At 36.2% G+C, this 72,089-nt stretch overlaps 2 long non-coding RNA genes across 3 annotated transcripts; one reads left to right on the plus strand and one right to left on the minus strand.

Annotated features, from left to right (window-relative positions):
- Window positions 1-4,820: 4,820 nt before the first annotated feature.
- On the plus strand, window positions 4,821-21,537 carry LOC311443337. Its single transcript, XR_014697230.1, has 3 exons — window positions 4,821-4,872; window positions 6,576-6,642; window positions 21,417-21,537. It is a non-coding gene; the product is annotated as an uncharacterized lncRNA (long non-coding RNA).
- LOC311443338 lies at window positions 18,749-24,643 on the minus strand. 2 transcript variants are annotated; one of them, XR_014697231.1, is made up of 2 exons: window positions 24,518-24,643; window positions 18,749-19,769 (listed from the first exon to the last, which is right to left on the minus strand). It is a non-coding gene; the product is annotated as an uncharacterized lncRNA (long non-coding RNA). The 2 variants fall into 2 exon arrangements; XR_014697232.1 differs by lacking the exon at window positions 24,518-24,643 and adding an exon at window positions 19,864-19,991.
- Window positions 24,644-72,089: the final 47,446 nt, after the last annotated feature.

The raw sequence follows: 72,089 nt of genomic DNA on the forward strand, positions 1-72,089 counted from the left end.
GGTGCAAGGGGAAGATGTTTGGTCTAATAAAACTTTACTGCCCACTTCTGACTTGCTAGTTGGCCTATACAGCTGCACAAGGCAACTGCTCCACGTGATGATGTGGGACGGAAAAGGTGACTTGCCCTTGTTAGTGGATTTACACACTAACATTTGCTTGGGATACACCAAGAACACAGACTAGCCCTCTTCCTTATTGCTTAAGGGTGTCTATAAAACTGAAGCTGAAAGGCAGCTCTCAAAATGTTCTTCTAGGGGAGGGAAGGGGGGAATATTGCAATCAATGCAATATATAAATGACAGCTAAGGGAGGGGAAAACCACACAGCCCATTGTGTTAAATTCATATCTTTACCTCAATTGGCACTTAGTGAATATTGGACTAACAGCAGCATCATAATTAATAAAATTACCAATTGTAGTGGTATTTGTAGTATCTCCCATTGCTTTCACTGTTACTAAAAAAATCAGTCGACAGCAAAGTGATTGGTTAATGGCAGACATGGAGAATAATTGACAGCCCAGCCAAAACATCTGGGGATGAAATACATTTTTGTCAAAGAGCTAAAACCCTTGTGTTGAGAAAATGCATTTTTTCACTCTGATCCATTCTGTCAACAAAATACTTTTCATCAGAAACATCAAAGCCATTCCATCTGCAAATTTCATTTTTTGAATCCCTTAATCTATTCTGTTGACAAAAATTTCTGTCAACTGCCTCAAACCATTGTATTAACAAATTTCACTTTGTCAATCATGATTTATTCTTTTGGCAAATGCATTCTATAATACTCTGCTTTATTCTGTAGAGAGAATATATAAAAGTCAGTCTTCATCTTAATTTTTTAGGAAGTGAAAGGTGAAAGTAAAAGTAGTGTCACAGCGGCTAATCTACTGAATCTGTCCATTGGCTTTTTTTTTTTTTTTAATATATCCAGTTGAATTAAACTTACTGCTGAATAATGCAAAAGTTGAAGCAAGGAAATAAAATCACATTTTTCACTTAATATTTACTTTTTGATATCTGTCTAATCATAACTTTTCAGGGTCACAGCACAAAGCCGATCTCTGATGAGCTTTAACTGGTTTATATATATTTAGTTGGTGTACTGGGGCTTATTGTAACTGCTTATAACGATCTACTGAAACTGAACAAAATATTGCATCTACCTGTAATGTATTCCATGCTGATTTGTAATTAATCTATATAGTATAAAATTAATTAGTAGCAAATTAATTCCTTAAAGAATGTGCCTGCTTAAAAGCAGAATCACAATAGAAAAAGGATAAGGAAGAGCTTTGAGTTTACAGTGTCAGTAATCTACATAAATATGTTACTAGTTTTAAAACTGCTGCTTCTTGTACAAATGGAAAAAAAAAGAGTTACTAGAGTTTATGATTCAAGTATAAAACAAGATAATGAATGGTCAGTGAATTATATGCTCTGAATCTGTGGTTTATTTTGGATATATCTTTGACTTTTCTGATTCTGATCATACTGATGTATTTCTTTTTCAGACATTCCTTTCATTTCCCCATCAGATGTAATAAAAATATCATAGATTATAAGCAAAGATATAGCCTAACTGCTAAGTATTTTATTTTTTTTATTTTTATTTTTATATGTGATGTATAATTCCATATGGTGAACTAGATTGAAATGTAACATTTTACTATTAGTCTCTTGTTGAACGTCTCTGCATGTGGTGCCAGGGAAACCCTCCAGAAATTTCAGTGGCATTTCCTTCCAATAGAATAGGAATAATCAGGTGTCAAAGCAGTCCTGTAAGTTCTTGCTATAATGGTTACTTTTTCTGAGTTACAAGAAGAATTAAGCAGTAACCTTGAGTTAAGAGTAACCTTGGCAGTGCACCATAACAGGCTTGAGTTTAGTTTCAGCATAGCCTCTCCTGGCTCGAAGAGAACAGTATGCTATTTCCTCACACCTGGCTAATTCCTCTCATCCAAAAAATCTGGATTGTGCCCCTGTGTAGCTTGGTGTGCTAATATATGCCAAGAATTGGTTAGCACTTGGCATGTGCCTGAAAAATATGTGCACTGTGAATATGTGACTAAGGATGGATATAATATATATATGTATATATATATAGTTAGTTAGAGAAGTGGAAATTCAAACTGTAAGAGAAAGAAATCACTGCAAGAAATGCCAGAATAGTATCAGCCATTTCTGCTCATCTTCTCCTTTTATGCATAGAGAGAAATGCCATAGCTCTGATATTTCCAGCAGGTTGGGCTTGGAAAATCAGGCCCACCTAAAGAGGGGACAACCACAGAACAGTAAAATTACTATAAAATTTAAAATGGAATGGAGATCACAGAATCAAAGAATGGTTTGGGTTGGAAGGGACCTTAAGGATCACCCCCTGCCATGGACAGGGATACCTCCCTCCAGACCAGTTTACTCAAAGCCCCATCCAACCTGTCCTTGAACATTTGCAGGTATGGGGCATCCACTGTTTCCCTGGACAATAGTCTAGATAACCTAGGCTGGGATAAACTATTACACTTGCATCCAGGTGTTACTTGAACAACAGTGCCTGTAAAGTGTTTTGTTACTGGTGGCCACAATGCCTCTACCTGTGCTTTTTGAATTTTTCCATGTAAGTCCATGGAGATACTATTGGATTTTAGTAAGGCACAGATCGGTTCTCTTCTCTGCCAGCCCAACATTTAAAAAACATGCACTGATTTCAAGCTGCCTTTTGGACAACTGTTAGGGAATTTCTGGCTTCCTGCAATATTTTGGGGGTCCTGCAGCAAAGTTTTCTAGAATGATTCATGAATGATGGATGCAGACTGGTACTGTCAATTATAACTGAAGCAGACTTCCTGTGATAAGATCAGTCGCTGCAGGATGCATAAGTTAGCTGACCAGCTCAAAATCTAATACGCCCCCAAAACAGGCATTACATTGATATTTTTCATTTATTTTGCACAAATGTAATTTAAAAAAAAAAAAAAAAAAAAAAAAAAAAGCTTAAAAATGGATCAGTCGCCATGTTCTTTGAAATTAAATATTACTATGGGGGACTTTTTCTAGTCTCAACTCTGCTTGTTCTTTTTGTCATATGAGTAGCTTGCCTTCAGTATTATTTCTGCTGACTCAGATATTCTTTACAATCATGCATTTTCAGAGGGACTTTAAGTCTTGTTATAATGTTTTTGTTGTTGCTTTTTCTTCTCTTGCTGTGCTTTCTTCATTCTGGGTCTTCTTAGCTTTAATTTCACACTTTAATGTCAATTTCATCTCTGAGGCTTTTGCCCTTTATCTTCAGAGGGCCTACAGAGCAGTATAAAGCTTTGTATAAAGGCTGCAGTATGCAATTGAGTTGACAGATTATCATTTATTAGCATCTTCCACTAGAAAGTTAGGAATTTTACATGAAATTCTATTGAAAATAATGTATAATTGATGAAAATTTGTTTTTTTCATCCACTGTCATGCCAAATACTGAGAATAATGAATTGTATGTGGCATCAAAAATCCCTAGAATAATATGGAATAGCCAGTCAAAGGAGTATTTAGCTCAACATTATTTCTACTACTTTAAGAAAGATGTTCCTAAATTCTACAAGAACAAGATTTGATAAGGTTGAATTATTTCCAAAAACACTTGTACTTCTTGGAAACAATAGTTAAAAATGAGAAAGTAATAAAAAAGTAAAATGTATCATCATAGGGTGAGTTTAGGTCCATTAAGGGTAATTTTTGTATCATTTTTTTTTCTTTTTTTTTTTTTTTTTCATATTGATATTGCTGAAGTTAATTCTTTTTTTAGTCCTCAATACTTTTTCACGAATTGTGCAGTAGACTCCATCATATTGTTCTACCATGCCAGTTCTGCCCTTTGAATGGGAATGGCACTCCCACAAACAGTTTTCCAAATCTTCTAAGAATTTGTGTGTTGCCTTCTGTCTCAGCCAGTTCTGATCATTTGCTTCTTTCACAACTTTTGTGCTTATCTGGTCATTAAGCTATCGTACTCCTTGTGACCTATTTTACTTTAAAGCTTGTTGTAAGGTACCAACTGAGAGATGGGGACCAGAGATTATTGACATTTTTCTATTCTACTTGCTAATTGTGAGCTATAAGGCCACAGCTGTCCATTGCCATCCAAATGCCCCATTTCTGCCCCCCTTATTTAAGAACTTTGCTTTTTTCAACCTTAATATCTTGAAGGTCTAGGTAAACATATATGTCACTGTTCTCACTATAAATGGACATCAGTTCTGCCATAATAATGGCATCCATCATTGTTTTGTTTAATAGTCAGTACATCTTTATAGAAAAGAGGATTATTTCTATTCTGTCTAACAGCTCAGAGAAACTCAGTAAAGCAGGGTTATAAAAAATATTATTATTATTATTTGAATAATAATGTAAAAACAAGGGAAATATTTCTCTTATATAGCCACTTATTTTTGTAGGCCTGATTAAAATAGAAAGTGGTTCTGCTTTAGACTTTGATCCTTAGGGCAACTATATATCTGATAACATAGCTTTAAGACAAATACATTTTTGACAATGTATAAACAATACATGTATCCTTGACTCGTTTAGCACTGAAGGATTTTTTTTTTCTCTTCTTTTTGTTCTTTAACTTAGAAAACATGTATGGATCACAGCTGCCCTAATAACAGAGGAAGTCATTCAGAAAAACAAGTGGCCAACAGGGGAAAGTTGTGGTTCCCTAAACAGAAGACTTCATTCTGGAAAAACAGCCTTTACTCCAAGGAATGCAGTCATCTTCACTAGAGGCTTACCTCATTGGAGTTGTTATAGAAAAACTCATCATCCTCAGGCTTACCTCATTGGAGTTGTTATAGAAAAACTCATCATCCTCATCACCAGGTTTGTGTGCATATAGGGAAGGGAAGCAGGAGCAATTAGGGCTGTTCAGCTGACTGTATAGACACTAGCCCAACTTTGAGCATGCACGTAACCTCAGAAGTCAAGGGAGCTACGGAGCAATGTTTACTTTTTCTATGCTGCAGGGCCAAGTTAATAAAGAGGAACAAAAAGAATAAATCTGTTCTATGGATTTTTCCAGTGGTTGTTCAGTGGAGACTAGATATACTGGGAGCCGATTACAATTTAATGTGTTACTACAAAGAAAGGACAATGTTATGTAGAAAAGATTTTTTCAGAGAAAGTAAAAGAGCAGAATCTGACATTTTACTGCTTTGTCCAAAGGTCAACAATATTTTACTGTTTTCCTTAACAGAGGCAAATGATTTCTTGCACTGACATCAAATAAGAGGCAAATATGAAGAGGGTGCAGAAGAGAGGCTATGCTGTGGCAAACCTTACTACTTTACTGAGGTCCAAGCCTCTCACTGAGGCTGATGGAATTCACTCATTGCTCCTATGTGTCTTGGAGGTAGAATGTGCTCCAGGATTGTTTTTCTGTGATTCTTTTCCTGTCACTTTGGAGACATAATTTGAAGATAATTTTTATTACTGGTTTCTCCCATTCTCATGCTTTTAAACCAATAACGTTGGTGGATGGAATTGGTATTCCTCCATTTCAATCTGCTTAGGTAGGAAGAATGAAATAAATACTGAAGCTTCTTAATGATACAGAAGCGTGCACTGTAGAAAAGATTTGGTGCAGAGCTGAAAATATATGAGAAAAGAGCCATGCATTCTCTAATGCAGCTGTATCAGCTGGGGTGCAATTATAAAATCTAACTCTTTGCCAAAAGATGCATTTTCAGTGGAACACAAATTTTCATCATGGCATAGAGGGACACAAAGGAGAGGATTAAGCACTGGAGACCTGAATTCTATTTCCAGCTTTTCAGTTTTCCTTGGGAAAGTACTTGCTCTGACTTTGTTTCCTTATCTGTAGAATAGAGATACTTGTTCTCCCTTGTGAAACACTGGAATATCTACAGATTAAAAAGGGTTGTGTCTGGATAATACATTGTTACAGAAATCACTAATCATACAATGTAAACCCTAATGCAGTTTTTATTATATTTATTTTATATTTCTTTTGGTTTCTTTATATGTATTTCTTTTAACAAAAAATATAAATAAATAAAAAAGAAAAGAAACAGAACTGTAGACAGGGTGAACTTCTATGTTATAAAATCCCCATACGTCCATTTCCTTTGTTCTGATTCAGTTTGGTCACCTTACAGTTGTAGAAGAAGGGCCTGAATCCTGTTTTTTCTTACTGTGCTTTGTAAGTGATGTTTGTTTCTGAGGCTCTTTGCTTTTTGCCACAGCACTAACAGTAGGATAAAGGAGTACTAGAATGTTTGTAACATTTCTGTCATTGGTCCTGTGGATGACTGGTTTCACTTAAGCATTCAGAAATCTTCTGAGAGCATAACTCTATCTACAACAATTCTAGTGATTCCCTTAAATCTATCTTCTGTTTAGCTAGATAGAAAATACAGCATGCAATACCTGTGAATACGTGCATCATTTTGTCCTTCGTGCTATGGTGGCAGTGTCAAGTGCTGATGAAATCATAGTTGATAATAGTTGATGGTATAGGATGAGTGGGTGATGAGTTAAAGCATTTTTAAATCCATCTGTTCCAGAATTCTCTCAAGGGGACCTGACTCCTGTCTTATCATTTATTTAAAATCAAGATCTTCTCTACTGAAGGTGAGTCAGTTATGCTGTGTAGAAGAGGTGAAGGTAAGAAAAAATGATTGGTTATTCTACCCTTGTTTGATTGTGGCACATTATGTTGTGGGAGACAGTGGAGATATAATTGTTTCTGATCTGGTTTTAGATGGATATCTGTCAACCAATTAAAAACAAATACTTGATGTTCTGTACTAACTTAAGAAATTGTATAATCTTTTCTGAAAAATGTACTACTCTTTCTCATTGATAATATCACCTTCCAATGTGAGTAAAAGCAGTATTTACATCTGTTATTTATTTTTGTTGATATGTTTGTCAACAACCCAGCAATACATTGCATTTTCTACATGTGTATACCCTAATGGATGTGTCTCTAACCAAGCTGAATGTAACTAGTTGACATAAGTAATTTTTTCTTCATTATAGCAAATACTAAACTCTGAAATCAGGTAGCTATGCATGGAGTGCTGCCAGACTTTCATTACTGGATACACTGTTTTCTCATCTTTTATGCACATTTATATAGCCTATTTGGTTGAGTTGTGGAGTTGAACTGAGGAACTCAGTCTGTTTCCTTTCATTGTGATGAAGGGATGAAACAACATTAGTGGAAATTAACTGAATATTTGAAAATTGTTCTATATCTGACTGTATTAACTAATCCACCTCAGTTTGTGTTGCCCCATTACATTTTGCATTGTAACTTTTATTCTTGTTTTGGTGTTTGAATTCCCTTGATCAACAGCAGGTTACAATGAGGCTTTCTGCTTGTTGTAATGGTCTATACTCTTGTCTCCCCAAATACACAGCACATGGACACACATAAGAAGAAAACATCATGGTTCATCCTTAGACTGCATATAGTTTAATTATACCCAGGTTGTCGAAGATGGTGTTCTGGGGATTCTCAGTTGGGTTTGGGATGAAAACTGATGTCTGTACCATTGGAGCCAATTGAATAAGTAAGGGCAGTATTAGAGTTAAACTGTCTCAAATTGTATCTTTCTTACAAAAAGAGCAGGATCTGCTGATTTAAATCAATGTGAAATGTGGTGTAAACTGATTTAGTTAAACAGCACTTATGTCTCTCCGTTTGTTATTATAATGGATACTCTACTAATGAGGTTACCAACTTGCTGTCTGTATTCTAGGCAATCATGGAGGATTCATATTAAAAAAAATAAATAATGAATACAACTGAGAAAATAATGCTTTGCATTCTACAAGTCAGAAATACCGTGTTTCCTGTTACTTTATTTGCGTATTTATGAAACCTGTAAACCTTTATTTCTCAACATTGTTAATCTAGCACATAGTAATCTAGCACTCCAGAACTATCAAGACTATTTTCCTGAGAATTAATAATGGTTTAGTAAGACCTCTCCTTCATCTACAGTGGTCTTCACATCTAAAGGAAGGAACAGTTCCTTTTGAAATCACAACTGAATCAAAATTTGTTTTTACAGTGCAAGAACTATGAAAGGCATAAATTCCATTCTCTGCCTTGCTAATACTACCAGCCTGTTCCAGATTGCATAAGAAATAGAATGAGTAAAAGGCATTTGGGGGACCACAAAGTTATATTAATCACTGCATCATAAGAACTTTATTGTGTGCAGATTTTTTTGATACACTAAGTGTCTTTTGCCTTTGTCCTTATGTGTGTTTCCAAATTCGGCTGCTTTTCTTCCTCTCAGTTTTTTTTTTTTTTTTTTTTTTTTTATGCTTGCTTTCTGTTGCACATGTTTAGAGCAGATTTGAGTGTTTCAGTGAGGTTGATTGTTTCACTTCTGTGAACTTATTTCTGTTCTATTATATCAGTGTCCTGGTTTTGCTGAGGAAAGCAGCATGGCAGGTCCAGCAGCTGCCAGTGACAGAGACCATGCCAGACCAAACCAAGAACAGCTGTTTCTATTTTTCCTAGGTTTGAAATAAGTTTGGTGTCAATATTTGTTGTCTTTCCCAATAGTTTTTCTTTCCTAAACAAGAAAATCTTTACTAGATAATACATATATGAGGCTTGAGTGCAACACCTGTCTGTAGACAATCACATTTTCCTGCATCTGTAGAACCGATTACATTGAGTTGGGCCAAGCTCACTACTGAAGTAGGTGACTGCTGTTTTTTTTTTCTAGCTGATGTAATACTCTACCTAAACTAAACTAAGGAGGTGACCAGATCTAAACTAAGTTGGACAAAGCATACATCTTCCCTTTATTCCTCTAATCTATTTGGTGGTTGTGAAATTCTGTGTTTCTGCAACATCTGTCAACAACTAGATGTGCTGGAATTCCAGTGTGATTTAGACCTTTGTGCTGTATTTACTCAAAGCAAAACAAAAGGTACCTCAAACTTTACAGATTCTTCTTGCTTTCAGCATGAAGTTTATGTGCTCCTTTTATATATTTAAACAGATTTGATGACCTTTCTACTGGTGTATTCATGTTGGCTTATATGAATCCATAATTAAGTGTCTGATTTTACTATTCAGTGTCTTAAATTCCTTTCATAAATGCTTCTATAAAAGTACATATTGACTTCCAACAAATACTGACCTTCCTGTGCTTGATTCGTCAACCATTTAAAAGTGTCTTCTAAAGCTGGGCAGGGAACATGTCCATTGACATAGGAACATAACGTGTAGGTAGCTGAAGTCAACGATAGTCTTTCTTAGAGTTTGAGAACTACATCAGAATCCCATGAATCTGGGGGAGTGAGGATATCCCACAGAAGGGAATCAAGAAGTGATAATACTGGCATTGCTAAACAGCAATTATTATATTTTTTATTATTATTAGCTTATGCCACCTCTAACCTGTTATTAGCAAAGATAATGAGACACTTTTGCATTGAGTAGGGATGCTCATTTATGAGTTCCACTGAGGTTCCAGTGTAGCTGGAGAAGTTGCATGTTGGCATGCTTTAAAAATAACAGACTTCAAATGCTTTCTTAAAATAAACAGAAACAAGCAAACAACCCTCTCACACACACATGCCTTTTTCCCCTCTCATAACAGATTTTGTAAGCCCATTCTGTCCTAGGGGTTAGGTGGCTGTCCGCTTATAATTTTACTTTTAAAGTTAAAGCTAAACAAAATCTTTTTTGTAGTTTACATTTAGATAAGTATGTAATTAAGAAGTTTGCTAGCAATACATGACAACAGAATAAAGCAAACTTGCATCATAAATGGAGCACGCTACTGTAAGTGGATGTTACCATATATGATTATAGTTGCACATATAGCAATAATGAGATAATAAATATGTTTAATAGTAGGATTTCAGAAAAATCTGCCATAAGGCAATGAAGCAAAAATGCCCCCAAACTCATTCATTTTTGTGGGTTAGAGATGAGGAAAAATAAACACTTTTAAAAATTCCTATGTGTATCTAAAAGATGCATACATCTGATTGATGTCTTCTGCAGGAAGTAGAACTTAGGCTTTTCATGATAATTAGGTGCTCCAATACTCTAGAAAGATTTGTTCACTTCTGAATTCCATCATGCTCTCAGGTTGTCAATATTCCCTTGCAATGATGTATAAAAATGTGTACAAAGTATACTTTCTTTAACCAAACACGTAGTTACCTCATAATTTAATTACATCAGACTTTACTGGGAATTAATCTATTTCAGACTCTTCTGATTTTTAGGATTTTCTAAATTGTATTTTAACTCTGAGAAGCTACATAAAAGTCCTTTTAAAAGTTTTCATTTTTGTTTGTTTGTTTGTTTGTGTTTAATTTACTTTAATTATGCAAAAGTAGTTAGCAAAACTTCATCTAAAATATTTTAATCCTCTTTATGATCATTGTCCTCTTGCGATTGTATGTACAGGCAATATACTGATGAAACTATAAATGATTATCAGCTTTTAATGCATCTGTTCAGATATGTCAAAAATACAATTTTCTTATATCTGATTTCACTTTGAGCAGACTAGATATTGAGGTTTCATTCCTATGAACTTTTCCTACTTTGGCTAACTGAAGAACACTAAATCCTTGTCAGAAGTGTTAATTGTATGTCATCACTTTCAGTTTATACATGTTTGATCCTAGCATCTCAGATACAATCCAAAATAAACATTTATGAGACTGGATTGAAGTTCAGTTCACCATAAATCTGGCAAAACTAATCCTCCCACTTTCTTCAAGATCCATCACGATTTATTTTTGTTCCATGGTTCATTCCAATTTCAAATGGAACTTGAAATATGTATAGCTCTTCACACTCTGTTCCTCAGCGGATTCTTGTTGAAGATGTTCATAAAATAAGCATAGTATAAGACCCATTAATGTACATGGAGACAGACTTACTCAGTTCATTAGTTGCAGCAGGCAACAAATCTGATTCTGCGGTTAGTCACCACATAATGGTGGTCAGTGGGATGTTCAGAGTATACAGCAACATAAAACAATACAGGTGTGTGTGCATAGAGTAACATCCTCAGTTTACTTTCTGTACTTCCGAAGAAGTGACACTGCTTCCAAGAAACACAATACACTTGACTGTATTTGTATGAAATGACACACAGATCCAGTCCTCCTCCTTCTTTACACCTTATCATGCTTTCCTAAGAATGCAGTGGCAATAAAAGTACCTCTTAAGATTTACCTGCATATCTACTTATAGCAATAGCTTCCTATATGGCTCCCCGGTAATGGAAGGAGATGGGAATTCTCTACCCATTTAGGATCCAAAGGAAATGGAGCAGATACATATGCAAAATATTCCTGTCTGGCCAATTACTTTATTACTTATTATTCTTTAGTAAAACATGAGTTCACACTTCTCACCCTCTACTCCCTCCTTTTTGAAAGGCCTGATTCAAGTTCATAAAGTGTATTTTTAAGCTGCCATTTTTTAAAATCATTTAGTTGTCTATTTCAGTAAAGCACTGCATTTCCATTGGACTTGATTTGTGAGATCACTTCTTCCTGACTGTTGCTAGGACAACAAAAGCAGTTTTTGTACTCCAGTATATCGAAGCTAGTACACACTGTATCCATTAGCCTTCAGAAATACTGCTAAAATAATCAATATCAAATGTACTGAATATGTTAGGTTTTGAAATTACAATTACAGTGAAAAACAATTTTATTCTCTGTGTATTTTAGGATCTGTATAGCTCAGTATTGATTTTTATTTCAACTATCATGTTCTGGTATCTAGCTTGGCCATCATATTGGTATTCCCTCTGGAAATCTAGCATTTTTGTATAAGAAGAGTCATGCTAAATGGAAATGACTAATGACTAAGGAGAATGGTTACTTTTTCTTATCTGAATTTAGAAATTTGAAGGGTTTTGTTGAAGGCTTTCTGCTGCATCTATTTAAACCTCCTCTGAGTTGTCTGTACTTTGGATGAAATCATTCTAGTACTGCAAAAATGGCTAGAAGTGAATCTGCAAAGGTTCAAGAGCTTTCAATGATGTGCCTTGCAAGCACAGATTTTGCAGGTCTCACTGGGAGTTTGAGGTCACCCGGCATCCAGCTGGATGGAAGAAAATCAGAGGGTTTCATCTGTGAGCTTGAACTAGTTTAAGTACAGCAAGTAATTAAGAAAGTTCTTTAAAACATACTGGCAGTTTCTATACCCTGTTGCTTCAAAAACTCTTTAAATTCGGGTGCTGCTTATGCTGCAGACAGCTCAGCAGTAATATTGTTTTTGCAGGGTTATTGTATTACAACCATAATATTGTCATCGTTGAGCTAACAACAACTAGACTGAGAACCAGGTGGTAGTTTTATGTCCCTTAATTGTATCTCATTTTTAGGATTTAAAACAATTTGACAGTCATATAGTACAGAATTCTAATCCACGTGAAAATTATGTAACTATATACCATTGTTACTTTGGGTGATAAATAAACATGCTACTTTTGCTTAGTTTAGGCACAGAATTCTACTGTACCATAGACAAGGTTATTATCCTACTGCTCTCATGCTCAGAAATAATATAGAGATTATTGGCCCTGATGCAGAGAAAACTCTAAACACATGCTTAACACTATAGCATATGCTTAGCACTGAAAGGAATGTGCAAAAAGCATAAAATCAAGTATCTCCTCTCCTCCTTGCTAGAGGCCCAACCAATTCCAAGAGAGTTTCTGGCCCCAAAGTTTTCCATCTGAATGACAGATCACTATCAATTCATCTATGAAAAGATACATAGTTAGAAGAATCAAAACATGGTCAAATTTTTCATTGTAGATATTTATATTCACATGCTTCTCAACATCAATACATTGAATAGCATGTTACAGTCCTTTTTTGAAAGCCTTCCAAGTATTAGATGAACACTTAATGATGATACGTTAATTTTTTGACTTGTGTATTATTTGATAATGACACAATATACAATTGTCGATGTCAAAACATATTTACTAAATGATTTGTGAGAGGAAGGGTAGTTTTTATAGAAAGACATTTCTTACTGTACAAAGGACTCTCTCTCATTTCAGTCTCAGTATGGGTATCCTAATCGGATGGCTATTTGTACTGAGGATTGCCTGGGGAAGGTTCATTCCTGTTAGCTGATACTCCGAAAGTTCACCTAGGGAAATATTTCCAGTGATTTTCTTTAGCCTGGTTGCATAATTAGTTCTATAGCCCTTTATTTATTTATTATTTTTTAAACCAGAAGGCAAGTAACCAAGAAGTTCTATGAGTTGGGTTTTCTTAGTCAGGTGCTGAAAGATGCTGATTACCCAAAAGTTTCATTTAACACACTGGGAATTGTGTGTATCAGGATCAAGCCATGAAATTATTATGCAAAACAATTCAACTGAAAGTGTTGGCTTAGCTTCTCAAAGAAACCTAAATGCTATTAAAATTCAGGGGGACTTGGGCATCTATCTGCTTTTCATTCAGTTGAAAATCTCAGCCAATATTCTCTAAATAAATTAGAATTTTACTTGTTTCTGACCAAAATAATAATTTTTCCATTTCTTGGTGGTTATATAATAGTAATTTCTCTGCTTTTGTGTACTAGTGTGCCCAGGCCAACAATAGATTCTTTGATGCAGCTGTCTTGAATTCCATTTTCTATGTTTTTGGCAGTGGTTTCGGCTCTTTGCAGGAACAGTGTAAAGAACCTATTTTAACTTTTTATTCATGTGATCTACAGTATTTTTGCAGAGAAGAGACATCTTTTTGTTTCCAGATATTTTGGCTTTTGTTTTGCTCCTTAATTTCCTAGTAAGCCTGAAGCAGGCAAGGAAACATGATTTCATCCAATTGTTTTGCTGGTGTTGTATCATCACCTACCAGAAGAGGTACTTAGAACATTCTGTTCTCTTGTTTAATTAAAAACAAACAGAGAAAAAAGTCCCCAGTCTCTCAGTTTCATAGAGGCACATAATGACTCATAAGAAACCTTGTGGAAAACAACTAGGTACCTTCATATCCAATGGGATTTTATGTTTCTGGAGGCTTCAGGTCTTCAATGTGTATGTGTGAAAAGGGTTTAAAAATAGACTCATAACTATGCTTGCTTCACCACTGAGAAAACTTAGATATTTTTCATGATGCATTTGCACAGGTTGAAATAAAGACTTTGTATGAGTAAATGAAATTTTGTATTACAGTGCTGGTTAATTTAAATATAAATCTAAACATGTATTTTTCTGTCTTTTGTGTTGAATGGAATTTATTCCCCTACACTACTGTGATTTATTGTTGTTTTGATTCTTATTAAATCTTTTGATCTATTCTCTTGAGTTCTGAAACCAGGTGAAATTCATGAACCCTTTTTCTTTGCATAGTTACTATTTTGCTATGTTTTACTTATAAAGTCACTTCACTTTTTTCTCTGTTGTTCTGGTAAAAGAAAGATGTGTAAGTATCTTCTCAGTATAAAAGCCAGATTAACACAAGGGAGAAGAAATTAGATTCTCCCATTAATCTATTTTTCACATATTCTCCCTGTTTTCCATTTTACTTGCTCTAATGCATTTTTTGTTACCTCATTTCAGTTTATTTTTCTCAACTTTCTGTTGTTTGTTTGTTTTGTTTGTTTGATGTTTTGTTTTTCATGAAACTTATGAATCTACAGTTTGAGCAAGTTTGAAATTGCTCATCTATAGTGCATTCTATGGGAATACAGGAACACTGCAAAACACAGGAATTGTTTGTACAGCTTCTAAATACACAAACCACTGACAGTGGTTTCTGGTGATAGCAAGAGAAACGCAGAAACAAACAGTGGTCCTTGTTCATTTCATTCCTGTGGTCTCAGTTGTGTGATGAGGTAAAACAGTTCCAAATACTTTGGGAGCTATGAGCTCATCCATTAAAAATGCAGTATTGTCCTAAATTAAACTTCTATGCTGCTTTTAGAGACACTACAGAAGAGCTGGGTATTATGTTTGATTCTACATTGTATTGGACGCAAAGGGTTAAGTCTTCAACTGGCGTAAAACAAGCTTGCTCTTGAGCTTTTTGACCAGTCTTGGGAAAGGAATAAAAAAATCGAAGATTATTATTAACATTCCTATTATGAAGGAGATGGTGTAAATCAGTATGGCTATTATACTACATTATAGCATATTGGAAGCTGCTTTATCTAGCCCCATAAAGATCTAATTATGGATGTTGAAAATGAAAGGATGGCTTTCTGGCTAAGTATAAGGTTATTTAGCAGTACATAGATGAGCTGGGTTTTGATTGTATATGTGTTTGTTTATTCCCCAAAGGGCTTGGCCAGGTCTCTAAGGCTTGGGTTAAAAATAAATATAATAATAATAATAATAATAATAATAATAATAATAATAATAATAGGACAGGAACTGGAATATGGAATCTGCTTATTTCCTGGGAGTTTGATAATGTCTATTTATGTTTGAATTAGGAATTGTCACAGCTACTGAAGAGGGTTATAAGAAGACTGAGGTGAGACAGGAACCCCAATATTTTCAGTTCCCATCATGTTCTCTGTGTATGTGTGAGTGGTGGAGGACACCAGCTTCCTGCACTTACTTTCAGTTGCCAGATAACTGGTCAGGTTGTAAAGTCTGCAGTCAGGAATCCTGGCTTTATTCATAACTGTGTCTTTCTGTGGAGGCTTTATCAAACTATTTTCTGCTTCTTTTTGACCATATGTAAAATGGAGATGAGTATTGTGAAATTTACTAGTGACATTCTTTATGATATCTGACTCCTATTAGGCCCAGTATCTGTATGAACTCTTGAATTCAGTTCCATCATCCTAGTTTGAGTTTATATGAGTTCTTTACCAACAGGATATCTGAGAATTAGCTTATTTCAGGTCAGCCATTTACATGCTGACTTTGGTCCTAAGATCACAATCAGTCTACTATCCCCAATAACAAGAAAATTAAACTGCAAGAGTTTGTGAAGTGTTAAGCAACCACAACATCATGAGGCTTATAATTCAGCCAGAAAGGCTGAGACAAAGGAAAACAACAACAACAACAACAAAGAAAAACACATTATAACTATAGGATTTACTGTGCTTTTGTGGAGATTTATGGCCTTGAAAGCCTGAGTTATAAAATGGCTGAAATATAAGGAAAAGTATGTTCTTAGTAACTGTACACTCTAAAATATTTACAGTAGTCAATGGTACAATGGTAGCTATACCTTGATTTTTACAGTCAAAACATCTCTTCTTGCTCTGCATTATGGAGCATAAAAAGATTTGTAACAATGACTTGTGTTATTTGGGCATTTCTTAAGAAATCATTTGAGCTGGTCTTCCATTGATAGAGTCAAATCTGGCATGAAATTAAATCCAATTCGGGAACCTCATGAATAGCAAGAGAAGGTCTAGCCACTAAAGTCCTGGCAATTACTTTGTGGTCTTTACAGGATGGGTGTCCTGAAAACCAAAGTGACAAATCTGTCTGTGTTTGAGTGGTCATCTATGCCTCAGTAAGCAGACTTTAAAGACAGGTTCTAAAAGCCAGAGGCACTCAGATACACTCCATTAGAAAACCATTCCATTTCCCTTCATGGTCTGAAGATTTAGTATCTTAGGGGCTTTTGCTCCCCAGTCAATAGTGGTGTTTGATAAGGGGGGAGGAGAGGGGAAGGACTTGGTTTCATAGTGCAAAGATTCCATATGTAATTTATTTAACTGTCAAGTACCTTTTCTTGTGAGTAATGTGCAAGTTCTCAGATAAGGGAACAGAAGATGTAGAAAAGTCTCATGGTGAATGTTGCAAGAGATCCACAGGAGGTATTGTCAGGGTCCCCAAAATATGTTTCCTTTAAATATCTGTGAGCATTGGATTATCTAGATATAATTTATTTGCTGCTTTTTATTTTTATTATAGATTTCTGAAATGCAAGAACAAAAAACTCATGCCCAGATCTGGAGGAAAATGTAGTGTTTCTTTGTTTTCTTCCTTAGCATTCTTTATAATCACATCTCTCTCCAGAAATATGTGTGTGTAATTTTAAGCTTGAAGGCTTCTTCTTAGGACTATCCTCTTTGGTAACGCATGAATATAAATGCTTCTAATACTTGAGATAAATGTATCATTTAAAATTTAAATATCTCAAAAAGAGCCTTGTATTCTGGATGCTTGCTGGTGAACTTTGACTTTTGGTCTTGCATTCTGTTCTGTGAATAATGCAGACAAAATAGTCTCCAGGTGCTTTGCCTGGCCGTTGCCCAGATTTACTCTATGGAACCATGTTTCAGTCTTGATGCAAACTGCATTATAAACATGCTTTGCTTCTGCTGACAGCAGAGAAACCACTCTGGGATAAACACTGGTATTAGCTCAAAATGTCTCTAAAGAATTGCAAGTATTTCATCAAAAGATTTATCTTTTGGTTTCTGCGGTTGTTTAAGGCTGTGCAATGACCCATAGGCAGAAACTGTGTGATGGATAGTCCATCAGTATTTCATATCACCCCAGCAGCCTCTAGAAAAAGAGGCTGGAATTAAAAGGTTAATATCTGTTAAAACCTGACATTTTTGTAGTCTCAAGGTTCCAGTTCCTGAGGGAGAAGGCAAAATTTAATTTTCAGGATATATTTCAGAGTTGTGACTAGAAAAGCATATTTTGTTTACTTTGTTTGCTTTCTGAAAAATCTTGGTCCAGGAGAGAGTCAGTGTAACTCTAAAGCAACTGAGTTTTATTGAAGTCGGAACTATTTTAGCTTTGCAACTGACAGTCTGTCCCTTCCATTCTTACCAAGTTAACCATTAGCAGGAAGGGGCTGGTAGACGATTCCAAGGGAGATGGAAACAAAGTTCACATTTGCTTTTCAGTCAATGTCTGTATTAATATGTTAAGTTGGTAATTGCTGTTGGCCATGTAGTAACACCTGCATATGGCCTAGTGTAAACACAAAATTAAGTTGCCTGAGAGAAACTGAAACCAGAACTGATCCACAACCAGGCACTAACTCCAGTTTTGCATTTGAAGTTCTTGTAAAATCTGAAACCTGACAGTCCCCAACCAAATAAACAGGGTCCTTCTGCAGTAGAGAACAAGTTCCCTGCTGGCTAAATTCTGTTGAAGCAATAGAATAGTAACCAGTAGAATAATTTGTTCTATTTTAATATTATATCTAGCATTGCAGACCCCTTTTTCATTTGATGTGGTAGGAAAAACAAGTTAATTCCTTCAGCTGACTTGCGTATGAGTCTACTATTTCTTCTGCTGGTTAATTCCCTGCTAGCTTTTGTTCAGTCTAATACAATTCATTTTTTCACTTCATTGATATTTTATATTTAAAATTGCATTTTAAAATATGGACATGAATCTTCCTATTTGTAAATCAAAAAACATTAAAGACATACAATTATAGACGTATCAAGATTGGAATCACTGTATGTGTATGTCAGTAATGTTTCATTAGTGAGCAGAGAATTGTCAAATAATATTTTTCACTATTAACTGGTGAATCCTAACAGGATTACATTTTCTGGGTTCCCTATCATAGGCACCAGATAGAATGATGCCCCATACTGATATGGTTTGTTATTATGTTTGATAATGGTGGATATTTTTTTGAATTCCTAAATATACATTTTGAGGTTACAATATTGGCAAATTTATTGCAATACTGCTCCATTTTTTTCTGACATGTAAAGCATAAAAATTTAATCATGCTTTACTAATTAAATATCAATGTTGCAAATAGTTATGAGATTGCTCTTTAAAAGTATAAATAATGAAGTATCATTAGTTTTATGAAAATATACCTAATGGGTGAAAGAAAAGAAGGAAAAATACAGATTACTGATGTTGAATCAAAGGATTTACCACCATTGGGCTGAGTTTGGTTGTGCAGTCCTTTTTCAAAATTATTATTTTCATTGTTGAGTAGCCCCACTGATTTCAATCAAGATCACTCAGAAGTTAAGTATGACAGTGTGAAAGAGTGTACCAGAATCTTTCTCAGTGGGAGGTGGCAGCTACTCTTGAAGGAAGTAGTTCTATGTTTTAAGAGAGTGACTACATGTTATTCTCCTCCCTATTAATACTCTCTTTTTCCCCAAGGGAAAGGTCACTGCCTCTCATTCTGATTTGATCCCAGGGTGGCTTGGAGGATGGGCAGTCATATGTTATGGCCAGGAAATGTAACATTTCTAGGGTGCTTCTCGAGTGTATCAAAACAAAATACAGAATCACACCCATCACAGAAGCTGCAGGTGTCATCATGAAACATCAACCTTATCATCACAGTACAACTGATAGCGGCTAAAGCACACCTTAAAATCATAACTGCTTTTCATCTCAGCTGAGTTCTTACTCTCTTAAAATGTATTGTTCCCTTAGAATACTTCTTTGTCAGAGGGAAAATAAATGGAGAAAGACAAATGAAAGAATTTGGCAAAAATGTTGGAACTAAAGAGTTACTGAATCTTGACCATAAGGTGTCATAGTTTTTCAGCATGAGGCTTTCTGGAGATACAAGGGTTCAGAGACTAGTGCTGGTCTCTCCAAAGCAGACAGGTCCCCATGAATGTAAAGCTCTGTAGAGGCTGTGTCCAAGCTGACAAAATGGAAAATTCACAGTAGACTCTCAGTCCTTTTAGTTTTGGACTTTCTTTGGATGAGCGATTTGTTGCTCTACTATTCTCAGTAGTGGAAGTAGGGTGCAGGGAAGGAGGCAACATATCTTAAAGGTTTGGTCCCACCTTTGTCCTTCATTTCCTAGAAAAAAAATAATTATAGAAAGAAAAAGTAGCTCCAAAGATTTTTATGAGCATTTTCTTCTCCCATCACTCCAGCCTCAAACATGCCTCACCTTGCCACAGTAAATTTCTATTCAAAATAAGCCCTTCACAAATGGCTTCAGATTTTTCAGCATCTCAATTTCTATAGTCACAATGAAGTTCAGATTTTTATTTCTTTAAGACCATTTCCATAATCCCCTTCTGTCTACTCTGTAAAATAAGAACATAATCTTTCAGCTGAGAGTCAGGAACCTGAATGAAAAAAAGATCCAACAGTCCATAACAATTGGTCTGAAACCCACGGATCTTATAGTAAAACCACCCAGGGGAAAGGTTAAGGGCTGCCTGTTTGTCACCTGATAATGATTTTAAAAGGGCAATATATCCTCTCTTCTTTGGCCAAGAAAAGCAGAGGAAAAAATGAAGGGATGGGAATAGATAGGACTCTTTCTGGAGGGGATTGATTTGTACCAGTGTTACTGAGTCACTAATGATTTATTTGCTAAGAGAAGAGCACGAAGAGGATTGTGACAGGACCTGAGCTGCTTTCTGGGCAGATCAGAGAGCCACAGCATGTACCTACTTCACCCAGACTTCACTAAAATCTAGGTAGAACCAATATGGTTATGGATAACACCAGATTGTAAACCACATTGGAGGCGATATAGCAGTAATAATAAGATGGTCCCCAGAAAATACCATAAAGAAAGAAAATCTTCTGAAGTTTTAAGAATAAAGAGGCTGCTGAGGGTTGAAGGTTGTCCCTACGAGAAAAAAGAGAAATGCAAATTTTACTTCATAATACTCACTGAACATAAATGCAGCCACTGAGCCCTGTGAGGTCCACTGGGAATAATTTGGTTCTTTACACTTTGCATATTTTTCTGTCTATTTATTTAATACCATTCTGAGACACTGCAGAACTGACTCATGTCTCTGTACAACTGTGTGACACTGATTTGCTTCCTTAATGAATTACATGGGATTTCTTTCTGATTTGTTCCTATACTACTATTGTCCCTCGGTTTCTTTCTGAAATTTTGCAATGGAAAGCCACAAACCACAGCTTGATTACAACTGGGGTTAGTGCTAGAGATGTGTCATGCGTATTTTAATTAGGAGCAAATACAAATTAAATTCCAGGATAAAATACTGTCATATTTTAACATAGGTCTTTAGGGGGTCAATACTTTCATGCTTTGGCAGAGATGAGTGTTGTTAATGTTAACACTGATTAAAGCACTGAAAGTAATACTTTTCAGGTTATAGTATATCGTAGTCATAGAACGGTTTGGGTTGGAAGGGACCTTAGAGATCAGCTATTTCCAACCCCGCTGCCACGGGGGGTTGCTGTATGTCATAGTTTTTCTTCTGGTACTTAGTTGCTGGCTGGAGAACGTGGTGAGTTAATTATCTTATTGGTCATTATGGAGAAATACTGAATTCTACCATAGGGATGTCCATCTGTATAAACAGAGTAATATCTACTTATTAGTACAGAGAATGAAGTAATGGGGATAATTGTGTGTGCACTCGTATATATATGTGAAAAGAGAGAGAGGTTGATTGATTCTTGTATGCAAAAACATTTAATTATTGACAGAAAGTGTTGCTCTTTCACCAGCTGACCTACATGACAGAAGCCAATGCCTAAGGGTATAAAACGAAAGAACATGAAGGTGAAAATGAAGATGTCTAATTGTGGAGATGTGTAGCAGAGAACATTGTGCCAAATAAAAGCTGAGAGTTATATTAAGAAGTCTGCTGGTCTTGAGACAAACTCTGACAGCTTACAAAAATAGTGTGATATTTCCTTGAAACGATTATGGTGTGAGAATATTTGTTTTAACATGTGGCAAGCCAAATATCATTTTAAATCTTTGAAAGAGCTTTTTCATTCAAATCTGTGTTTGACTTAGGTTAAACTAAGCTATTGATTTTAATGTTGTTTTTTGCTTCAAATTTATCCTTTTTGTGTGTGTGTGTGTGTGTGTGGTGGTGGGGGGGGGGGGGGCTAATCTGGTTAAGGGACTTTTTGCCCAAATGTTTGCTCACTTTTTTTCAACGATACCAAATCTAAGATATTATCTCTCCCTATGTCTTTTATTTGGTTATCTTAAAACACCATTTGTCAGAGAAAAAGAAACTACAGCAAGATGTATATGATGATAGGTTCCAGCCAAGAGAAAACTTTCTGGTCCTTCCCCAAGCATGCTTTATCTTTCCTATTCTTAGCCCCAAATCAATTCCTATGACAGAGAGGTGTTGTTGCATATGTACTCCAGTGATCTCTTTCCATCCAGTGGCATGACATCTGAGCTCCAATATGATTCCTGTGATGTGGCCAGGTGAAAGGGATAGAAAGAATGACCTTGTTCTAAAAACAGACCAAGCCTTGCCTGGGCATGGGAACAAATGGTAGCACTGCTTGAAGGGCAGAGATCTTTAAAGCACAGTATATATGCAGATGGCTAGGGGATGGAGTGATGATTCCTCCTGGTAATTCCATGTTAGGTTATTACAGGGTGAAGTCCGTGTGTTGAGCACTTATTTAGAGAGTTTAGAGAATTGATGGATAACTACATACCTTCAGTGTCATAGAGCCTCCAAAGCAATTAGTACAAAGCACAGCTGTCTCAATTATCTCCTGAGATCATGTGTTATCGCATGGGCATATGGGAGAGAATTTTTTTTCAGAGTTGCTATTAAATGTAAGTAGTATTTAATAAAGGACATTCATTTGACTTGAGGAAATACATCTGCAGGTGATGTGAAAGAGTATGCTCTCAGGTATTGCTTGCAACATGGCAATTACAGATGCTCAGGAGCCAGTTTATTGAAACTAGTGGGAAAGGGGGTCACAGCATTAATTTCATCATGAAAAATCTTTCAGGGAAGAACTGGTGAGTAAGTTCTCAGTCACATTTGAATACGTTACTTAGGGGAAAAAAATACATATTTGAGACTTTCAGGGTGCAGCAACAGAACAAGAGCTGGGAGTAATCCTCTGGGCCAGCACAACCTGCCTTGTTGACTGCAGCAAAGGAGCAGGCCAGGCCAGGCCAGAGGGGCAGCCCCTAGCCCAGGCATCAGACGCCTTCATAGGGATGGGATAAAGCCAGGCAGGGATGCCTGCTCATGAATGGGGGGCTCAGGATAAGGCTTGGTGAAGGTAGGCAGGGTCAGACAGCCCCAGGTGAGGCTCATCAGGGGCAGGTAAACCACAAAATGATATTGCACGTGTTGTGCTTTCAATGATTTGTAAATGTTTTTAGCCTCTATAAAGCTTACTCAAGTAGCTTAATAATATCCTATCAAACCTATATGGTGTGCTTCTTTCTTTTACTTCCACTTTTTCTTGCTAGTATTCTGTGTATTTGGTAATGTCTTATTTATGCTGCTGATAAATATATTTCATCTACTGCTCTTCTATTTTCTTTTTGATACTCAAATTTGATTGCTTACTGTCTCTCTTCTGTTCACACGTAAAACGGGTAAATGAAGGTTTGTTATAATTCTGCAAGTTTATGGAGGTGAGAGACAGCACAGTATAAAGGGTGCTCGTGTTTTTAGACATATTGTCTCAGTGATCAATACTGAAACAGGCTATGTAGAGGCAGAAATTGCTGTGCATTTAAACCAAACACACTTGGCTAGGCTTACTGATATCCAGTAAAAGTCTAGAAAGAGATCTGCATTAGAATTATTGCTGAAACGTTCACAACAATACAAAGAAAAAACTGACAATATCAGGGCAAACATCAGTTGTCAGAGACATTTTTCAAATGGAGATAAAAGGCTCAGGAGGAATTCAGGTTTCAGGGATACGCTTAGTTTAATATCAATATATTCTCAGAGATTTTTTGTTAATAGCTCTTTGCGTGAAAGAATTTGAAGGCAAATTCCCCTTTCTTTAGGCAGGATTTGTTGCTAAATGCTCATATCAAATATTTTGATCCATTAAGAGTAACACTTTATCACAGACACACATGCAGAAGACTTTGTACAGTGGTTGTGAAAACTGTTGCTTTCTGGGAAGAAAGGAGAGAAAAATCATATTCCAAAGTCTATCTGTTACCCTGACTAATTCATCTATTTATTATCAGACTGCTAGAGACAGTGTTCTGTTAAAGCCAGTGTCTTATCATAGTATTTACAAATAGCCCTTTGCTCTGAGATTCTTTCATGGTAGATTATAGTATCCTCCTCAAGTAGAAATAATGATAGGGGATAAGATCCCTTTTGTTTAGCAGTTGTCACATTCAATAGCTGTGGTACAGGGTGTGGTACACTGTGGTACAGTGTTTAGTAATCAAATGAGGTGTAGGAGTATGCCTTTATTCTGCTCCCATAGAGATCTTTATAAACTTTCTGCAAACAGCTGGACTATGGAGGAGAGTAAAGACTAAGCTTAGCATCACAATCTAAAGAATTAAACTCCAAGACTGCATAATATTCTTTTTTTACAAGGAGTGATTAATATCTTCTGCCACTTGCTATCCAGATCAAGTCTTTTCTGTTTCTATTGTTCATTCCACAGTGAGTATAAATACTGATTCATGTGCCTCAAGCACATCTTGATATCATCCTGAGCCTTTGCTTTCCTTGAGAGTATAACAATTTATAATTAGGCTTGATTTATGTATGCTAATGTGTCACATGTATCAGACAACCAAGAGAGGTTCAGTAAAATCAGATACAAAATAAGTAAGCCATAAATCTTACCTGTTGGTGGTTGTTTTGTTTGTTTGTTTGTTTTTTGTTGTCAGTTTAGTTTTTGTATTCCACTTAATGTGATGTTCTTCTCTCATGCTGATTTGTAGATTGCTATTAGACTTTTAGTCTTTTCTTGCTTACATCAAGATTCTTGCCCAACATGTAGATTCCTTCGGGCTATAATTGTTGGTGGGAAATTTCTTGCAGGTGTGTGATTATTCAACTCACCTGAAGCACTCTATAAAACTCAAAGTCTGTTGCAAATTAAAAGTAGGGAATTTACATTTGTTCCAAGCACTAGAATAAAAATCTGATTCTTTTTATGAAATCACATAGAAGAATTTATTGGGAGTGGCTACTTTTGAGATTCTAGAAGATGGTAGTTAAATTTTGGAAATGAAATGAAAAATCCATGCTGTGTAGACCATTAATGTTATCCACTGAGAGTAGGATTGTTGTGTTTTTTTTTGATAGTCTGAAAATATCTTTTTGTTAATCCATTTAATTTATTTCTTTCAAAGGTGAACTGTGCATGAATTTGTTCCATAAAAGAGCAGCAGATCAGAATTAGTTACAGATCAGCTGATAAATATTTTGATGAGAAATGAAAAGTATCTGGAAAATTTCTCATTTGCAAAAGACATGTCACACTCTGGAAATCGTGGAAACGTGTATGTGACAGGGAAAAATAGCTAAAATCACAGCAGTATAGGTATCCAGTTAGGGTCACTGTCACCAAAACTTGCAGTTGCAAGGGAATTTCTTTCTAGATAGATGATTTGATTTAATTTAATTTATTGTTATTATTATTCATTTTTAATGAAGCAAGCGAGTGTCAGAACTGGTAATGTTGGAAATAACAGTGGTTAAAGTTGCTGTTGTACATGAGGTTCAGGAAATAGGACTACCTGAATTGAATCCAATACAGTTAATGGATCTACTAGATAGCATGTGAGAGCATGATAAACTCCATGATTAAAATAAATCACATAAAAACATCCCACAAAAAGGGAGGAAAAGCTACTGAAAAGCTACAGATTTCTGAAAACCTGTCCATGAAAGAGAGTTGAGGATAAATAGTAATTCCCTGTCATCTTCTAATAACAAATCTTTTTGTATAGTTGCTACTGAAGTTTAGATTACAAATGCGTACATGACTCACCCAAATTACTGCCTTACTACAGTAGACAGTGTATTAGGATTTTACTGTGTCAATGTCCTCTACTTGAGAACCAAACAGCCTGACTTAAAAAATGTCTTTACAAGAGTAAATTTCTTATGCAGTCTTCATACTATGCATTCTCTTTCTCCTTCTTCAATGTATGTCTATATTCCCCACAACTATTTATTATTATTATTATTATTATTATTATTATTGTTATTGTTATTGTTATTGTTATTATTATTATTATTTGGGCCATTTATTGTTCTCATTTCTCAGTAAAGCTCTACCTTTATTTCAGCCAGAAGAAGATAAGCCAGAGTATAGGCTGTGGTATAACACAGCTGATTCCATTGATTAGAACAGGCTCATGTTTCATATTTATCTCATTTCTTATGTATCTTGAGAGACTATTAAGTGGATTACATATAAACCCACCAAAATGAATATGTTTTGAGGATTTGGCCAAACACGTATTTATAAGTCCTATGTATTGTAGGATGGCTGGTATTGCTGTAGAACTGATGAGCACAGTTGTTCACAGACTAACTATCAAATGAGTTGGTGTTCATGAAATTTCACTGAATGACTGCATTAAGTGGTTTACCTTAAAACTTATGGGATGACAGCACTGATCTTAGTTCTATATTCAATTAACAAATTATTATGTAGCTGCAGATGGCGTTTTTTTTTTTTATGATTGAGACTATTTAAATTTTGGAATTAAATTATTCTTTAAGTAACTTGGTATACTTAATTTATACATAACCACTAAACATCCCTAAATAATCCAGAATCCATAATCCAAAGTATATTACAGTAGGGGATTGTTAGCCTAGTATTTTGACAAGTAGATGTTATTATGGAGATACTAGCATGTAAGGTGTTTTTTATAAACCTTATTTGTGGGTAAATATTCTTTTCTTACTTTATTTCTAAAACAAACAAACAAGCAAACAAACCCCACAAACTTAAAGATCTGAGTTATATTTTCCCTTATGTTTCCATTATCTGTTTTTGTACAAAAGTGGGTTGTGTTTATGCAAGATTTGAAGCAAACCTCCACATGGAGGTAATACATTCTTCTTCGATCAGATAAATTCTTTTTAGGCTTTATCACAACATTTCCATAGCAAAGTCAGGTTCTCTTGCAAATTAAAATAGTATGAAAAGGATTTGACAGTTATAGAAGTGAATGCTATCTACACTTAGTAACTAGGACAGAAACCTTTTGCTGTCCAGATAATGTTACAGTATCACTTCATTACAAAATGTCACATCAAAAATAGCATTTTAGGTTTTTTGCATGCTTATTAGTCCCTTTATAGGGTAGAAATTTTTGCATTTTTACAGCTTTCTTCATAATGAGAGATTTGGCATAAAGAACACATTGTATTTGTGCTGTGGTCTGATTCTATTATCAAGCACTTGCTATGTTCCAGATAATTTTAACAAATGTGCTAGTGTGTAGCAGTTAGAGCTATGGCTGCACAGATCCTTCAATCCGCTTGCTGAGGTCCCACCGATAATATAAGATCTATGTGTGGAATGAAAGCTGTGTTGCAATTTACACCTGCTGTTAGGGTCTCTGCTAATTCACAGTTTCCTAAGATGAATCAGAAAGGGAAGTGCACTTTTAGTGGCTCTTTCCTTGCTTTGCTACAGAGATTATGTTGGTGCAAGTTTACTATCCATTTTAGAATCTTAATAAGCTACATCTTAATTTTATTCTTCAATTTTTATGACATTATCAATGAAGTTATTACTTCAGTCTAAACTCTCAAAATATATTCAAGAATGCTTGAAATCTCTGAACTTGATTTCATAATGAATGTTTATTTTTTCTTAGTGGTTTTATATAGTTTGCTTAGACACTTACGTTCTATGCTAAAGTTAAAAACAGATTCCTGAAATTCAGCCTATGGGTTTACTGTCAAGTATCTCCATGTCCAGAGGTTTCTGAAAGTTGTAGTAATTAAACACACGTTTTAACAGAGGGGGCTAGAAACTGAAAGAGATGGTTTACATGAACTTTGAAATTAATTGTATGGCTAATGGGGAAAAGAAGATGCTCTCTAGATTGGGAAAGAAAGAGGAAGGTGTACTTAGGTATTTACATCCATAGTCATGATTGCAACCAGTTGTGTCTATAAATGCAGATTAATTTTTGTACTCATAGCTGTGGAAGCAGTACAAGGTATGTAGGGGACAGCCCTTCATGTGGAACTGCAGAGGCATGCTCTGACTTTGGGGCAATGAAGCTGACACTGATCATAGTGAGAAGAATGAAATGGGGCCCTTTCTCTCCTAGTGGCTGCCTAATCTCGTCCTTTCTTTCCAGTTTCATTGTGTGATACTGGGACCCATCTTTTTCGGGCTCTGTGAGGTGTTCCAGTTTGAGGGCCAGTCAGTGGCCCCACCTCTGATTTGGAAATGACAGAGTTGCTATTGCTTATAAATAGATATAATTCTAAATCTATATTCCTCATCCTATCTGCTAGTGTGATCAGACCCAAGCTGTGAAATACCACCTATGTCATTTTTACTTCTAGGCAGTGTTACCACATTCTGGGGTCTAGGGTTTGACACCATGATCTATTGCCGCTGATGTATTTATGCTTGTCTACCTATAATTAAGTGACATTTCAAGGAGTCTTGTTTAGCTTTCAGTGATGGTGGCTTTTTTTGAGAGACACAGATCCACTGTCAGAGACTGCAAACTGAAAGGATGCAAAAGGCTGTTTTATTGATTTTCTTGATGGTGTTTCCTAAATATGCCCTAACTTTGCTATTCTCTTAACTTCCAATGTTTTGAAAAACAAGGTTAGCATATCTGATTACACTGGATGACTGGGGCATGTCCATTTGAGGAAAGTGACCCCTTAGTTACTTCACCTGTAATCTGTACTTAGCTCAATTTTTTAAAATTTTTGTTTGTTTGTTTTTGTTTTCTTCAAAAGTCACAGTGGCAAGAAGACATCTCAACAAATTCCAGAATGGGCTAGGCTTCCTATTACAAAATCTTGTTTGTAAATACAGAGGGGCTCTCTTTACCCTGGTGTTAGCATAACCAAACTCAGACCTTGGCTTGAATTCAGGGTTCTCTGTGCTCACAATACTTTGAGAGGTGCACTGTGCCTGACCACATTTGCCAGAATGCAGTAGTAGTTGAAAGGATAGTTCTACCTTAAAACATTATCAGACCTGGAATCCGATGTGTTTTTTTTTTTTTTTTTTCTCGAGCCTTTTCACTTAATGTCAGTCTTCTAACAAAAGCTATGTTCTCAAAGCCATTGTAAAGAATAATGTCAAACCAAAGTAATTATTGTTCAAATATTTCCATATTCCATACTGTATGATCTTTTTTCATATTCATATGACGTTTCTGTTTTCATTGGACCAAGTACAATGAATTTAATACTTTTTTATTAAATTCCATTTCTAATAACTAGAAAGACTTCCATTCTTCTTCTCTCTACAGTACATGCTTCAGCATACTGCTCACCGATTTTTAGTTTGCAGAAGAAATGCAGAGTGAATAGTTACTGTTCAAATGAACAGGAAATAAAAAGTCCTTTTTTTAATTTGGTATATGACATGGTGTCATGAATGAGGAGAGTCTGAAGAGGTGAATGGCATCCTGGGTCATCTTACAGCTGCAAGTAAGTCACCTGTAAGACTTTATCACAATGGCCTACAATGGAAAGCCCCAGATATAGTGGCCTATAGTAATTGGAAAGGGGTCCGTAGCAAATATAGGCTTTTGGAGGATAGTTATTGCATTTTGGATTCTAAAATATGATGGTAAATGAGATTCTGTCTTGAATTATGGTCATTCCTAAACTTTTTCTGAGGAATTTTGCATATGTAATCACTATACGTTGATTATAGTGCTCAGCATAGTGGCTGCAAACACTTGTATAATGTGTAAAGACCTTATCACATAATCACAGAATTTCTAGGTTGGAAGAGACCTCAAGAACATCGAGTCCAACCTCTGACCTAACGCTAACAGTCCCCACTAAACCATATCCCTAAGCTCTACATCTAAACGTCTTTTGAAGACTTCCAGGGATGGTGACTCCACCACTTCCCTGGGCAGCCTGTTCCAATGCCTAACAACCCTTTCAGTAAAGAAGTTCTTCCTAACATCTAACCTAAAACTCCCCTGGCTCAACTTAAGCCCATTCCCCCTCATCCTGTCACCAGGCACGTGGGAGAACAGACCAACCCCCACCTCGCTACAGCCTCCCTTGAGGTACCTATAGAGAGCGATAAGGTCGCCCCTGAGCCTCCTCTTCTCCAGGCTGAACAAGCCCAGCTCCCTCAGCCGCTCCTCGTAGGACTTGTTCTCCAGGCCCCTCACCAGCTTCGTCGCCCTTCTCTGCACCCGCTCAAGCACCTCAATGTCCTTCTTGTAGCAAGGGGCCCAAAACTGAACACAGTACTCGAGGTGCGGCCTCACCAGAGCTGAGTACAGGGAGACAATCACCTCCCTAGCCCTGCTGGTCACACTGTTTCTGATACAAGCCAGGATGCCGTTGGCCTTCTTGGCCACCTGAGCACACTGCTGGCTCATATTCAGCCGACTATCCACCATCACTCCCAGGTCCTTCTCTGCCTGGCAGCTCTCCAACCATTCCTATCCTAGCCTGTAGCTCTGCTTGAGGTTATTGCGCCCCAGGTGCAGGACCCGGCACTTGGCCTTGTTGAACTTCATGCAGTTGACCTCAGCCCATCGGTGCAGCCTATCCAGATCCTCCTGCAGAGCTTTCCTACCCTCAAGCAGATTGACACACGCACCTAACTTGGTGTCATCTGCGAACTTACTGAGGGTGCACTCGATGCCCTCGTCCAGATCATCAATGAAGATATTAAAGAGGACCGGCCCCAGCACCGAGCCCTGGGGGACGCCACTAGTGACTGGCCTCCAACTGGACTTGGCTCCATTCACCACGACTCTTTGGGCCCGGCTATCCAGCCAGTTTCTAACCCAACGAAGCGTGCGCCAGTCCAAGCCAAGAGCAGCCAGTTTCTTGAGTAGAATGCTGTGGGAGACGGTGTCAGAAGCCTTGCTGAAGTCAAGGTAGACCACATCCACAGCCTTTCCCTCATCCACCCAGCACATCACTTTGTCATAGAAGGAGATCAGGTTCGTCAAGCAGGATCTGCCTTTCATAAACCTGTGCTGACTGGGCCTGATTGCCTGCTTGCCCTGCAAGTGCTGCGTGATGACTCTCAGGAGGATCTGCTCCATGAGCTTCCCTGGCACTGAGGTCAAACTGACAGGCCTGTAGTTTCCCAGGTCTGACCTTAAAACCATCTCACATTAGTGAAGCTCACTGTGATTTCAAAGCAGTGTAAAACATGTTTTTCCACAATAGAGCATGAGTCCAAATATGGATAGTATCCCTAAATCCCTTGTTATGTATGAGTCCTGGTAATAAGCAGGAAAACAATTGTGTTAGGATTAACATAGATTTAAGAGATCATGAATTAGAAGATATTACAGAATCACAGAATCACAGAATTTTCTAGGTTGGAAGAGACCTCAAGGTCATCGAGTCCAACCTCCAACCTAACGCTAACAGCCCTCCACTAAACCATATCCCTAAGCTCTACATCTAAGCGTCTTTTGAAGACTTCCAGGGATGGTGACTCCACCACTTCCCTGGGCAGCCTGTTCCAATGCCTCACAACCCTTTCTGTAAAGAAGTTCTTATTACCTGCAGAGAAGATGAGTATTTGTGTTGTTAATACCTTTTACCAATGTATCAAATTATTTCAAGTACCTATTCAAGAATCCAGCTGGGAAAGATGTTAGCCTAAAGGATCTTTCTTATTTCAGAGGAAAGTGCACTTTTTTTTTTTTTTTAAGTGATCTCTGTTGATGGGTGGCTTGGCCTCCATGGGAAACAGGCATGCAGTTACAAGTGATGGAGTGCAAAAACCAGTTGATTTGAACATCTAACTGATTTGTAAATTGTTAATTATTAACATTTAAAAAATGTGTCATTTCCTTATAGACCCTAGAGCTGATGCTGGAAATAATTGGTTTAGACGTGTATCTCTTAGAATATTATTGTAAGTACATTAGATTAGTCTTCTCTTACCTATGTGTTGTGATCTTTAAAGTGGTCTTGAGGAAAATTTCCCAACTATATTGAAGTTTTGAAGTTCCTTTATCAAAGTCATAATTATTTGAATGTTTCTGTTTCCTAGCAGCCACCTCTTACACAACATGAAGGTGTTGTGTGGACATAGACAAAGACACCATCTATAGCCCTAAAGTACTAATGGGCAGATCATTGACCCCCACCCTCCCCCACCCCAGGCTAAATTGTTCAAATCTCAAAGCTTTTTCTTATAATGAAGATTCTTTTTAAATCCTCAGATACACCTTGTAGATCTATCATAATTTCAATTTTGTTTTGAGAGAGCTTTTAGTAGCAGTAGTTTAAAAGAAAAAAATCATGTTGGAGATGACAGGGTTTATTGCATCTTTGCAGAGGCTTTTCTTTTTTTGCCAATGTTTCTTTTCTGAAGCAAAACCATGACTCAAAATCTAGTCCAGGGGAAATAATATATTGAAACTAATTGCACAGCCTTGGATGAAATCTGGCTCAGTTAAAGTCAATGGAAAAGCTCTCACAGATGTCACTGAGACCTAAATTCCACTCACTGGTTTCATTACCATTGGATAATCCAAGCTGAAGCACACCACAGCTCTCCTGCATGATGACTAGATTCTCTAGCAGCCATAGAAGAGTTCAAAATCAGAATGCATGGGCTTCATCTATATTCCTAGAGTTGATTTCCCAGTAAATTGGGTCAGAATTGTTCCTAATTTATAAGTGAAAATTCAAAGAAATGATTTTCAATTAATTGCTCATGAATTTCTGCTTTATTTACAGAACTTTATATAGCTCAGGTGGCCTAAGAAACTGCCCAGTCACCAGTTATGCCTATTATAATATTCTTTTTAGATAGAGTTCTTTCAAAATATATACATGTATATATATTTAACTTTGAATACCTAAATTGTGTTGGAATCAGCCCAGGTAAAATATTTCTTATTACATCTGTTAAGCAAATTTGAGTTTTGTCATTGACTTAAACACATGATATATCTCCTAGAAACAGTAATGACCTGACATAGGCTTTCATGAATGTCCTGTTTAATGAGGTTTTGTGTACAGCACTACATCTTAAACACTAACTTTACCCAGAAGATAACTATTAATGACCTGATACGAAACACAAAACTGCGGAGCTCTTCAGATCAGTTGCAGGTAATTCCTTCTTCCATCTGTGTTTGACCAATGATGTTAGCTGGTGTGGACTGAAATAGTAATAATTGCATAATTTGGAGACAGAAAAACAACAACAACAACAAAAACACCATCTTTGAATTTAACAGTGCAATTTCAGATTATATGAAAAGTGGCATCTTTTCATCTTCATTTGTAAATATAATTTACACAGTGATGAAGTAAGATCATTGTGCTCTTCAAGTTGCTGTAGTCTCATTGACATCAAAAGGCAAATTTAGACAAAATGCAAATCCAGCATGTAAACTTTAAAAGTCTGAAATAAGTTGTTGCCAGACCAAATCATTTCAAAAGTGAAAAGAGGACTGCTCAAAGTAATGTCAACCATCTGGAAGAACAACTGTGTAGAAAGAAAAAACTGCCCAAATTATCAACTTTTCCAAAGCTTGTAACAAAAACATGAACCAGTCATTTTGGCAGTAGTTCAAACAACAAAGCTGTGAAATGAACTGATAACCAGTCAAGGCCACACACATCATGACAATGGAATACAGTAAGATACTGCTACGGGTGATGAATGGAAAAAAGAGTTGTAGGCAGATGGTCAAGACATCTTGCTGTTTGGAAGGGCTGTGAGTTCAGGTAGGATGGATTAAAAGTACTGGTAAAGAGCCTGGAAATTACCAGGTTGTAGCTATGTTTAAGTGGTTGGCAGTGTGACATAAAGGGAATTATGTATCCTTGGAACAGATCATTGAAGGGGATGTCACTAAACATAATTTTAATCATACCAGGCATTTAAATGCAGGTCCAGGTAAATAAAGAAATGTTTAAAATGTAGATGGATTACTGGTAGTTGCACTGTCATACAACAAAGCTTGATTTTAATGCTTGTTCTCTGCACCTTCTCCTTATGTGTGGACAGAGGTGGAGAAAGTCTTTCTTTCATTTCCTTGTACGTTTGGAATCCACAGGACTTCATGTTCTTGCAAGGTGCAGGTATCTGGGCATTGCTCTATACCTTCTTTCCCAGCTTTTGCACTTCAACCTGGTACTAAAGGAGACAACTTTAAAGCATATCTTAACTTTTGTGTCAGCATGTGTTTGTGGAATTGCTACTCATATTTATATACTCCATTTTGAAACAAACATGGCAACAGTGTGTGCTTCAATAGTTTGCATTTTTCTAGTAGAACTTCTTATACCATGGCCTAGAGAAAATCATTTCTGCCTGCAGTCCTATAATGATTTTGTTGAAATGTAGACATAAGACATTGCTTCGTTTCTGATATACTCATAGGATGACAATACTTAGCCTCTGTTAATTGGAAAAAAAAAAAATTACTTGGCTTAGCTGTGTGCTGTCTTTCACAGCATATTAGTAAAGTTTCTTCTTCAAGAGATATTTCTGAAACTGGAAGAAACTCAACATTGACAGAAAAATGCAATGAGTCAGTCATGACAGTTACTCATAAATGATGTGACCTGCATCTAAAGTAAAATTCTGTATAAATTTTTCTCTGAAATAATAACTCTAAAAGTGACATTTGCCCTTTAGATATATAGATATAAATAAAGGGTAAATTAATCATAGTGAACGAGTCATTTTAAAGATTACAAACTTCCATGGTATTGTTATTATGAAAGTTTTGTTCCCTGAAGATGTTCTACACCTGATAAGGTTTTAGAAATTTAATTGGAAAACTTTATTAAAGAATTAAAATTATCATGTGCCCTTTTGCTGAAATACAAATGAACTAAGAGATTCTTTGTAAAAGAAGCTAAGGTGAATAGCATGTTAGTGTTCCTTTGAATACCATATCAACTTCTTGCTATTGTTAATAAAATTATGGTTGGTTTGCTGGGTGAAATGATTTTTAAATAAATAGCTTCTGTGCAGATATTACAAAGATTTCAGTATCACTATTTCACAGTGTTGAGATAATGGGGAAGAAGATACACTTAAAGGTCATTGCTTATGCTGTAGTTATATGTCTTACAATGCCTGAATGATGTTTTTAAAGGGTAACTGAATACTTATAACTCACAGGATTGATATACTTTCAGATGCTGACAAACATACATCTATCTAGATAATGGAAATGATTCTTTTTTTTATATGTGTTTGTTCATATAAATACAACATATAGTGCATTCAGCTGTGACTCATGAATAAATCTTGAAGATGCATGAGGAATCAGAGCATTCAAATCTGATTTTCAACTGAATGGAAAAAAAGTTTGAATTGAATTTCTTTAGTCCACTGGGAAGAGGTGATTTCATTTAACCCCTTCTCTGTTAAAAACACTTGTCAAGCCAGAAGTCTAAAGAATTTTGGTAGAGATTTTTGAAGGCACCCAAGAGAATTAGCATTTAACTTGCACTGAAATAAGGCAATAAAACCTATTGAATTGCTAACAGAGCTATGCACCGAACTCCTTTGGCCTTAAAAGTACAGAACAGTTGTGTTCGACATCCTTCACTCATCTTTTGTTCATTTATTTGTTCCTTTTTTATACAAAAATGTTGAGAGATTTGTATCAATATTATAAGTCAACACCGTGAAAATTTCATAACTTACCTTTAAAATTTAATTTCTTTTTACCTAACTATTCTGATCACTGTTTGTTTCTCCTTGATAAGTTATCTCCCTTTATTGGAGAAGAACTTAGATTGTTTTGAATGTGTGATATTTTATTTTTATTTTTATTTAGCAAATTCTGATGATCTACAGTGTTATTCTATGTCTCAAAGAAACAATGTGCCAAAGAAGGTATTACAGCTGTTTACAGCTACGTGTGTGGTAGATCTGCAAGAGATTGTATCTTTTTCTACAGTGTGATGTGTATTTAAAAGATCCATGAAATCTGTGTAAAATTTTCTTCTTTTTTGAGATCAGGAACAGCTCGTCATTTTCCCCAGAATCCATATGTCAGCTTTCTCCTTCAGAAGATGGACCATAATCTTCCAAAATTAACACCTCACAACAAATTCATAACTTCCAACATAGACTTTTCTTTTTTTTTTTTTTTTTTGGTCATTTTCCTACACTCTTATTATTTGTTCCTTTTATCATATTACGATATTTTAAGATTTCTTTGTAATACAAAGAGTTCTCCTATTGTTTCCAATACTAGTGTTTTTTACTCTTCCCTGGATATGGAAACTGAATTCTTGTGCTGTTATGAAATAACAGCAGGTTGATGTGACTTCAGACGAGTAAATTTATAGATTTACAGATTCAGGGCAAACTCTGCATCTTTTTATATTTTAAGTCAACATAGGTGATGGTATAGCATTAGCAATCTACGTTGTCTGTCTGTTCTTTTCTTGAAGTGAAAATTGCTGACAAGTAAAATACTTCAAAACAACAAATCATTTAAAATATATATTAAGCAACATTATTGGAGAACTTATATTTAATTTCTATGAAATGTTAACGGTAAGCATTTTCATTCATGTCATTAAGAAACTAACCAGAAAGTGTCTCATGAAGGAATGGAATGAAATAAAAAGCTATTAATAGCATCTGTAACCCGCAGCCTCAGAAAAAATAAAAGGTATTTCATGAAGAGGGCTTGTTCAAAACCTGCTTCTTCTAAAACCAGTTAGGGATTTTGACCTGGATTCATAGAAGTAAGTGAACTAGGACTAAGGGAACATAGGACTAAGTGAGCTGTGTACTTGAGATTTAAGCTGTAGCTTGTGTGTGTGTTTGTTTGTTCCAGGTGAGCCAGAAATTAAGGACTGGACTCAAGCTTTAAGTATTTATGCATGGATGGAAGTTGAATTAAAGTACTTTGGGAATTTGAGTGTGAATCTATGTAAAAATATAGTTTTGCAAGTGATTAATTGGGACAAACAGATTAAAAATTAAAGGAACAAAGGAAATATTTACAGGGTGAAATTTCACTAACTCAACACTGGGAAGACACTAATACCTTCTCTTCCCAACCCTGACATTTAGCCAGTATGCAGTGTTTGAGCTAACAGTCTCCTCCAAACAACTAGCAGTTCATAACAGGTATCATCAGGGTTCTGCAAACTTCTGTTTCTGTACAACCTACAATGTACAAGGTGAAATGTTGAAATGAAGAGATTTCATAAAAATTCTCTTAAGCTTCAACAGTTCCGGACATCTGCCAGTAGCCTCTAATCATTTTAACCATCTCTAGGCTGTGCAGTCTTTCATAATAAGGGGAAAAAATCCTACAACAGCAGCAGATTGTTCCAATTATGGTTAATAATAATAATTCTCTCATGAAAAGTAAAATCAATTGTATTCAGATTCATAAACAGACCTACCCTTCCCCAAGTATGTTAATTTTTGGGTGCAAGAGGATGAGTTTAGGCATTTCTCTCAGATTTTTCATCTCCCCTTTCTTTCTCCTTTTCTTTATCATTGCTGTTTTGGCAAAACAAAAACAAAAACAAACAAACAAACAAAAAAAACAAAAAAACAAACAAACAAAAAAAACCCAGAGTTTTAAAAGATTTAATAGCTACACTTAGTCAATAAAATGTATCTTTTTAGTTTACATTACATCTTTATACTTATCATTCTGAGGTGCACAGTACTGATATATGTTGAAAGCTTTTGCCTTTGTATAGGCTGATTGCTAACTTGGATATCATAAGTTCTACTCTAACAATATTATTTCTAATTCTGCTAAGTATTTATCTTGATTGTTTTTTAACCCATAGGATACAAAGATACATCTTTTTTTATAGCTTTGTTTGGAATCTTAAGATGTTCACGAAGTACAGTATATGAATCATTATTGCTTATGTCATTGTCATGAAAGAATGTACTTTCACTAGTCTGAGACAGGGAATAGCAAATAAATTTTATTTTTCTTGTCATTGATCGGATTTATCAGAGTAGTTGAAAGCTGTTTAACTATGTCTGTTTAAAAACAATATGACAGCTTTATTTTAAAAGGGTATAACCATTTTATTCTCATGCTAGAATGCCTGTCTGGATGACCTTTGTCCTCTGTTAGTTTACAAGAGTTATGATTGAAGTGTGCAGTGAAATTTCTTTCTCGGTAAGACTTTGCTAAGGTGTAGGAAAAGGGTGAGGGGACAACTTTATTGACTTGTAATGGGAGAATTTATTCATAAATTTTCTGATGGAGGAAGTCAAAAGAAACCAACAAATGTGATCTTCTAGGTTTCCAAACTTAGAACAGTTACTAATTTTCATTAAAGTACTGCTTTCAAGCATTCAGTATGCCTAGCTGCTAAACATTACAGCAAAATCATCAAAGGGATATGTGTGAACAATATATGTATAAATTACAGTGGTGTACATCCACTACAGTGCCATTTATATACCCAGATATTGCTCAGAAGTCTGTGCATACTCCTTTACAATGAATACATTTTCAGGCGATAAAGATTAAAAACTAATTATATGCACATTGTCAGTACTAATATTTGTACTTAATTTGATTTACAGTACACCAAATCATAAACCTGACTAAAATTATAAAAAGTTATATGAACAGCCATTAATATGCTCTTTTTATAGTGCCTTATTCATTTTTTAAAAGCATACTAAATGAGTTTTAATGTTTGTAAAGCAGATGAAAGTCATGTAAAGCTAAGATAAAAACCAGTGAATATGATTATTTAGCAGTAATACAGATTGCCTGTACAGTGTTCTGTTTGAGTCCATTGTGATATTATGTACTTCAAGAGATGAAAAGAAATCTAGCTACAATTAATTACTATGAATTGAAAGCACCAATTAGGAAGTATCCAGTCCCTGGTAATGGGAAACAGTGATAGAAAAGGAGTGGAAAGAGGCTTGAATATTAGTTATCCTTTGATTGCTGTCTCTTCATCCTGGGTGCAGAGGAATATATGCTGTAAGGTGTTGCAGGTAGTCTGCAGTTTGGTGTCTGCAGTTTGATTGATGACTTGAGGTCAGCATGGTGCTGAGTGAACCTACTTGGAGTAGAGTCTATACGCAGCCCCACGTAACATCTCGCTTCCATCAGGATAGATGTTCCTGAGCTGAGTGCTGTCATGGCTAGTATTCTGTCAGCACCGGTAGTAAGATGTCCAGTTCAAATACTCTTGTTTTTTGTGACGCACACTACTTTGCCTATCTTCTTCAAAATGTGGTGATTGCACTGCTAAAAATCAGTGGATGTTGGGCAAGCCACCGAGTAGAAAGGGAGGGTGACAGTTTGGAGGAACGGGAGCATGACTTCCCAAAGCAAGTGAATTATTACATGTGAAAAGCCAAATGAGCATTATCCTAATCTCATGGGAGTGCAGAACAGCAGCTCTCTGCACCACTCCTACCTAAGATGCAACAGGGAGGGAATCATCTCTGTGAACCAACGTTTTCCTCTATCAAAAGAGCAGTATCTCACAATGCTGCCCACTCCCTAAGAATTTAAAGTCCCTACAGAAGAGATGCTGACAGAAGCAGAGCTCCCAGTACAATAGTAAATTTGCTAGAGGGTGGAATGCTCAACAAAGAGAATGAGAAAACAAATTTATCATTTCATATCCATTAGTGGCTATCTATGGTGCTTTACACACATTAATAATAAAAAATGTTACTTTTATAAAATAAGGCATCTATGCATTTCTGAAATATATTCTTTCTGTTATCAGTATGCAAACTTTATGATAGACCATCATGTAATTTCCTGAGTATGCTGTTCCTCAGCTAGAGCACATATAATACATCTGCCATTAACAGGAAATAAATATGTGCCATTTTGGCATTAAGATTCACGTCCCAATGTGATATCAGATCTTTTAATTTTTTAACCAATACCTTCAGTAAACCAGAATGCGTAAGGACTTGGATCATCAGATAATGTTAGAAGCACATGGAACAAAAATGCTTTTCCTTTCAGTGTCTTACCACCATCTGCTACATTCTTTAGAGTGGTATTATTTTTACAGACTATTAATAGGAGCTACATGGCAGCTTGAGCTGTTTCTAAATAATTAACACAAAAAGTCATATTCTTGGCCATATATTTGATACATTTTTTTTTTTTTTAACCTCCTCAGACTGAAACTGTTCTATCTTTATTTTTTTCTGATCTTTCCTTATCTATATGGTGGTACTTCAAGCTGCTTTGTTGAACATTGTTTTTTGCTTGTTGTTTTTTAAACAACATAAACAATAAACAAATAACAAATACCACTTCACTGTATTGTAATATAATGCATATTTTAAATTATGATGATTCTTCCTGTTTCCTATTCAGATTATGGTTGTGTATGATTACTGTACACCCATGTTTTTGTTTGGATTTTGTTATGAATCCCTAATAGTGTTCACTCAAAATTTCAACATTACATACATATACAGATTTTGTAATGCCTTGCAAAAAACATTGTTCTTCAGTACCTTGAATAAGAACTTTAAATAAAGTTAAATAATTAAAACTAAATATTTTTTAAATATTTTAAATAATTAATGTAAACAATTATTTTAAATAATTTTAAATTAAATTTAATTAATTAAATTTAACGAAATAAAAAATATATTTTTTTTAATGTATGTATATCATTCTGTATATGGTATCGTATATGTATGTAAAAGTCTGTGGTACTCATTCAAGGTACTGAACAATGTCTTTTTATTCTTAATGTTTTGTGCCCTTGTCCTGAATTATTTAGAAGCTTAGTCATGTGGTGTGGGGTTGGTTTATTTTATTGCAGAGGAGTTAGTTTCCCATGAGACAGATTAAAAAAATGATTTTTATTTACTTTTTAGAACCATATATCTGTGTCAATTGAAAAGTATATGCTCCAAATTCTAAACACTTAACTATCTTCATAAATTTCCAATTCCTCAAAAATTAATTTTATTCAGCTAGACAATAGTCTTATGGCTCTTAAACATGTATAAATGTTTATACAGTGTCCTGCCATAAAATATGGATACATTTAAAGGTGCACTATAGTGACCTTTGTAAAATAAGCCTTAAACTTGTATATCTTTTACACATTAGTATGCACACAATCCAAGTACTTTCATGCATCTTTGAAGTGATTCTAATAACTGTTAAGGTTTAATAATTATGTCATTTTTTTATTAACTTTGTCTAGTAAATACAATATTATTACTATTATTAAATATATTAAAATACATATATACATTCAAAATTCACAACAGTATGAAAACAGACATATGATAACCAATAAAAACCACATCATTGTCTTACAGGTGTATTATTTTTAATCTGCTTTTTGTATTACAGTCAGTGCTCCCATTGACGTCAAGTATTACACTCCATAGTAATGATCTGAGTCCTCCATTACTCATAACAGCAACAATAAAAATAATAAATAATAAAATCAGTGTCCAAGTTGTTGAAACTATTATCCCACTACAGAAGCTTCCTATGTTTCCAGAGAATCTTTTAAGAGATGGTTGTTAAGAAAGCAAACAAAGACAGTTTCACATGCTTGTGGAAAGCCATAGAACTGGCAGGGATATTAACAGCGCAGCATGATTCATTCGTCCTTCTTGAGTGCTTCAAATCCATCACTCCACATGACAGAATTCACATTTTTATTGGATTTCTATTTCTTGGAGTAAAGCTGCATTTCCATTTTTAATAGATTTCCAGCTTCCAGAATAATACTTAAATTTTTTGTTATTGCCAATCTCCTAGCAATTCTGTATAGACAATGTAAAGCTTATTAGTTTATTTTTGTAACAGGCTGTATATGCACATGAATGCAGGTTGCTGAGCAAAGGGAAAGAGGTCTAATTATCCAGACAGTTAATTACTAGGACAACACCAATCTTTTGTTTTGAGCAATAACATTTACATAATACAACAGTTCCAATTTTCAGTCTGAAAGGAGTAGTGGAGGCTCAATCTATTAAGTGTTGGAGCTGGAGGAGCTCATCCTAAGCTACTCTTCATCAAGGTGGATAGGTATTATGTGAATTGTGAATAAATTCTGATTCAATAAAAGCAGTTATGATTATTGTTGGGATGTATTTACAAGGCAGACAGAGTACTATTGCCAAAGCTGTCAAAAGCAGTCAATACTAATAAATATGCAGTTTTGCCACTGTAATTCAATTTTCTGTTTTTTAACAAATGTCTGGATAGAGTCAGTCTTTAAACCCATGGCCTGCACATTTAAGACTGCAAAAACTGTAACTTAAACATGTTGGTCAAAATAGTCCGGTAGAACTCAAACATAAAGGTTAATACATAACTATACCACCCAAGAAGAACTTTCCTCAGCAAATCATTGACAGTATTTGGCTTTTTCTTTTGGCTTTTCTTTTGACAAAGGAAAGAAACACATTCACTCCTCCAAAATGAGGTGTCTTGCCTTGGGTCCACAGTCAGTGAAGAGTGGGGGCTACAAGGCTAGAGCATATGTGCCACTATGAGGAAGAAGTGAATGAGAACTGCAGTAACAGATGGCTACAAATTCTGTTTTTGATTTACTTCTGTCAGTATACACCATTAAGAGAACATGGAAAACTAATCAATATTAGTTACCTAGATTACCAGTCCTCAGAGTGAACTAATTTATGTAATTTTTTTGAAGCAATCAGTTGTTATAACCACCCAATTGACTAGGCAATTGAGTTTGGTGGAAGAGCAACAGCTCCTCCAGTTGTCTGTCCCCCTTACTCTACGCTGGTCATGACAGGATTATAGAGAAGGCACCCTTCCTTTCTCTTTGTCTGGTACTTGAGAAGTTCACAATGGCTTTATTTTCTCTATCCATGGGATGGGAAGAACTTTGCATTTAGGAACATGACTATTAACGTGGTGTGGTACCCATACTCCTGAGGAGTGTTACCTTGTGTTTTCAATTTCAGAGAAAGAATTACCTTTTTCTCTCTTTCTCCCACTGTTTCTGTCCAAGTGCTGGTGTCCCTTACAGGTTCACTTGATGAAATTTGTATTCTTCAGCCCGTCTTTTTTGTGTTTTTGGCTTTCTCCATGTTAACAAAAGCCTGAACCTGACAATTATGATTTTGATCTCAGATTCCATGGCCTCCAAAAAATGTTGTTTCAGGTATTCTGGTTTACATCTTTCTGTAGTAGATGTTATATTATAATTCCACTGAAGTATGATTTCTATTCACATGTTGCTTCTCAAAAAGTTGGTAGTCTTTATGCAAATTTTAGCAGGCATACCAGTCAGCTGAAGCTGCTCATGCTAAACAGGCTGTTGTCCCTGTTTTACAAGACACCCCTGACTTTAAGCAGGTTTGATTCCATATATTTCTAACCTCATTTACATCTCAATAGGATCACACCCCATGTGTTAGCACATTTCTTTTGTTGAGGCTTGTTGTCTGAATACTATCTTTTATCCCACCTCTAGCTTTTACATAGGAATACTTGTTGTCATCTTGTGATCATCTTGTGATCATCTTGTGAGGCATTAATATTCTGCAAGGCACTATGGGGGCTGTGCTTCACTAAGCACGTTTTCACCTGAAAGCAGTTTTTTAATATAAACATTTGCTTAATACTCTGCACATTTAGAGTATTTTATCCGCATCAGTACTTTACTGCAAGTAATTTAAATTCAGTGGGGACTGATTATGCATATGGAATCAACCTTTTTCACTGTAGTTTTAATAATATACATATAGATTTTAAAGCACATGCCTGATTGGAAGAACACTTTGTGGATAAATCCACATCTAAGCATTTCATCTGTTTCTACATGGACACTGGATTATATATTTAAAAGAGACTCTTCTGGACAGCATTGTGTTGTCCATCTTTAAAAAGTTTAATTATGAAGCATCCTTTGCATAATAATTCTTTTTATTATAATAGTGAGCTATTAAAATAAGCAATGTTTCACAAAGGAACTGTTTTAGCTCTTTGCAGCTGGAATAAACAAGTAGTTTGCAAAGAGATGCATAACCCTTACACAGCCTTTGAATTGTTTCGTTCTGATGGCAGCCTTTTCTTTCATAACATAGTAGCCCTTACTGCTTTTCAATTGATGCTGTGTGCAAGGGAGTTGTGAAAGATTTGCACGTTTGGGTTGTATTTGTCTCATGCATCTTATAGGTGGCCACACTTAAACTGTCTATTTTTTTCCTCTATCCCACTAGATCAGATGCAGCTAGTAAGATAGAATGACCTAGTCTCTGAAGATATCTTTCAGTTCCTGGTGACTGTAGATATATGCTAGATAGGTAAAGTGGATACCTTAGTGTTCGTAGGGCTAAAATTAACTGGGGTGAATACTTTCCCTTGAACAATGTTATGGAGTAATTCATTCACAGATCAGTACTTGTCCCAACTTGTGAGGCCCTGGGCTGCTGTCCTAAATGCAGACTACGATCTGGAATTCCTAAATAAATAGCCTGATCTTCAGGCATGGTGAGATCTCCAGAACCTCTTAATTTCAAATCATGTTTTTGGTTCTCAGGGCCTTTGAATATGTGATAGAAGAAATAGAGGTTTTGGTGCCTAAATTTAAGCATTTGAAGTTTGAAACTTGAGATTCTCTTTGTCTTAGTTTCCACACATGTGAAGTAGAGTTAATAAATACTTAAATACTTTAGACAGAGGTGTATTATTAATGTTCATTTATAATTAATGTTCACACAGTTTTTGAAGATTGAAAGTGACACACAACTGTTAAATATCACAACCATGGTAGCTCTTCTAATGAAAAGAGGTTATTTGAACAATAGCTCTCTTATTTGCAGAGTATCCTTATCCTTGGTTTAATTTGATAAATTAGTGGTTGATTTCATAACATTTTGAATAAGTTATTTATTTATTTATTCTTTTTCGAAATATACTCATGTCTTATAACAGATATAAAACTTGTAAGATGTTGGTACACATTTGAGGTACATATCTGGTACTGAAAGTCTTATGATAAAATACGTCACTATGTGAAAAATCACAGAGCCGTTGCAAAAAAACAAGTTTGCAATTCATGTTTGCTCTCACTGTCTCTTTTCCTCTAGATTTGAAGCTTAATCTCCAAGCAACTTCCAAAAATGCTCAGCCTAGTAGTTCCTTCTTATTCTCAGGGCACTGGAAATTCTTTCTGCAGTTAGATGTGTAGGAAAGTCAATGATCACTTCAGTGACGATGACAATGTAAAAAAGATGGCACCCCAAACTTTTCTCATTTTCTGTTACAGTAGACATAGCAGAGCAATAACGGGCCTCTGCAGAGCTACTAAAACAGGTGTTCAGTTTAGAATGAATTTGATTTTTTTTTCCACTTCAAATTTTACTAGTGTTCCATATAAAATATTATTAGGCAACTATCATATCTAAGACATTGCAGAAATTGGTAAAAACATGTTAATGTTTCTCCATCTACTTTATAGCTACTTTATAATTGTAGAAGAAAATTCTAGATAGACCTATTTTCTAGTACTGTTAATAGGAAATTGTGAAGTTAGAATATTTAGGTGGGAATGAAGGAACCTTTTGAAACTTCTAACTATTTATTAGATTTTGGACTGTGTTCTGCTCTGCTTTTAAGCACAGTTCAACCCAAGTGAATGGCATGGATGTAAGAGTAATGATTCAACATCTCAAAAAGGGAAGCTTTATAATGATTTATTCAACTCCAGGCTTTGGAAATTTCAGGTTAAATTAGTAATAGAGGTATATTACATGCTAATTCTGAAGAGTTCAAAATATAGTGTCCCAATAATGCTTGAATGAGTGTCACTTTATTCTGTCACTGCCTATTGGTCACTAACTACCTTATTTTACTGTTTATCATGCATTGTTTTTTATTTCAACTTAATTGACTTAAAAACAAATCAATATACTCAGCTTTAAAAAGCAGTCTAAACATATTATCCATTGAAGAAGATTAGTTTTAAACTTTGTCCTAATGTTAGTCCAAGGAGTTCGAGGTACTAATCTTTCTTTCCCATTCCGCACGTCCCTCTTCCCCTTTTTGTAAAGGAAAGAAGTTAGTTGATAGTTCCTGATAATTCCAGATAGCTGAATTATATTTTTTGATCTGGTAATAGTCAGTTGCTTTAAAAATACACTACCGGTTTGCTTTTGGCATTCTTTTTCCTTTGGCATATTTTTATCCAGTCACATGTAATTGCCTTATTGTTTTATCTAGATAGAACTGTTCAACTGTACTGCATAATAGAGGAAATGCATTTTCTGTCCAAATGAGCACTGGAGATGTACTTCAGCACACAGCTACCAAAGAAACTGTGGTAAAGATGCAGGTAGATATTTTCTCTTGCACCGCTAACGGTTCTAGATGAGATTCTGAAATAAGAGACTTAAGCCAAGAAAGCTGTTTTAGTTTTATATTTAGTTTTGAAAAGGAAGCAAATTCCAGGTTCTGTATGTAAGAGCTTTGAGTCAAAAAGGACTGGACTTTCTGCAGATTTGTTTACATGTATCTTCCTTTTTCTGAGATCAAGACACTTCCTTTTCTGAACAAGAAGGCAGAGGAAGCAATGAAAATTTACTCTCATGGGTTTCATCCAGAATCATACTAGAAATATGGGGATTTCACTCAGCTTTTGAGAATTACCAGGTTCAGATATGCTTTTTGTGCATTAAAAGAGATCTTTCTTGTTTGCTGTCTAAGCCAGTCCTGATGGAGAGCACTGAGTAGACTTAAAGGTGTAGTCAGAGTCATTTCACAAGTAGCGGTAAATAACAGCAAGAATGTGAAACTTTGCCCATCTCTGAAAAACTATCAGATTTTTAGAGAAACTTCTATTTTATACTCTTCGCTAGCACTAGTGCTGCATCCATTAGCCATTTTTGTCCTATGACATTGTTGGCTGAGAATGAATGTAATATTTGTCTTTATTGCGCTGGGGACAAATTACATACTGTTCCAAATTGTGAGAAAACATCAGAAAATTTGTAAATAAGAGAAATATTTTTGACTATAGCAGCAGAAGAGTATAAGTGTGTAAATGAAATGATACTCATTTTGTTTGCCTATAGCATGTTCCAGATATGAATAGAGTTTTAACATAAAGCTTTCTTTAATTAGCACTGCACATATTTCCTGTTGTTTGGTGGAAACTCTCCGTAGCTTCTGGATTTGCTGGAGATAAAGAAATGCCAGGCTGTTTGGACAATCAGTGTAGATAGTTCTGCTCCCTTAGGTGTATTTTTTTTAGTTGTATCTTGCAGTCCACAGTACGTTTGATGGATCTACACGTATTACACTATTGATTAAAAAATCTAAAGCAACTCACTGATGTGCAGGAGAATGTGATTTATTGAGGCTGATGGTCTTTTATCATTAACTATTTGTTTTGGTAATTAATTTGCATAGTTTTCTTCAATATTTCCATGACAATTGCAAAACTAATTACTACATTTCACTGAGAATAAATGTAGGATCTGTTTCTTATAAAACACTGTGCCTAATTTCAAGACAGGAATTCAGTTCAATATAATCTAATTGTCTTCTGAGAATTATGTTTTTTAAGAGATGTTGAATGCTCATAGAAGTATATATCTGGTCTAACTATTACTTAATGCAGAAATGATGTAATTTGATGACCTAAACGAGTACTTTGTGATGTAGTACAAATGTGTAGCATTGCTGAAAAGTAGCAACTAAGGGTCACTTGATGGACTAGCCTTTCTATTTGGTATGCAGATATGTTTTTTTGCAGAGAAAATATTTAGCTCTTTCCTGCTCATCCTGAGAGACAAATGTTTTTCAAAAAGAAATGCAACTAAGCTTCTGTCTTAAGGCTCGTATCCACTTACTATGACAAGAAACAAATTTCCTTCTCAATACGAATCTAGAATGACATTTCTGAAGATACGAACTAATAACCAGAAAAGGGTTATTCTAAGGTTGTCTGTGAACTGCTGGTGAGAAGCAAAACCTGACCATCAGACATTAGGTAACATGTAGATGCATACCTGTATTTCATGTATATCATCTCCCCATATGGGCAGGGAATACAAGGATTGATAGTGCTGAATAGCTCATTGTTCATGTGTATGCATGAATGAATGATCTTGACCCCCAAACACAGTTATTTTTGAAAACTTATTGGTTGTTCACAGATGCTTGTGACCTGGTTCCTAAGAACTGAGCCCATGAGCATCATGCACTTATGGTCTACCAGGACTTCAGAGAAAACAGTGTTATCATTCTAACAGTAAAAATTGCTTCTTTCTTTCCTTTTGCTGCAGGAAAGCGACTGTTTTAATTCAGTTTCAGCTTTGCTTGCAATGTAAGCTTCTCATAAGCAGCTGTGTGAGTTGGGCTTGTTTTTAATAGTGTTTTGGTTATATATTGTTTTAGATTCAATGTAAACAAAACATTGCTTTTTTAGTAAGTGGTTAATGGGTTTGAGTTTGTTTGGAGAAATAGGGTCTAAATTTCTTTCAACCCCCCTGTATACAACAAAACTGAGAATTCTGATACCTACAACAATATTTTAAAAGAAAAGAAAATGGAAAGATAAAATATTCATACGTATAACCATGAACAAGTTCAAGTGCAATGAATGAAAATATTGTAATTTATTCTCAAAAACTTGGATAGTGTTTTATGAAAATGGTACAGAACATTTGACCAAAGGGCTGCTTTTCTTGCATTAGCTGGGAAAAAGACAAAAGGTTTTGAATTTTAACTGATCTGGACCACAGCAAGCTAGTGATTCAGAGGAAGACTGAAAATAGAAAAATATTTATTCTGCTTTTAGTAGACACATGAACTTGGTAAAAGGATACTACTCGATATCAACTGGAGGAAAACCTAGGTACAATTTTACTGTAGGAATTTGGAGAACTGGCTGCATGAGTTTAATGTATTCTAAAAACAATATTTCAGTGACAGTTTGTGGGGATTAAATTTGTCATCAACTTCTTGCTAGAAATCTTGCTAGATCGATATCCAATTCTTAAACCACAGTATTTGCTTATGAAGCTGGTAAGGGAAGCAGGGTTTCTCCACCTTGACTGTTCCAGTGCTGTCAACAGGGTCCCTGGAGCTGCAGCAGAAAAAGTCCTCCAACAGGGAAATCATATGAGGGGTTATTTAGGTACAAAAGATTTCCTTATGGGGGTGACCAGTGCTCCTGCTGTATTTCAGAGTAAAACGGATCAGGTACTGCAGGAGGTAAATGGTGTTGCCTGCTATTTGGATGATATACAAACACTTGAAGGAATTGAGAGGAACATTTACACAATATGGAGAAAGTTCTAAAGAAACAGTTAAAGTTAAGGACAAAATTCTGTCACTTTTCAAAACAAGACTGCTTTCTTGTGGCACTGCTTGCTTGTAACCCAGCAAAAAAAGCAGACAAACACCGTTGAACACAAAGTAATGAAAAGCCCAGAGTGGCTGAGCTTAAGTTACTCATTTGCTATAGAAATTTCCTCTACATGTATCAATGTAGCCTGGAACCTGCCCTGTACCTGAAAAGTAGACAATCAGATTGTACATAAAAAGAAAGACTGACATTTTTGAGAGAGTGCTCCTGGCATTGCTTCATCCCCAGGCTGTTGAGGAATTTCATTTGACCTTATCCATAGGGAGCAGTGCACACTGCTTTGGTTGGGGCTGAAGCTCTCACTTCACAGTTTGATGATGGGAGTGAGTTCCTGTAGTCCTTGTGTTTGTAGTTGTATGGGGGATTGAGAGAAACTAAACCTGAAAAACAAGGCTTTGTGTAGAATTTCAGTTTTTCTAAAATTCAGCTGAGAGTACTGGATTTAAAGGAAGGCCTGACTACATAGGAAGGAGGAACAAACACAATAGAGATAAAGCCTGGTTCTTTATTGCTTATCTGAAATTACTTATCAGGCATCATCAAAAGCATACTATGGTAAATATATTATGGTGATTTGTACAGTATACAAGAAAACATGCAAAGGAAACTTCTATCTATAAAACTATAAAATCTTTTTTATGGATGTCTTCTTTATTTCAGCTATTGAAATTACCATGTGGCAAATTCCATTTTTTGCCTAAAATAATGATATATATATATATATATATATATATAAATTGAAAAGCAACTAAAGGATTCAGTTTCTAGAAACAGGAGCTAATAATGAACTGTGTTATCAGATAATGGAACTAGCGCTAAGGATTTATTTATTTTTTTAAATGTGAGGGAGGGTATGGGCTGCTTTTCCATGGTTATGTACAAACTAAAACATAGAAGTTTGACTATGATTCTGAGATAGAAGCTGTGTAGGAAACTAACCCAACAACAGAATAACAAAACTAAGTGTGTCTATAGGTAATGTTTATTCTCAGAGGCTAGAAGAGAGGACCCCTGAACTGAAAATATAACCGGTGTGATTTAGAGCATATCTGTCTTTTACCTCATGCCCAGGCTGTTCATTGAAAGCAACAGATTTTACAATTCATGGCTGTATTATTTTAATTTGCAAAATGCAAATAAATCCAATGTTGTTTGACATCAGATGACATAAGAACAGCTGTGTGGTGTCAGACCTGATCAGGCTGGTGTGGCCCAGTTTCCCTGGTGTTATGGGCACCATGGAGCGTGCAAGAACTGGAGAAGCCCAACTCTTCAACAGAGTCCTTCCCCATGGTTTGATGTAGAGGAATTCCTGAGAGGTGCCGCTCCTCCCCCCAATCCCCTCCCCACCCCCCTGCATTAGACCTGAATGGATTTTACTTCCTTAAATTTGTCCAACTGCTCCTTGAGCCTTGGTAGACTTCCAGTCTCTATGGCATCCCGTGATTCCCTGGAACTCTGACATCATCCTTAAAGTGTTGTTTGAAACAGGGGGTTGATTAGAGAAGGCTGTATTTTGTCTTAACTTTCCTATTCTAGGATGCTAGTGGTGACATTTTCAGCTCTCTTTTTAGAGTACAAATATTTGTAGTTTCAGAAATAACATTTATAATGCCTGAAATATCATTTTTCTTTGCAAATGTCAATTTCTTTTTAAACTGCAGTTTAGTTGAAAATATTTTCATGAAGTTGCATTCGCACTGACCCAAAAGTTTGTGATTGCTGCAAAATTTGATAAACTATGCTTCACACCTTGCAGTGATATACCTGACACTTTGTAGCAATTATAATAGTGGTATAAGTGGATATGAAATATTATTTGATTTGAATAATGATTTGTGCTCATCTTGAACTGATAAAAATGACTAAGTGAAATAAGGCTCAGAGCAACAGAGAACTAGGCTGTGATTAAAATGTTCAGTAGTTTTACTGTCGCGAGTGACCTTTCCAACTCCTGTTGTTCCATTTCAGTGCTTCGAGGCGTCTTTTCTATTCATCTTGTCGTGCTTTGTGCAGCTTTTCCTAAACTTTTGACTACCTGCCAAATGGCTGCTTATCCATTGCAAGAGATGAGAATATTTCACCCTTCCATTGAAATTCTTGCAGTACAGAATCTAGTTTGACTTTCAAAGTCAAGGATTTCAAAGGATGAAGAAAAAGTTTAACTGAAAGGTTTACTAGAATCTAAATGCATTTTCTGGCTTTTATATTCTTTATACGTGAAATTTGTAAATCAGTATGTGGTGCAGTATGATTATTCTATCAACTGTATCTTTTACATGTTTGTACTTTCAGAAGATTGAATCCAATAGATTTTAATTTGGGAATTTTCCCATACAATCATGACCATCTCTGTTCTTCCACAGTGATATAAGCTACCATTTTCAGGTAAAGGGATGTGTTTAATGTGTTACAAGTATATATGGAATATGTGATTTCTATCAGTTTAAACTACTTCTCTGAAACCTCCACTCTTCACTGAAACTACTAACTATTCACTATTTTTCCACTGTTCTTTGAGGTCCTGACATGTTTTCACTCTATTTGAGGCCAGTGATGCAGAATGTACATGGGGCCCTTCTGAACGTGCTTTAGGACTCTGTGGTGCAATGTGATATCCAGAGCTAATCACTGATTCATCTTATATCAAAATGCTAATGTCTATGCAGAGCTGTAATTCAGCAGAATTATTTTTAAGAACTCATTTCTCCCTTTTGTCCTCTCTGTCTGTAAATTGTAGCTATGGCATTTGTGTTCTGTAGACAATTCCATTACTTGCTCTTATTCATTTCCATTTCTTGAATTACCTTGGTATCTTTTCAAAGGCTGGGAAAAGCTGTTCAGATCCATAATTACATGCATTTGGATTTTCATCATTCAAGAAATGTCTCCCTTCCGCCACCTCCCTTCCCTCTCTCTCTGCTTCACTGGTGGGGGCTCTTCTATCCTCCCTTCTTTGTATTCCTTCTAGACAGTTACAGAATGATTCTAGGGGGGATGAAGAAATCTGACATTTTTGATTCTTCCTATTGCTTTTTTTTTTTTTTTCCTAAGTTATAAATTATATATATAGTGGTTTTTCTTTAAGAGACTTCATTTATATATGTTCAAAGTCTTGTGGGACTGAAATCTAGATAAAATTGCAAAGATAAGGCTGAAATTTAGTAATGTTGTTAGTCTTCCTTCTAAGTTCAGGACTTCTGCTGCCATCATTTTAGTCTGACTTCATCTTCCCCTTGTACGTTTATTTATTTTTGAAATAGTTGATCTATTTCTGTTAGATTAATAAGAGTGAGCTGAAATGTTTTAATATGCCAGCAAGATCAAGACTTAAACATTCCTTCAAAAATCTGAAGCTTGTAAAAACCTGACTTCATCTGTTTAATGTATTGGTAACAACAAAAAAACATTCTTCAAAGTTGCATGGGGAATATATACAAATGGTCTTGACAAAATTTTAAGTACTTTTTTTCCATTGTCTTTTTTCTTTTTCTGCTTTGCCTAAGTGGCCAATGTTTTGTTTACTTTGAAGGATATTTTACCTGCTAAAAATATTGCATAAATTGGGATTTTCTTTTATTAGTATGATTATTAATTGTTGACAGAAACTAGAAGTAACATCCATCCTTCAATGCAGACCATGATGCGCGTGACCTGAGTCATCTTGGATCCTTCAGGGGCTGGCATGCTTTGGGTTGCAGTGTCTGGTCCCAATTCTTGAACATGACCTTATCAATGTAGTTTTTGGAAAAGGATTCTCATAAGATCATTTAGTTCTTCTGCAATTTTATCTTTTTAAAAATAAATCCTTCCTAAAAATTATAGATATCCTTATTCCTTTTAAATTAAAAACTTTCATTTAATCACCCTTTCTACCTCTTAATAGCATCTTCTCATCCCATAATAACCCATTAGTCTTTTCAAAAATTGTATGCAAATCTATCTGAAGTATTTAAAGTAACCAGTAAAAGGATTTTTCATTTATTTATTTATTTATTTTGGACTACACCTTTAGTGCACTATTCCTCGAAGTAAAAATACATTAAATTTATTTAATGTTTTTCCATCATCCAAGAGATACATTTCACAAATATCACATGCTTAAGTGCTCTTCTGACTCAGTGCATAAATCTGTGACCTTACAGAACAGAAAGACTGTTAGGGGGAAAAGAGCCAGAGAGTCTGAAATAAGCTTTTTTAAAGTCTCTGAAATATTCTGGGGACTCCACAGGTCTATCAGTATTGAGCTCCACCATTTTTAAGTATTTTCTGGTCTCTGTGAGCTTCTGTGAATTTATTCACTAATGCTTTAACTGTGCATGAGTTAGAAGGTGCAAGGTACTTTTAGGTAGGCTATGTGCTCGGGCTTTTAGTAACACCAAGTGCAGAAGTTTATCAATAAGACTGAAAGGAGCAGAAAGCAGTTGTAGTTGGCTCAAAACATCAGGTGAGTGTTAGCTCTCAGTTGACTCAGCCACTACAGCAGCACTTGGTATCAATATGCCAGTCACTCTTTCCCTGTACAACCTCATTTTCCAGAGAAAATGGAAGTTTGATGCACTCGCAAAATTGCAGGCCTGATGGCAAGTGCAAATAGGAAAGAAAATTTCTGAATCTTTGAGTGCACCTAACCATCAGGTAATAAGGTACCAAAGTCTGCCTTTTTGCCCACTGTTATTTGTGGATAGAAAACTGCGCACAAAAGTAGAGGTTAGGTTGTAACCCTTAGAAAATTTGTCTCTGTGTAGCCCCTGCTATCTTTGGTTAATATCTTTAACCTAAAATTTGGCAAGTGGGTTTTATTTTGTTATTTAGTTTTTGATAACCTTTCTTATCTATTTAAGCCCTTATTATGTTTAGGAGGACAATATCCAGATTGGGTAAAATGGAACCAACCTTACAGTAATTAAAATGCAGATTTTGCTCTTCTGGAGTATAATAGCTCTGAAGCGTACTAAGGTCTGCTGAGGGAATCGGTTTTGTTTGTGTATCCTAATAGAACATAATGACTGCTTTCAAGCCATTATGGTCCATCATGTTAGTGACTCCATATGCTGGTTATCCTTATCAATGGTATTTTCTCTGAGAAAATGTGCCATGGTTATGCAGTTATGTGTATGTGTGTATATCACTTTTAACGAAAAAAAATTTCTTCACTTTCCAAATAGCAATCACCTCTCTACACCTTTGAACCAGTATAAAAAAAGAAGGGTGTTCTTTGTTTTAATTTTCACTAAAAATTCCAGCTTAATGGAAACAAAGCCTTTTATTTATGAAATAGATCTACCAGATCACAGGTAATGTTGAGGTGAGCTTCCCAATGGTTTCCTGCCAGCAGCTTAACTGTTAGTTGTACAATACCCTTTTGCAGCCAGACCTACGCATCCAGCCCACAGGAGGCCAGCTGTGCTCTGTACTGTGTTTTAAACTATACCAGGAGCCAACTGTTAGCTGTATAGCACCTACAGGGCTTGAAAACAGAGAAGTTCAACTGGGTGCCTCTATAGCTCTCTTGGTTTATTGTGCCCTAAAGAAGCACAATGGCTGCCTTCCTAAGATAAGCCCTTTACTCTCTGACTTATTTACTCTTGATTTTGACTAGTGATGCAAAGGTCTGTAGGATGGAGACAGGTAAAAGAGGGAAAGTGTAAAGAACCAGGAATGTGAGTAAGTGTCAAAGTGGAGTTCTTAAAGTAAAACAAAGGTCTTGGGTTATTTTATTTGCACTTTGTTTTCTGCTCTCTAGAATTTCATTTAAAAAAAAATAAATCAATCAATAGGTTTCAGGTAAGTGTGACTCATATTACTTTGTACCAAGACTGAGTGGGAGAGAAGATCATACCTGAATTATAAATAGCTGGTTCAAATAGCATTGCCTCCCTGTGAGTCTGATGCAGTGTACATGCAGCAGTGAAACACTCTGCAGTGGGACTGCAACAGGAGATGGGGGTGTGCAGCTGGGCAAAAGCCCTGTGCTGACAGCAAGAGACCTTGTGCACTGTGTGTGCACTCACAATGGTGGAAGCAACCTGGGCTGCATTTTCAGCAGCTTCTAGGTCTCAGTCTTATATTAATGATATCTATCATTATACCATGGGGAAATTATCTCCATGGAACTGCTTTATGCTGCCCTGTTTAGGACCCTGTATGTTGTGACTACCAGCCCTAGACTGTACATATGCAGCTGTAATATGGATCAGACATCAGCTGTATGTTACAGACTTAAACATAACATGAGAATAATATTTTATCTAGTTGTGTGTAAGACCATTCCTGCTCCATGTTAACACCAAGCTAGTGGTATCCAAGTTCTTGTTGAGGGGAAGAAATGTCAGAGTGATTTTTTTCTAGGGTCACCAACATATCAGACCTAAAGAGTGCCAACTAAAACAGTAAGGCAATGTCTGGATTCTGGGGCAGGAAAGGTTAGCTCTGCTCCCCCACCTGTCCAAACTGAATAAAAGCTCTCCCCTTCTGTCTCACCTGCCTGTTACATTTCATTGGAAGTGCTGAAGAAGTAGGGCTTATCTCATCCCAGGGTGGAGTCAGGGCATCACCCTAGCCTTGGGTCGCATCCCAGGTCCCCATGGTGTGATATTCTAAATAGCTGAAATGTAGTGAGAACATCTTTATTGTTGCTAAAATAAATGGGCAGTAGGCTGGGGTGTTCCTTGGCCTGGGAACCTGCCTGCCAAATTCAGTCTTAAGACTGATTTTAAAGCTGAGTCACAATGTCTTGGAAATAGTCTGGGGTTATGATGAAAATGCTGACAGATCCTTTAACATCAGCTGTGAGAGTAGGGCTGCTGTAATATACAGATCCTTTAAATTAGAGATATAAACTATATTTAAGTAGAACCAATATATATGTCTAGATATTCTATCGCTATTATGCCCTTTCTGTCCTGTTAATTTTGCTTTACAGTGTGACAGTGATGAATTGATGTCTACCATTTCCAGCTGCCAGGTAGACTGTGTACACATTTATTAAGATTAATTAAAAAGTAACAAATTGTAAAGTAATAACATTAACAACTAGTGGAAAAAGTGTAGACATTTTGACAGTCTCTTTGAATTTCATTAAAAGATGGTAGTGACAAAAACCCAAGAGACTATTTCTACTTTACTAAAGAAATAGGTCACAGATTCAATTACAGTCACTGAAGCATGGACTCAATCTATCATGGCAAATTAAGTACATTTTAGCAACCTACTTTCCTTTAAAAATTTTATAGACACTTTCACTGGAAGAAGAAAGACTATAGAAAAAGAAATTGCAAACTGAAGGCTTTTATTTTCTATTGCCACTGAGTGCTTGGCTTGTTTACCACAGGTGTAAAACAGAAAAAAAATCATTATGGAATGCCAAGATATGTAATCATCATTTCTCTTCCCATTTTTCGTCTTTAATTAATGATATATCATTTGGTCTTTGACTAGGAAGCATGGCTCAGATTGAATCCACAGTACATCAGTTAGAGGCTTTGTTCTCTCATTGAAATCAAAGGACCCATTTACTTAGAAAAATTCACTGTACAACCTTTATGCAATTTTGCTGCAGATCCATAGTGCTGAGCTGAAAATGTGTTGTACTCCCAGTTCCAAATAAATAAATAAATGAAGACACATACAGCCTGTGGATATGGTTTAGCTGAGTGCAAATATTGGAATGATGAAACACTCTTTTGCCCGTAGCAGAATTGATTTCATGTTGACAACTGGAATTTATAAAGATCCTCTTTCAACAGAGTAGCAGTGGCCATATTTGCTGCATTACCACAGCTGCAACAAAATAGGAGCAAACATAAGAACTGATAAGAGAGATGTAATCTGTTTCCACTTTAAATATAACCCCCAGATTTACTGTAGTGCCCCTAGGAGATTTGTGCACTTTCATATATTAGGGTATTCAGTGACCTTTAGATAGCAGAGGCATATTAGGTTTTATTTATTAATATATAGCATTTGAACATGCAAAGGACTCTACGTCTATCATGCAAATGAAACTGGAGTGATGTTGGTTAAAAGTAACACAATGCTTTCAGAGGTAATGTTGATTAAATGTGTGATCTTCTCAAAGTACACTGGGGAAAAGATGCTGTCCATTTCCCGATACGGCTGTTTCCAACAATTCTTTTTACTGTTCAATATTTTTTGCTGGTTAAATATTCAGGGTCAGATTCACCACTGCACTACTTCACTGTAATGCCAGAAAAGCAAACAGAACAGTAGGAGTAGCACAAAACCAGACCTGTGAATCAGGCTTTCATTATACTGAATTGTACAAAAGTACAATCCACATACCTCATTCCTATTAATAGGCACCGTCAAGCCACAATCATAAGCTCAGGAAGGATGTTTCCAATAACTAACCAAACTACACCAGCAGAAATTGTGGAAGGTTGAAAACACCCACCATTCCTATTAGTCATCGCATTCTGCTGTATTGCAGGTACCTCAACAATTATGGGAATATTAGATGACAAGAAGCAGACCAGCTTTTCCCTGCCAACCTTAATATACTTATTTTCTTGTCAAAATTACATTTCTCTTTCAAATGATTCCACTTGATTCCTATATTAAGAGCACAACGTTTAAGTAACTCCTGTCCTAGGTTTTCGTGTACACTCGTTACAATCCCCTATCCAAGAAGGGGAAGAGATTATGATGCTAAATGAAGCAATTATAAATGCTTTGCAAAAGATACAAGCCCACACAGTATTGTCCTCTTTTTGGTTATGTTCTAGACTTGCTGCTCAACCTCTGTAGGAAGCTTTTTTTTTTTTTTTTTTTTTTTTTTTTTTAACTAATAAGTTTAATGTTTGCTTTTTAGCAGCACTAGAAGAACTAGAAGAAAAAAAAAGTAATATTTATGAGATTTAATAACATTTCTAGAACACATACCTTTGAAAATAGTGGAAAATAATTGTATTATTTTATAAGATTTATGAAAGGCAGGGTTAGAAATGAGAACGGCACCATAATTTGGGAAGACTCTGGGAGAAAAGGAATACTGTTGGAGAAGAGGAGAAAAGAGCTATTGACTAAAGAGAGGTGCAATGTGGCTGTCCCCTTGTGAGCTGGAGTGCAGAAGACTGAGAGAGTCACCCTATCTCAGAGAGCGAGGGTGAATGGGACATGGGAGGGAGTGGAGTTTAGTCAGTGAGGAGGAAGAGAAAATGAGAGAAGAAAGACCACAAAAGAAAGATGATCTAAATACCAGAGAGCTGTGTAACGAGTGTGTTCATTTTGATATATTTCACTGACCATGCTAATAAAAGCTATATGTAACATACTATACTATGGGATTCCCTCCAACTTTAATATATAGTGTACATTTCAGTGGCAGAGCTTTAGTAATTCTAAGTAAAAACAAAGCGTCATGAGCAGGAACTGTTTTTCCTTACCATTTTACCAGCATAAATCGGGAAAATGGTGATTCTAGTGAAGCTCAAAAAAGTTCTGTGAGTATCAGGTGCCTGAAAGAAAACCAGCGTTGATGTTCAAGACAGGTTTCTATCATGTTCCCGCTGGACGTGAAGCAGAGCTGCCTGAGCACTGCTGCCTTCTTAATTCTTGCTAGGTGGAGCTTCTTAAAGTACTGCTTCTCCATGAAGAGCATTTTGTATGATTGGAGCATATTCCTTTCTCATTAGCACACACGTAAGGGTGTTGATATGATTAAGATGGCAAAAGTATTTCCCAGATGCTGGTGTTAGTAAGAAATGTTTGTCGACAAGAGAGCTTCAACCCAGTTATGTTTGAAGATGCAAGGGAATCAGATGAAGACAGAGAAGACGTAATATTTACCCCTTTTCCTCTTTGTGCAGTTCTGCAGGTTTTATCAGAATGCTTTGGCTTAAACTTGGAACTACTGGAGGGCAACATTGCTGGGATGGAGCCCGCTATGCTCTGACCACGGAATTAGAGCTCGTTTGGGGATATTTTCCTCATGATGTTGCTGAAAAGTCCAGGTTTTCAAGGTCTAGCTCTTTAACAGTCAAACAGGTGAGCTAGGAAGGAGACAGCTTTATTTGAAACTCCAATAAAAGTCCTTTTTTTTTTTTCTATCTACATTTATTATTGTTAAAAGTTATCTAGAACTTGGAATAGGGGAGTTATTACACTTCTGTTTTAAGTGGGAAAAATGAATAGATTTATCCATAGATTATGCAGAGCACCTCTAAAAATACTCTATTCTAAACTGTCTTCTCTTCCTGTTTTGCATCTCATTTAAATATCTACCTTTGGAATACAGAAGCATCCGAATGTAGTGCTTGAAGTTTTTCCTATTCAAATATGATACAGTGTTAGTTTTAATGCATAATTGTAGAGAATATGTAAGGTTTAGGAAAACAGCTTGACAAGAACCAAAGCTGTAGGCTTGATTCACAACAAATAAGACACACACAATTTTAGTCACATTTAATCTTAAGACTATTTACATTCTTGTTCTTTGTATGAATCATAAGAACTGAAAGAGGTGTGTCTTTGTCACCACATCCCAGCTGAGATCCAAGCTTATTTTATATAAATATCTTCACTGCCACCTCTGAGGAATTATTGAAAATGTTAGAAAGAGAAAGTGCTGGCCTTCAAAAAAACAACAATAAGTGCTGGGACCCATGATAGCAAAACTGTTTTTATAATATCTCATATATCAGAAAAATCTATGGGCACTGCTTTTTATTCTAATGTCTCCATCTGGGTTGCAATTTCACATTGGTACACTAGGTTAAATTGCTAACATCTAAAATACCATCTGGTTAGAGGCTCACTGAAGTTGAAACCCATATCAAGAGTACTTTGTTGTCTGCATGTTCACAGTTGGAACAACTGAAGAAGAGAAATACATTTGATGTTAAACAAATCATTAGGAGAACATCCGTAAGTTACCTGAGTTACTTGCATGTAACAGTGACTGGTGCACTGAGAGGCCTGATTAATGTGTACATAACAAGAAAATGCTGTCTAGCGATGGGAAAATCCATTTTGTTTTACACCAGGTTTGGGAAGTTGCATGTGGAGTAATGAGAGGGGGAAACCTTACAGCAGTCAAAGTTCCTTTAAATCCCAGGTTGTAACAATGGATAACCTGGATGTAGGGAAAGAAGTACTCCCTGAATGGCAACTCATCTGGCGTGTGCTCTCAGTGTGTTGCAAGTAGTGGCTACCATTTCGTCTGAATTCCATGCCAGGTATGTCAGCACTTTCTGCATAAGGAATCATGCTGTAGGCTTATGGTGAAACAGGAGCTCATGAAAAAGGGCTACTTGGCATGTATATATTGCACAGTGTTAACTATCTAATGTTTATAATGTTCTTTGCAGAAATCAGATAGGTGCCCTTCCCCAAAAGTTCAATCTTTTTTTTCTTTATTCTTTTTTTCTTACTCTGTGTATTATTTGGGATTTTAGCAGTGGGTGGGCAAATTCTGCTCAGTGAATGGTAGTAGGATAGCAGTAACTGCTTCTCCAAAGGAAAGCCTGGGGCATCAACTTAAGTAAGCATGTGGCTTACCCTAGGGAACAGAGAGGCTTTAGCTCTGGTACAAGTGCATATCTAGCACTGCTATTAGGACAGGGAGTAAACATCTTTCACTCTTAAGTGAATTGGAGAGGCTCTTCCAAATATGACTAGTCAGTTCCTGACTTCTTTTTAATGTTGGGCTTGGGAAGTGTTATTCCAAAGAGAAAACAAGGTCTAATGGATTACAAAAATGTATGTGTGTATAAAATACATATATTTAAAGGTGAGCCAATATCCTAAGTAAATACATACATATTCTTAATCAATGAAACCATAAATAAAGTTTTCATGTCACACTGGAATAATTGACTGGTTTCTCGCTTCTGGAACTCAGAGGATGAATTAGGTTCCAATAACATCAGTTTGCTGTCTCAGCTAAGTTAGCCCTCTAAGCCATAAATAACTACATGATTTAGCATAAATTTATTTATTTTACAATTCATAAAGTGCACTCATCACTAGAATTATTGGCATGTATACAAAGATAACAACAAAATAAAAACATATTGACTAGTTTCTACTAAGTGAACTCCTTCAACATGCCCTCAATACATGTATATAAATCACCACCAATATCTCCAAGCAAAGGCATCAATAAATATATAAAACTAGGACATCATCCTGAAAGTCAGTGAACTAGGGAGTCTGTCTTATCACCACAGAGCAATTTCCAGAGTTAAGAATGCCCAAACAAAATCTCTCTGACTCAGAATTTAAATGTATCAGGTGATATATTTAAATCAGCCATTAGTGTTATTTCTGGTGGACTTGATGACCGTGATGATATACAGAGAGTGTCTCACCAGAACAACTCTGACCCAATGCTGCGGTAATGTGCAGCCCAGCCTACATCGCACCTGCAAACAAAATGCTTTGCAGAAGTTGCTACATGGGGAGACATGCTCTGCACTGGCTTCTGAACTTGAGGGAAATTCTGAATGAAATGAAGACAGTGATCATCTGGGGCTTCCGTGGGGACATGGGGAAGTGAATACAACAACTAGTTGAGTTTGCCTCCAAAAGAGTCAGAGAACTTTCTCCTTTTAGTGTGTATGTGGTTGTTTCCTGACAGGAGATAATGCTGAGCCAAATGCTGGGTAATTTGCAGTAAGTGAAATTTGGAAGTGGCTTGAGAGTTTTTGTAACAATTTATTACTCAGCTTTCCTCTTAACGGAAGAGTCGGGGATAATTTTCAGTGAAATGGATTTCCAGTGCTAGGAAGGCAGTTCTTGGCAAGTGATGACTTTGCTTGCACCAGGGTCCCTGTCAGAGATCAAATCAGTGCAATGGAGTGCTGACAGTTGGCAGGTGGTTAAAGAACTTTTCCCAAAGGACCCTTCTTCAGTGGGCTGGGCTAGACACCACTGAGACCTAAATCCTGAAGGGCACTGGGATTACCAACTCCTTATGTGATATAGTGATATGGTTTAATGGAGAACTTGTTAGTGTTAGGTCAAAGGTTGGATCCAATGATCTCAAGGATTCTTCCAACCTAGACAATTCTGTGATTCTGTGATTCTTATCTGATGCCTCTGAGGCATTGATGCATCTTCTCTGTCCGATGCATCTTCTCTCTGTTTTCTTTGTGCCTTCCATCTGTATCCATTTCATACTGCTGTATTGAAGATTTTTAGAAACTTCACTTCGACAAAAAGCTCTAGGACCTGTCTTGAGAGGTGCAAGGAGAGGGGAGAGGGGGTGGCTCTGCCCCAGTGGGTTGAGTGTGCAGCTCCCTCTGCTTGGACCTGCTCTCCTGCACTTCCCTTCATCTCCTGCTTCCTAGAATGGGTTATCAAATAAAAGTTGAGGCGTGCCAAGCTGTCCCCTGTACAGTTCATGATGTCGAAGTAAGAAATGATTGTATAATTGTTAGACACAATTGTTATCCACAGGCAATCCACAAATGGAGGAGAAACTGTTGCAGAAGTTCATTTTTATAACAGTGACTTTGCTAGTGATTTTATTTAGTAATGGAAGCTGGGAACAATACTGAAGCATGGCAAAATCGTGAATCATCTGCATAGAAACATCCAGGCAGTGCTATCCCTTCTTGGCAGTCCTTTTTTTCTGGTTGCATGCTCCAGGCCTTTACTGGATTCTTTGAGGAAGAAGAACTGAATGAAGTTTAACTAGAAAAAGTCTGTTACATTTGGTTCTTCTGAACTACCTGCTGCCAAGAAAGTGACTAATCCACCTTAATTCCAATTAGTTTAATTCACAAAGCATATGGAAAATCCATGGCAGCATAAAAATTGTCCAGGAGACAGGGAAAGGAGGCAGTCTAAATTTCCCAACCTGTTTACCTGTTAGGATTTCACAGATGCTACTAAAGGAAAGGAATAATGTGTAATTTGTGCTATAACCTAGGAATTTAAACCTCTCCAAGGACCAATTACAGAGATTTGGGCACTTAGACTCCTAGCAGCCAGAGAAGCTCTGCCAGAGAAGCTCCTTTCAAAAGTCCTTGTGTACATCTCTAATTCTTTTCCATAGGCTAATTGATACCGTTTCTTTGCCTCACTCATGCACTCAATGGACTCCTCTAATGATAACCCCAAGATTAGCACTGTATCATGCTTGAGAAATATCCCTAAAGCCTTGGGATTACATTTTCTCTGTTAAATCTACTGATTTGATAACTCTTCAAAGCCCTTTGCTAATATACTTCACTACATCTGCAAAAATAGCCACCAGGTTTCTGCTGAGGTCAGTTCTATTTATGGTCTATTTAATGGCTTTTTTTTTTTTTTTTTTTTTTTTTATAACTTGATGCATATAGGATTTATCAACACTTGTGCACATTGCAACCAAAAAACAGCTGATTGAGAACAGATGAGTATACAACTCACTTTTATGACAGACTGACTTCTGCAAAAGCTAGATCTAAGTATTTCTTAGGTAACTTTCCACTTGGAGAACAATTCACAACAGAGTAACATACCTAAGTATGCAGGCTGTATTCATCTCCAAAAAAAAAAAAGATTTCCCTAGAAGTGAGATTCTTAATAGCTTCTTAAAGTAGCTGGACACTTAGTATAGAGGGTAAATCCTAAAATCTTGCCTTTCTCTACAGCTTAGTTTCATCTAATATAAAAGGAAATATAAATCCTTATTGGATTTCTTCTGCATTTGAAGAGTTAAGGTTGATAAATAGTTACTTTTATTTCTACCAAGACTCTCCAGATAGGTCTACTTACTTGATCCCAGGATGATGTTTGTGTGTACAGGAGAGAAAGATAATTAGGCTTTGAGTTCTGTACAACATAATCCGTGGCAAGTATGAATGACATGAAAGGCAGCAGAAATTGCCTGGGAGGAGGCTGTTTTTGTTTGTTTTGAAAAAAAAAAAAAAAAAAAGAGGTTGAAAAGATTCTTTCTGCGGCTGATGCAATCTGGCTGTGTTTGCTCTGAGCTAGAGACACTTGTGCATCACAGTGAAGGCAATGGAAGGGGTGGGAAGAGGCGAGAGTCAAGGGGTAAATTCCACTTGCTGTAATACCTGCTTTTGATCTAAGCTTTAATTGGATGTGATTTAGAAAACTGCTGGCATCACAGGGGATATTAATGCTCTCCTCTTATTCTCTACGCTGCCTGTCCCTGAGGGAGCTGTTATATTTCTGTTTGTGTTCAGACTTCTCATGCCCCTTACTTTTTCGTGAAAAAGCATTGGATGGCACGAGAGAAAATGAAGGAAAATGCTTCATTTTCCTTCCCAGGTGGCACGGTAACTCCTAGGGGTGTTTGTCACACACTTATTTCACACGGAGCAGTACTCGTCCACATGCCACCAAATGGTTACAACACGTTCTTAAGGAAGACTGTGCTTCCTCCCTTTCTTTTCCTCACATTACCCAGTATTGGGCAACAAGTGTCTTATTTCTCCTTCTTGTTGAGTCACCTGTCAGTCACCCTTGAATATGCCAGCATCCTTCTCAGTTGCTAAATGTGGATATTGCTTTTGACTGAATGGTGTACTGCTTCTACTGAAAACGCAGTCCCCATGGTGAATATCTTCCTCACCATTTGTCAGTCCAGCAGATAATATCTCGCTGTGTTAAGGAAGTTCGGAGACAGTTCTGTTACATCAGTTTATACTTTTGAATCAGATCTAATCAGTACAGAAACAAATTTAGTTACTAAATCAATGAGATCTTCTGGCAGCTCAAATCTTACTACTCCATCTTGTGGAAGAAACCATAAACAACACAAGCAGTACCAATTCGGCAAGTGCCGTGCTGTGTATGGTGTTACCTAATAACCTGGAAATACCAAGATATCAAGGCTTCATAGATTTTTATTTTTGTGGATCATGTTGGCTAGTTATTTTTATTTAGAAGCTTTCTAAAAAGTTGAAGCAAAAAAAACAAATAATTAACGTTTGTGTGACATGAACATTGATTTTGGTGTTTCATTAAATTTATGTTGAGTTGTGTAGAATAGAAACTAATAGGAAGATCTTTTGGGGGTGATTTTTTTTTTTTAATTATTATTATTATTTTTTTTTCAGTTAAGAAGATAATGTGAGTAGCAAAAGACTGAGCTCTTGTGTAAAAGACAAATCATTAAGTATTGCTCTCAGGCTATGAAATGTGTTATTGTATAGTGCATGACATACCATTTCCATTTTCCTTCTGTAAGGGCTTTGTGTCTTCAACAGGCATGGACTTGAGGTATCATCTCTTCAACGGGCTGACATGGTTTTGTTTAACTTCTGATCTTTTTGTAATTCCATGAGAATTTTGTTCACAACAGGGACCTCTACTGAGAGCAGCTCTGCAGAGCTAGAGCTGTTCTGTGCAGCAAATCTCCTAGGATGAGGCCGGGTGTTAATGGTATCACACAGAGTTTAAAAAATATCAGAATAATCCATATTATACCTCCTCTGCTCATGGAGAAGAGGAAAAAAAAAAAAAAAAAAAAAAAAAAAAGAGCACAAATTACTTGAAATAATTAAGTGTCTTCAAAGAAGTGGAATATGTGTTGGATGCATATTACACCAAAACCGTAATGGTTATGCTAAAATCAGTGTGCTGATCCCTACACCTGGACTAGCCCTGTTTGAAAGACAAAATCATGAAATACCCAGTGACACAGCGTAGTTAAAGAGATTGGAAAATCTTTTGTTTTGGTTGTGAGATTTTCACAGAAGAAACAGACATCTTCCAGACCAAGTTGTGTGTAACATTAGCACAACACTGACACCTGGTGTTTAAATCAGGTTTAGCCCTGGGCTACTTTAGGTTAACAAGTTACAGATATTTAGGGCTGTCAGGTGTTGTGGCAGAGGCCAGAGTACAGAGGAACCTGCGGAGGCAGATTAATGCCTAAATGGCCTCGCGTCCTCATGACCTGCATCTTCTGTCACTGGGAAGGGAACTCCTAATGTTTTGGAAATCTGGCCTGCAAAAGATGCACTACCTGATAAATGGTAGTGAAAAGCTTGTGGTGAGATCTGAAAATACCCACACTGATTCCAATGGGAGCTTGGGTTTGGGGGAGTGAGGAAGTTATTTCCAAAAGCAAAGTCCTCAAGCAGGTAATTATCCTTTCAAATTTGCTTTAAAATCTAGTTAAAGGTATTTTTTCCTATAATCGATTCAGCTAAGCAGTATTTTTTCTTTTACCAATTTATCAGTTTTGCAGTAGTGTTTATTTAACCCTTTATATTACTCTTAATAAAGAGTTTGACACACACAGTGATGGTTTTTGTCAAACCTTTGCATCTTAGTTAACCTCTGCCATGTATTTGCAGAAGTTTTTCCTATTTATATTTGCTACATATTTTTATGTGTATGTTTGTGTGATCGCTTGTATCATGTAATGCTAACATTTGTTTTGGGGAATCTAAAACCTTTTCCACTTTGGTGTGACTACACCAGGTGCTTGGAATAACTTTTGAGTTTGTTTCTTCCTGTCACCCCTGGGAAAAAAAAAATAATTAAAAAATAGAGTGGAACATAGAGGAAGAGGTGCTTTGTGATCGGGCTTGCTCAGATAGCTTCTCCCTAGCTAGCTACTAGGGAGACTAATCAGCTTTGTACTTTAAGTATCTGATTAGCTCTCAGGTGCAGATGAACTTTTCATCCTTAACCCTGTCATTTAGAAGGGCCTGTTAGAAGGAGCTGTTTCCCTGTGCCTTGGCTTCTGTGTGACAGAAAAGGTGTGTGGCTATTTCTGAAAAGGGTCACTCCAAGACCGAGGTTCAGTAGGAATCTGTTCCATGATGAAAAAGGACTAGATTTAGGAAATAGCTGAAGAGCTGCTGTTTATTTCTTGTTTTATCCAAAAGTTTGTCCTGAAGTTTGACCTCATCTTAAAGAAGTGACTAGCCACTCTTGGCTTCTCCGTCCTGTGCATGCTAGTGTTTCTGCAGTTGGCATTGAATCATAAGGTGAACCTTGACAGAAGAGAGGTTCCTGTATGTCTGGAGTGAATGGCAAACATGCTGGCGATGTGCACTGGCAAGTAGCACATCTTTAAAGATGGTACTTGTGTAATTTTTAATTTATTTTCTGCTCTATGAAGTGCCACATCCAGAGAAATGTCCACAGTTTCATAGGACCATCCAGCTCATAGGAAGAAGAAAATGTGGGGGTCATTAATCTATCAAAGGCTCCTAAAAAGTCAAGGTTTTAATTTGAACTTCCAGTTTTATGCCTTCAGCTGTGGACTTTTTTCTAATAGTGTAGGTCTTGTGGGCTCACCTCCTCTACTCCTTGCCATGGCGTGCATGATGACATGCTATACGAAAAGCTAGAAAACAAGAGAAACAACAGTATTAAAGGAAATTAAACCTCCATAAAAAGCACTGTCTTTATGACTCACCTTCAAACACAGCTATTATGTTTTTGGAAATTAATAATAAATGGGGGAGGGGGAAGGAAACAATACATCCCTCTGAAGGGTGTGATGAGGCAAATGTGTGTATGGGCAGTTGTAATATACTCCAGTTTATTTCTCTGAATCTTTATTCATTTAGTGATGACAGTCATTTAGTCATTTAGTGATGACAGTCAGAAGTCACACGTCATTCCTTCTCTTCTTACATTCACAAGAGCAAGAGAGAATATTATTTTTTTTTAGCTTAGCTAATGTAAACAGACTTCTTTTCCTTGATTCCCTGAGCATTTGCTTTGAGCTTTGTTGATTTTTGTTTGCTTGTTGGTTTTTTTTGTTGTTGTTGTTGTTTGTTTGTTTGTTTTACTTTTCTGCTGGAAGCTCACCTAGACATTATGGTGTTATTAATTTCAGAATAAATTTCTGAGATTAAAAAAGGGTAGGAGTGGTGGTACTTCTCAGGAGAACAGGTGGTATCACAGTAGTCTTGTTCTCAAACAGTAATTCTTATTTATTCCAGAACAGTCCTAATCCTTGCAAGATAAAGCCATTTAAAGTTCCTCAGTGTACATCTCTGTGGAAAAACATCCCAGTTCCTGAGCTGGCAGGAACTGGAAGGAAAAAATAATAGTGATAAAATAAATAAATATGGGGAGAAAGCCCCTACCTCTCTAGGTTTATTTTACCAAAATAAACCCTGAGCCCTAAACTAGATGTAAAAAGGGAAAGTTGCAGAAGACTTTTAATAAACCTGTACAACAATGGCACACAAAACTGTGTCATCCTTAATTTCGTTCAAATCTGGAGTATTTTTCAGCTCTCCTTTGACCAGTGGAGAGGCTCAAATCATATAATGAGACTTAACAAAAGACTTTGAGACTTCACACCTCAAACCAAGCAAAATGCTTTACATACGGGTGCCAAGAAAAAAAAAAAAAAAAAAAATGGGAGGGTTTTCACCCGTGTCCCAGCCTGCAGGGATTTACATACACACTGCTAATATCGAAGTTAACAGAGAGGCAGGCTCATGCTGCAGAACTTTTTCTAGGAGATCCTTCCTTCCAGCTCAGAAGGATTCTGAATTTAATCCACTGATGTATCAGCATCTAAATTCCCCTGGTGAAGCAGAACATTTTCATAATTTCATATGTAAATGGCATTGTGATAGGAAGAAGGATTGTTGTTTTATTTGCTTTTGTTTTTAATCTACCAGAATCTTCTTCCTTGATTGCAACAAAATGTTCTGAGATCTGAGCTGAAAACATCATAATAGGTAATTTAAAAAATGAAGAAAGTCCATTTTTATAGTAGGAACATAAATTGCCACTTGAAGCAGTGGACCACAATTTCAGTGTTGCACATGCATTACAAAATGCATCAGTTTCTTTGTTTCTCATGAATGTGACAAGAAAAGGTGATAACAATAGGATTTTGTTTCTGTATAATTCAAAGGCAACAAGTACCACCTCTCTTCTCCCATCTGTGTACTCTAGAACTGAAAATTAGATGTTCTGGGACCAGAAATGATGTCAAAGGTAATGAGAGCTCTGCAGGCGAACACAAGAGTTTATGTTAAAGAATGAGTCAGTAATCCGCATAGGAATAGTGGGAGGAGGGAGCTTGAGATATTGTTGACTCCATTATCTATTTGAAAAGCAACTTACAGTCTACTTTCAATGTTTGAAAAGGAACTTTTTTTTTCTTCTTCTTTTTTTTTTTTCTTAACACATACAAATAAATTCCCAAATTCTGCAGATTCTTTTGCTTACAGCAGATGACTATACAGATAGTTGTGGTGGTGTTTTTTTAAGTTAATGGAGGAATTTAAAAACACGCAACAGAAGAGGGTCTTTGCTCAGTACAAACAAGGACTACCAATGTCATAAAACAAGAAGGCAGAACTAAAGACAGGTATTAATTATTAACAATTCTTTTATTAATATAGAAATTTGCCATGGCACAATGACGGAAATTGAAGGAGGTGGGGAGGCTTATGGGTCTCTGGTTCTGATGCAGGACATCCTGATTTACAGCTTTTGTAAGACTCTAAAAAATAATACTGGGATTGAAAAACTCATCGCATTGGAATCTAGGCTTGGAATGAATAACCATCATAAAAACATTGATTATTTATTGTCACTGCTTTTTCTTTTTAATTATTATTCATTATTCTATTATAGTATAATGCACCATGGGAAATGGTATCACAGGTTGTGTGTGTGTTTGTGTGTGCACCCATTGGGAAGACTCGCGTCCAGATTTTGGCTGCTGAGAGGGCTCTGAGTGCCTGGGAGGTGAGACAGGAGTTGGCACAGGCGGAAGATGGCCCTGGCTGCTCGTCGGGCCTCAGCCAGCAGTGATGGGATTGTGAAAAGAGCAGCTGTGACTACAGCTACAGTTTGGCTTTCTGTGGGCTTAGCAGGAGGGCACAAGTATTCTATAAAGCGGAAGAAAGGAGGAGATTGATATAGTCTTGGTTTCTCATCTATGGGTTAGAAATTAGGAGAAAAGGCAGGTCCGTTTAGAATAGCTCTTCGCTGTTAGTCTGACAGCTTTCTTTAGGCAGACCTTGTCCTCCTCACTCCTCTTATTCTGTTAAAACACTTTTGTCGTGATTCTTAGGCTTCTGCTCACTCTTGTATTCTCAATACTGTGGGCTAATACTGCTGCAGGAAGGGAACAGCAGTTGCCTAAGGAACAGGAGACTTTGCAAGCATTTTGGCTACATTTTTCCCCATCCTCTTTCTGTTTAGGAATCCAAAAGCCATGGAGCTAGTGTTTAATTCACTACATAGGCAAGATACTGTTGATCAGTTTAGGGCTTGACTGGAAGAACCATTGAGCTTTGAGAAAATGAATATTTGTTCAATATTTTAAATGAATTAGTTTGCTGCACATCAGCTTTTTAGAAATATTCTAGGAAATTAATTTATTGTCAGAAACATTTGGTAAACAGGAAGCCTTAAGCAACTATTAAAAGATGTCTATGGAAAGGTAGATTTCAAATTTACAGTCTTACTTATGCTAGAAATATAACTCTAGGATTTATGTTCATCCAGCTGGGAAAACAGTATGCTTAATCCAAACAGCTAAATATTGAGCACTCATAATTCATGGGCCAAAATTAAATAAGTGCATTTTTTTTCAGATACTGCTCATCTCATTCATGCTCATTGCATCTCACTGTATGGCAGGAAAGTAAACGGATTATGAGGCACTAAAATGCATTTATGGCAGCTTTGTATATATACGTATTGTATAATTTATATGCAGAAATGCAAAATATGTGCATTGCAGTGTGTTTAGAATGCATGTGGATATATTCAACAGTCAGAGCGCTCCTGTATCCTCTCATCATTCTGAGAATAAATTAAGATTTTTGTTAATATTGTCCAACTACATTTAATGGATTTTTGATGTTGTTGAGGCTGGGGATTGAACAGAACCAGTGAACCAGTTGAACTGATTCCTGTGCTGTATACAGTGTAGTTTCAGATATCTGACTTGGGCAATCTGACTATCTTCCTCCCTTTAAGGGAAAGGGCCTATTTCACTTCCAAATACTTCTCAGTTTACTGTTTACATGTCCTTCCCTTATTTTTTACCCTAGTAGTGCTCCAAGCAGTAGTTCATTCATTTTCACATAATCCTGTTCTATTCCTTGTTATCCCTCCACTTGTCATTTATTCGATGTATCTATTGTGCTGCTCGTGCTCTGGCAACTATTGCAGTCATCCTGCAAAGATGGAATTGGTGTATGCCAATCTATGGCTCTGCAGAGCAGCTTAAATCACTTCCATAGGTCTTGCAGCTACAACTAATCATGATGCCACTAAGACCTTTGGTCACTGTAAGACTTTTGTTGGTGCTTACAGCAAAAAAAAGGAGAAACTATGAAAAATAATGGTATCAGGGACATAAAAATTAGGTGGTGCCAAGTAGTTTCATTTTGAATTTGCAATTTTCTACAGTGATGAAGTTGAAAACTATGCTGGTTTTCCTTTAGTCTCTTTCAAAATTCACATGCATCTCTGGAAGCACTGTTCACAAGTATTTTGAAACTCATTTTATTAAACTACCCTGCAACTAGTTTCTTCAGTAACTGACATCCTCCATTGTTTTCTGGATTTTTCTTGTAGAAATACTAAATTCTCTTCCACTGAATGTAAATTATTTCCAGCTGCAGTTGCCTTATTTTTGTCTGTTGAATTTTTAGTTTTTCTATAGTTTACTCAAGTCAGTGACTATTGCGTGTTGATCTACTTCCTTACTTCACGGTTTTTAATATTTTATAATACACAATGGAGTCTTTTTTTGGTTAAGTACATAAGGTACCTTTCCATAAAGTAGAAGATCAATAAAAAGGAATCTGCAGACTATTTTCAGCTTATATTTCACAAATAAAACATTGATGCTCCCTTTTAAGTTGGCCATCACTCATCCAGCAGGTTTCACAGACAGTAGCAGTTCGTTAGTAATTTCGGGAGGGGAAGATGTATGATGTTGTAAATATTTAAAATCAAATTTGAAAAA

This window comes from Aythya ferina, assembly GCF_964211825.1.
Source record: "Aythya ferina genome assembly, chromosome: 12".
NCBI lineage: Eukaryota > Metazoa > Chordata > Aves > Anseriformes > Anatidae > Aythya > Aythya ferina.